Source organism: Poeciliopsis prolifica, unplaced genomic scaffold, assembly GCF_027474105.1.
Source record: "Poeciliopsis prolifica strain line A6 unplaced genomic scaffold, Auburn_PproV2 SCAFFOLD007, whole genome shotgun sequence".
Classification (NCBI taxonomy): Eukaryota; Metazoa; Chordata; class Actinopteri; order Cyprinodontiformes; family Poeciliidae; genus Poeciliopsis; species Poeciliopsis prolifica.
This window is the reverse complement of record NW_026562382.1, coordinates 6,624,611-6,686,449: the sequence shown is the minus strand read 5'-3', so window position 1 is coordinate 6,686,449 and position 61,839 is coordinate 6,624,611. Positions and strand designations below refer to the sequence as shown.

The 61,839-nt window shown below is 37.1% G+C and overlaps 2 protein-coding genes across 2 annotated transcripts; one reads left to right on the top strand and one right to left on the bottom strand.

Annotated features, from left to right (window-relative positions):
- The first annotated feature begins 6,772 nt into the window (after window positions 1-6,772).
- On the top strand, window positions 6,773-38,822 carry uxs1 (UDP-glucuronate decarboxylase 1). The gene is made up of 15 exons (XM_055032009.1): window positions 6,773-7,500; window positions 10,836-10,863; window positions 11,475-11,523; window positions 13,550-13,593; window positions 14,458-14,518; window positions 17,618-17,798; window positions 19,840-19,944; window positions 22,687-22,746; window positions 26,004-26,125; window positions 30,094-30,213; window positions 30,440-30,483; window positions 35,461-35,521; window positions 35,657-35,714; window positions 36,174-36,277; window positions 37,176-38,822. Exons 1-15 carry the CDS (start codon window positions 7,410-7,412, stop codon window positions 37,305-37,307), a joined length of 1,260 nt encoding a protein of 419 aa, XP_054887984.1. The 5' UTR covers window positions 6,773-7,409; the 3' UTR covers window positions 37,308-38,822.
- Window positions 38,823-38,901: 79 nt separating this feature from the next.
- Window positions 38,902-46,571, bottom strand: ecrg4a (ECRG4 augurin precursor a). The gene is made up of 4 exons (XM_055032011.1): window positions 46,416-46,571; window positions 40,514-40,561; window positions 40,238-40,407; window positions 38,902-39,261 (listed from the first exon to the last, which is right to left on the bottom strand). The coding sequence occupies exons 1-4, from the start codon at window positions 46,534-46,536 to the stop codon at window positions 39,118-39,120; spliced, it is 483 nt and encodes a 160-aa protein (XP_054887986.1). The 5' UTR covers window positions 46,537-46,571; the 3' UTR covers window positions 38,902-39,117.
- Between the last annotated feature and the right edge of the window lie 15,268 nt (window positions 46,572-61,839).

The window sequence follows — 61,839 nt, the reverse complement described above, 5'->3', positions numbered from 1 at the left end:
ATTCGTTAAACCAGATCAAACCTTAAAGGTTTTTCACTGATGGCCCCAGATCAGTGCAGTATCTTTTAAGGGTGGTAAAACTGAAAGAAAATAATGTTAACACGCACGTAGATCAGCCATCTTCTTCCCTTGATAAATTAAACTACTTGCTGTATTTACTCCGGTTATTTTTGTCTGAAGGTTTTCAGTGTAAAAAATGAAAGAAAAACTGTTTTTCTGATCATTATTGGCTCTCACCTTCAGTTGGAGTTTGGTTTCTCATGTCTCTCAGAATGATGTGCTATAAACGTTTGTGTCAGAATGCCATTGTCAGCTTTGTTGGGTAGATAAAGTTTATTCTTTAGAAAGTACCCGTTTATTAGCAAGCAGTGCAACTCTCATCAAAGCTGCATACTAAGTGCACAAACTCGAGCCACACAACTCTAAGACAGAGAATCCTTTGAATGCTTTGTTTTCATCTCTATGCTACTTGTTTCTCAATCACTATGTTTGTTTTATTATGGAAATGTTTTGACTTTGCATTATATCTTTACAAGAGAAGTGGCATGACCCCACTTAGCAGTAAATACTTTTTGATGCTGATACTCCTGCTTAACATTTCCAAGTGAAGATTGCTCGAGAAAATTGTAAATACTGTCAATGTAGCCACACAGCATACATTCTTATTGTAATAATATCAGGGTCATAATATCAGCGCGCAAGGCAAATCTTTATTTTGTATGTTTTTATGCTAATTCTGGTCATTAACAGCTGTCAGATGGCCCAATTCCCCTGGCAGATGGGCTGTTCAGAAAAATCATCCCTGAGGGACCTCAGTATGCAATTATATAACTACATTAAACATGTCAAAGATGATCTGGTGTAAACGGTTATGAATGTCTTTCATTTGAAATTATGTTGTCTCACTGCTTCCAACATTTAATTTTTAGTTTTGTAAAGTCCCCTCTGTTTGCTGAGGGAGTGATGTTTGATAAGGATGAACTTTCTTGTTTTCATCATCTTCCCAGAACAAGCAAACCTTTTGAAGTACAATTGCCTTTTTAATAAGAAGTTACTTTTTAAAAACAAGCATTTATATCATTTACATGCTCATTGCTGTTGCTAGTTCAAGTAAGTTAAAATATCTTTCTTCCTATAATATTTTACAGAGTTAAACCAATATTGCTTTTTATGTAGGCAGGTTTCAACAATGCCGTGTCCCTTTTCCTGCAGTTTCCCCAAAACTAAAATGAATGGACAGATACAATCTGAAAAGCCCCTCAGCAAACATGTTTCACCTTCATAAGTTTAAAATTAGTTAATGATACACAATTCTGGCGACCTTGGCACATGACATCTGTAAATTATTCAAATATTATGGTTTGATTCCCAAAAGAAGAAAGCTTCTGTCAAGAGTGTTACTCTCTTTGCCAAAGTACTCTGAATCAAAATTTGAAACATGCTTAGTGTTTTCAGTAATGTATTTAATGTGATGTATCACACTGTGAACGCTGTGATACAAAAGATGACTACCGTACTTCGGCGAAGGTTACACAAACAAGGCCAATAGGTATGCCAGAATATTGCAAATCGAAACAAACAATACACAAGAAATATGGGTAGATGCAAAATGTGTACATAATAATGTTATTTCCAGCCAACATGCAAAGGCCTCCAGGGGACTTTCCCACCTGTCCTTGGATGAGAGGTAGACATGCTGGATATGCACTGCTCTGTCAGATGGATTAGCATGAATCAGATAAATACACAGCAGCTACCAGGTTAGAAACACAGAATATCCTGGGTAAATGAGAAGCAGGAAGCAGCAGTGCACCGCTGCTTTGTCTTTACACCACAGGATGTGTTGTTTACACCTGTGTTATGGATAAGATCCATAGCAGGGTTTCTGAATCGATATGGAAGAACTTGCACTGCTAGGAGCCAAGATCAAGATGGCAAAAGCACTTTTGTGATATTTATAGTATATCCTAATGCTGTGGTGAGTATTTCAGGTAAACCCCAGAGTTGTAATTGAAGTAGGGGAGATTAAAACCACCTATCAAGTCAATGATCTCCTACCTGAAAGAAGACAATGCGTGATTGATTTGGACAAGAGAAACACAATTTTGTTTTGATGTCAAATAGAGGTAAATACTTGTAGATCGTGATTTTTAAGGAATGCTATTTAAAGCAGGGCCAATCCCTTGTATGTTTCGGAACTTTCCTTGTTTTAAGATACCTCAATTAGTTCATTGAGGCATCTTAATGAGCTAATTCATTAAGATACTAATTCTGAACTGTATGGCATGTGATGACATGCAGTGATTGAACATGAACATGAAAGGATGTGTCTGAATGCCAAGCACACACAAGAGGCAGGTTGGCAAGTAATAAAGTATTTTCTTTCACAAACTACTGGTGTCAAGAAAGGAAATCAACAACAAGCAAAATGGTGATGCATACGGAGCTTGACAAACCTGAAAATCAAACAAATTGAGGGAAAACACAATGCGGAATGACACACAGGTGTCAAACTCCAGTCCTCAAGGGCCAGTATCCTGCAGCTTTTTGATGTGCCTCTGCTGCACCACACCTGAATAGAATAATAGGTCATTAGCAAGACTCTGGAGAACTGATCTACACAAGGAGGAGGTAATTAAACCATTTCATTTCAGCGTTTTTTTGTACCTGTGGCACATTTAAAAACTGCAGAATATAGCGGCCCTTGAGGACTGGAGCGTGACACCTTTAATGTAACAATAAAAATGTCAATCTAAATAACTAAATGCAGAGCAACTGAAGGGGCTCATAAACTTATTGAGAATTACTACAAACAACAGGACAAAAAGCAGAGATATGAGACTTTATTCCTTACAATGTTGAGTTTCCATGAGTCTGTTGTTGAGAGAGCAATCTCTTCTGCCATCATTTGTTGTGGCAGCATCAGAGCCGTACACTTAAAAAGGCCCAACAACCTAATGAAGGAGGCTGATTCGGTTCTGAGAACTTCTGGGGACTAGCTGGAGATACCTGTAAAAAGAAGGATTCTTCATAAAATCAAGAAAATTCTGGATAACCCTGTGTCTTCTTCAGGAGGCTGCTATTCAAAGAGTGTCTTCAGTCAGAGACTTATTCATTACTGATATAACATAAACCACAACAGAAGCAAACAGTGAGCCTCAACAACAACTTTGAAGTTTAGTTTAGTATGAGTTACAGCAATGAAATGTTACTGAATTCAATTGAGATCAGAAAACAGTGCCCAGAAATGAGCAAAAGAACCCACTAAAAGTAAGATCCCCCGAAACCAAGTCTGAAAACCAGGAGACAAGATAACTTAACAGATCATAAGACAGGACCAGACAAATCTAGTATGCAAAATGAGCCCAAAATGGCAGACCCCTACATCAAAGTGTCAAAGAAAAACCAAAGTCTTTCTTTTCATTGCAATCTGCCCTTTAAAGGCCTCACAAGTGGAGCTTGTTAAATTAAGTGTGTGAAGCCATTTCTTATCTTTATTTTGAATCACAACAGAGTGAATTGATAAAATTCAGTGTTTATTTACATCATTGTTCCCCTAGCTTAGCATTCAAACACCACTCGGCAATTTCACACTATGCTGCAGAGCTATATAGTTGATCACCTTGGCTGGTTGTATATCAGATGTATCCCCTTCACACTTGAGATGAAAAATTGAAGAAGTTTAGTTAGATTTTTTTATGTCAAACATAAACAAGCAAAGTGATGTAACATTATGAGTAATTAAATGTTTTTCTTCTGCAAATAAAAAAAAAAAATGAGCAGGTACTTCAGCTCAAGACAACTCTTTCCCAGAAACTTCCATCACTTTCCAAGCATTTCATGATGGGCTTGGAAAGTGATGGATAAACTTTGTGTCCTGACAAGAAGGACGCCTGTGTTGAAACTAGTAATTTGAAATTAATTGAAAAACTGATAAACAAAAATTGATTTTCCTTTTTTTTTCAGTGTGCTTCTTCACAAATTAAATATAGACCAGGAGCAGTTATTTAAAAAACAAAAATCCATTAAGTAATCTTACTTAGCCATGTCTATCTTTCTCACCAAGGCATCTGCGGAAAGTATTTCCAAGGGAGTCTGATTGCATTTGTAAATTTCACACTGCGTCAATAACCCAGCCACATAAAATATTAACATTCACTTCTGCACTAATGACTTTAGCTGCTTTAATCAGTGCTTTTTAATACTCACTGTGGCAAAGACAGAAAAGCTTCTTTGAACATCAGAAACGCAAACATGAAGAACTAACATTAACAAAAGGCAATAAAGATTATCACCAGAAATATGAAGACCTCTGGTGCAAAGGCTGCACATTCACAAAGCGCTAAAAATACTTCCAGGGTGTATGTAGTATTATGTGAAACCTCACAGAGAGAGAAGTCTGATAATGTTGCTGTGAATTGTAAAAACACAAACAGACATGACATCTGAAGAGCTTTAGGCTGATGGATGAAAGACATGGAGGCATGACAGGAAGTGGAGCAGCTGCCTCGAGAAAAATTGAAGACATTCTGCCACTTCTAATTTTCCCTGTGACTGATTGCTGCACATGTACATATAAAATACATTTCTTTCACTTGTGTGAATCAGACCATTGATGGATGATGTAGTGTGCTGGTGAAGATTCAGTCATTCAGAACTTGACAATCTAAAGTACTGAAATAGAAGGGCACTGTTTCACCTCCAAACTATAAGAAAATGTGAAAAGCCTTTATAAACAATAATAGTTCAGTTGCCTTTTATTCATCACTTATGATGTTGCAGTGAACATATAGACTTTTTTTGACTTATTGTGCTTTCAGAGTCAGTGAACGTGTAGCTGATTGGGTTTATGTGATGGGTAAGTGGGTCCTTTTTGACCCAGTAAGGTCATCTTTTTGCAATATGTTTGTAATGAAAAGATTTCATCACTTCATATTCCAGCTATTCCTCAAAAAATATGTGACTGATATCATGCAATTCAAATTTTTAATTGAGCTTTTATACATTTTAAGAAATGTCATGTTTTATATTACTACCCCATTCCGTGAGAGGGTCAAAAATTAGCCACATTCATTTCCTATGAAATTTAATGGGAATCTTTGTTTCTTACTTAAAATATTTCAAACATGAAATAATTTTTGTGTGAAATAAAACACAGTAGAAAGAATTATACGAAACATTATTTTGACTGAAAATGACAAAAGTAGCATAAAAACACATTTGATTGTGACACGGGTCAAAAATGACCCACTCACGGAAGACTGTGTATTCAGTCAGTCACGCATCAGAGGGTTAAATAAGAACTGATGTGGCGTGTAAAAAGAAAAAAATAACATCAATATGATAAAAGCTTTACTGGGAATCTATTTCTGTTGAAGTGCAGTTCATGAGGAAGATCAAAGCAAGTTCAGATCACAAAGCACCATACAAAAACAGTTTGCAAGACATAATCTACCCACAAAATTATAAGTTTTGTGCTGTTTTGTAAGCTGAACTTTTCAAATTCATGCTTTGAAAGATGAACTAAACCAGACTCTGGCAAACTGCAGAAATACTTTGTGATCTAGCTGTAGGCACACACACAGGCAAGTTTTACAAACTGTGCTGACGCCAGTCTTGGCCAGGATTCTTGTAAAACAAATTCTTCATCTCAGTGGGATTTCCTGGGGAAATAAATAAAAAATGTTATGAGAAAATAATACACAAATTTATTCTGCTTTTGGTATTTTGTCTAATTCAAATTATATTTATCTATACCAAACATAGGAACCTGAGTAAATTCCAAAAGCATTTTTCTAGTCATTTGTCGAGGAAAGAAAAGTTAATCTTCCCTTTTTGTGCCATTAGTTACTTGTGATTTTTGGTACAATTACACTTGCTAAACCTGCTCCTAATCTCTAATGTAGTGCCTGCCTACAAATCAGGCTACAAATCTCAAACAGACATTTGTAACAGACAAGAAGTAAAGCCATTGGTACCAACAAGTCTGGAAAAGGTTACAAAGCTCCTTGTAAGGTTTTGAGTCTGCACAGTGAGACCCTCTATCCACAAACACAAAAGCCATGGAACAGTACGTGCCAAACTACTTCAGGAGTGATGGACTACCAACATCATTCCGAGAGTGGATTGATGACTCGTGCAGAAGGTCACAAAAAAACAAGTAGTGCTAGTACTGCAGACTTTGCTTCCTCCAGTCAAAGTTTGTGAATCAGCCACAAAAAGAGACTGAATAAAGCTGGCATCCTTTTTAGAGATACCAAGACAATCAACTGCAGAGCAAAAACAACATAAAGACTCATCTCCCTGGGCAGGTCTGTAAGAATATTATGTTGTCTGATGTGATAAAAGTGGAACTCTTTTGTAAGCTGTGGGTCCTGTCATATCTGGCATAAAACTAAATAATTTCAGAAAAAGAATCATATCAACAGTCAAACAAATTGTTCACCTACTAAATATTTTTTTTCACTACTTTGTGCTTACTTTTAAAAATGAGGGACTAATAAATCATTTAAGTATTCATTCTTAGTCTGATGTCAGTAACTTGTAGTTAAAAAGCATTGCAGCTCTGAACAGACCACACTGGCTGAAATGGGAACATCAAACTGGTATGAAAAGCATCACAAATATCGATCTGTTTCTGGAAATTTAAAACGACTGCATTAATGTTTAGGGCTGTGTAAAACTGTTAACGCTAAGCAAGGAAAGAATGTTAACGACGTGACACCGAAACAAAAGCTTTATTGTGTGAGTTGTGCAAAAGTGAAACGAACGTCATACAGGCTGGCAAATCGAGCGACGAACAATCGCTCATCAGTTATTCCTCGGCCCAGCTGAGTGGAGCAACTTCGTCATGTTTGTACGCGTCCTCCGTTTAAATGAGAGGCGGTTGTGTTTTTGCACCAAAGTCCGAATTTGAGACTAATTTCTGTGTTGTTTTCTGAAGCGAACGCAAGAAAACAGGCAGCGACTTTAAGTGGTATGCTAACCAGGCGCGGCTAATGCGAAGCTAACGGCTAACCAGTTCGTATTGACCACAGTGACGCATTTGTCCGGGATTTATGGTCATCTATAGTAACCCGCATTCCCATATGGGAATAAATGTTAACTCTGTTAAATAAGCATCTACCGAGGTATGATTGTCATCCCTCCACAGCGTGCCTGGCCACCTGACAGCTAACGGTTTGCTACCTGTATACGTTACGCTGCTAGCCACGTAAACTGCTTGGTGTTGACGTTGCAGCAGCAGAGCGAGAAAGCCTGTCCTCCCCAGGAGCTATTTACATTTTCAGTGGCACCCACCATTTATAGTAACCCAGAAATCATCAGATGAAAACAACATCAACTCAAAATGCACTAGCTGGACTTGAACGGGTGGTCAACTGGTTTCCTGGATCTGTTGCTTGGGTCGGATGATGAAGCGGGTCTTCTGGCTGCTTTCAGGCTTAAACAGAAGAATGATGAAGCTACTTTTTGCTCTCGCTTTGATCGCGTACATTGCCTGTGAGTACATTGATTTGATATTCTTGCCATTTGTCAAGCGTGATAATCTTAAAAACAAATCTCTTTCTGATTATCTTTCAACTACACATTGACTCTGCTGTGTAAACTTCCAGCAACACAACAGGCTGCCGCCACTCTGTAGTGGCCAAGCACTGTGGATGTGGATTATAAAACCTGAATTGTTCACATTTAGACAAGATAATAAGAAAAAAAATAGGTTGCAGTATGGTTTTCTGGGAACAGTTTTTACGTTTCTGGGAGTCGTAATTTATTAAATAGAAGAAAAATTCACAGTGTTGATGCTGAAATATCCGATTGTTTAACTACTGAATTAGAGCTCTAAATGAACCGGGTTGGGTTTAAATGAACCGGGTTGGGTTTTTTACTAGTACTGTATGTTAAGTATGGTTCAGAATCCACTATTTCAAAATAAAAATGGAAATTATATGAATAATTTATTATAAACAGAAAGGCAACAATTAGTTGTACTGATGCAAACATTATACAGCATATCTGTAATAGTATCTGTAATATGTATTTATTGTAATTTTAATTGATATATTAACTTAAACAAAGTTGAAGATTAAACATCTTCAAACGTTTTTAAGTGCTTATTGCATTGAATATTTGTTGCCTTTATGCTGTTTATTGACTAAAATGATTATGTTATGCTTTTAATACCTGTTTGGTCCTGGGGTACCCAGTATTTAGTCACCTCATGCCACTCATAAATTTAAAATAAAGTTACGTTAGTAAAAGATGGTGCCCCTTTAATTTTCACACAGTCACTCTTGTTTTTTGCAACCACAGACATTTGCAAACACTGTAGTAGCGTGTTAAACAGTAGTAACAGTAGCAGCCTTCGTTCAGCCAGCTGACCGGCAGTGTATTACCAGTTGTAGGTAAAGAAGCATTGCTGCGTTACTCTGCTCTAAACGACCATAGAAAATCCTGTCAAAAGCAGTGTAAAAGGAAAGCTATGATATAATATTTTTGGGGGTGATTTTTGAAACAGTATTTGTAATCTTAAATCTTCAATAATATCAGTAGCTGGCCATGCCTCCAGTGTTAGATGTCCTATAAATAGTACTGTGTAAGTGCCTAACAGTAACAGCTGTTGACATTATCTGCCCATTTAACATAGAGTTTAAAATCTCAATATCAAGAATTTATTTTAAAAATAAAGGGTTTTATTAGATCAACAACACATAAAAACAGCTTAACAAAAAAAACTTGCGGGTTTACACAAGGTACAAAGAATAATATGTCATTTATTAAGAATTTAGTTGATATTTGTAGAGCCACTTGTATGATAAAACCCATAACATTTGCATATGAAGCACATTTAAATTCTTTAAAATGATATTTAAATAAATTCCAGAAAAACATTGAAAAGTAATTGATGTTGGTCAAAACATTATTAGTTTATTGATTCATTAGTTTATTGTTGTGTGTTGCTACAGCCTTTTGTGGCTGTTATTGAGCTTCAAGGAGATACTAAATCAAGATTCTGTGGTCTGATAATGGATCAGAGGTTTAGTTGGACTGATTAAGTATTGGCAAATGGATGAGTGGTATTTCTTCGTTCACAAAACAAACCATCTTCCAATCAATTTAAGTGACTGGACAAATCAGATATGACCCACTTAACCTGTCATCGGGTCAATCATTAATCCTAGGTTTATGCTTCTATTTTTATTCTTAACAAAGCCAGGGAACAATTCCCCACATTATGCTTGTGATATTTATGTATAACATCAGCAGCTGTGTACTAACCTGTGGGAACATTCTGGAAGGCAGCGCTGTGTTGACAAACACATCAAGATAATCTCTGTGAAACCTTACTGGTTTCATAGGTGAAACCAGTAAGGTGATTGCTTGAACAAACAAAAGATAAATATGTTATCATTACTTCTTTGAAAAGAGCTTCGCTAAAACCATGCCCCCACTTATCCAGACCTGGATTTGTCTTTAACTCCTATAATTAATTTCCTAATTATGACATCTAAATTAATATTTGTGAATGATTATCTAACATAAAGATGCAGCTCAACAAATTAGAAAATCATTCCAAAGTTGATTTATTTCAATATTATTGTAATATTATATTAATTTAGCATGCAAAATGCTACGTAATTAAAGATGTTTACAAAAACAGCAACCTACTGAAATTAATTTTCAGTAGGCATAGAGGCAAATAGCCTGTGGATCTCCTTAAATTGGCTTAAAGAGGCTCTCAGCTTGTCTGAATTGTTTGGTCTGGTGTGTCTGACTCCTTTGACAACATCCCATCGATTCTCAGTGGGATTTAGGTCATGTGAGTTTGTATCCGGCTCGTTCGGATCGACATTTGTCTCTCTGAAGTGCCGGTCCGAGGATGGTTGTTTACAGTGCAGGCAATTTCCGTTAAGTTTCATATTTTCAAACTGGTACATTACATACGTCACGAGGAAACTGCAGAGACTAGTTAGAGTTCAAAAGTTAGTCAGAGACCATCCATGCTTCCAGGAAGCAATTGTTTCTCAATACCAGGCCCTTTGTCCCAAGCGAAGTGTAGAACAATGGGCTGGTTTTACCGGGCAACATGTGGATAGGCGCCAAGTTCTTCTGGAAAATGAAATTAGGATAGGTTATCAGCTGAGGGAAGTAAGACACGCTTGAAAACTTCCTTAAAGACGGCTGATAAGAATTGTAGGGGACATCAGTAATTGTCTGCGACTGTGTAGAGAACAACATGGCATTTCTTGCGTGAGTTTTTGGGTTTTTTCAGCTGCAAGTCATAATCATCAAAACTAATTCAAATCAACTCTTCAGATATTTCAATCTTATGAGGGTGACATTAATGAACTTTTAATGACATTTTAATTCATTGAGCTGCATGTCTATGTTAGAGCAGTGGCCCACTGCCCTGTATGTTTTATATGTTTCCCTGCCTCTACACACTTGACCTAAATAAATGGTGATTACCCATCCCTCGCCTCTAAAACCTGAAGGGCAGTGGGTTTTGATGACCAGGACTGAAAACTGCTTCATTGACCGATAACATACATGTTGGGGCTGGATACAAACTCCTAACTTTGTTTAGCATAAGATCAAGTTTGGGTCACAACAATGAAAAGCTATATATTAGTTGGAGCCAACCACTTGGGTGTGCATTCACTATATGTGGAATGCTGTCAGATTACATGAGAAAAAAAAAACAACTGAACCAATTTTTCTCTCTTAGCTTGCCTCCTTTCTGATGTTCTGTCTTAAATTGCTGCTACTCCTAAAATATGTATTGCGTTATCTCCATTAAGCTTTATCATGACTTATCTTTGACTTTTCTCTTTCAGCTGTTTGGGGAACATATACAAACATGAGGTAAAAATAGTTATTTTTCTATCACACTTCTACTTGATGTAAAGTATGTACATCACATGTTTCGAATCCAGTTTATCATTGTTTATTTGTTCTCAATCACATGTAATTGATGGTTTTGATGTCGACATCTAAGAAAAGCTTTTGCTTCTTCCTCTGTTCTTTGTTTTTCACTGTTAATTTAGCAAAAAATGTTCACTGATAAACTTAAAACGGCACATTTGCTTGATCGGTGCACTTTCTGGATTACACTAGCAACTAAATTCAGTCTTCCTTTGCCGTTCTGGCTCAATGTTAGATTACAATACATACTCATTTTAAAACCATACCTTTATTGGTTTTTCCCTTCAAACACACGACAGGCTTTTTGACGAGAAGTTCCTGTATTATCATTGTTGGTAATTATATGCAGAATAATAGGGAGAAATAATTTAAAGTCACTATAGATTTCCTGCCGTATTTGTTATGTAACAGCCTTTTATTTACAAGTCTCCATTGTGACAAAATGGGCTTGGGATGATTGGTATTGTTCTTATCTCATGTAGGAAAGACTTGTTCATATCTCAATATTTTCTTTCCTTATCTGTTTCCCTTATCATTTTCTTGCGGAATAGGTCGATACAAGAAAATGGAGATGTGAAGATTGAGCAGAAAATTGATGAAGTAAGTTTGGCAAAATGTTTGCTATTTGCCTTAGAAGGAAGGTAAAAAGTTGCAGTGTTACTACAACAAAATAAGTCGATAAAGCTCAGAACGTATTTGATTCGTGAGGAAAAAGTTTTTTTCTTTTTATGCTTTCTATTTTCTTTTTCAAAAAACCCAGATGAAGTACTCTACATTTTGCCTAAATTTGAAGTAGAAATCGTAAAAACCCACAGAGCGAAGCCTGTTAGTGAATATTGTGGCCGGCATCATCAAAAAGCCTTGGCTACATCTGGAGTGGAAGCAGCATCGGCTTGTTTTTATCAGCTAAATTAATGTCATCCGCTGTAGCGCTGCAGCAGTCACTTTGCTCTGAGCGAAGCCACAGGCTCACATCTGTGGCTGAAGAGCATTTTTATCCTTTCGCAGGCTGCGTCGTTGTGACCTGACACACAGCACTTAGAGGTTAAACTTTTCTTCCTGAGTCAGTCTGAATAAAACCCATTTACAACCAGTAATGTTACATACCCTTTGAAAAACAAACAAAAAAATAATTTGTGATAAATATCTACTAAAGTAAATTTGTCCTTTTTCAAGACCTACCATTTAATTTAAATTTTTAAGTTTTAAAATGAAGACAAGTGAATTGGATCTTTATTTGTAGAAAAAGACGTAGAAATCACATCAGCCTTGTTTGTATTACATGGTACAGCTAAAACCTGATGACAAAAAATTGATCTAAAAACATGTTGATTTTACTTTTAGTGTTGTTCTGTTGTGAAGTTTAATTCAATGAAAAACAAAAGAAAAACACATTTGTTATCACTTCTACTTTTAAAAACATCAGCCGGTTCTTTATTTAGCTAAAGGAGCCGCAGGATGCAAAACCCTGGAACAACTCGACACATATGTGTATAATCCAGGCTTTTTGTTCCATGCATTATTTATTAAACAAATTATTACTTACAAATTTGCAGGAACAAAATACTAACAATCTGAAGCTTTCATTAGAGTGAGCTTATATTTAAAATTTCACACAAGTTTATTGCAGGTGAACAAAAACCTGATTGTCAGTAAAATTCAGATGACTGGATGACACATATGTACTATAATTCTCAAAAAGCCAGCTGCAACTGCACAGAGGAGTTGAGAGTGACATGAAGTGATGTAATATCAGCCAGCCAGTTGTTGATAGTAATCACAGTGAACACTGACCCTCTGTGAGCCAGAATATGAATTTTCAGTTTTGGATTTTGGATGCATCCCTTGGATTGATTAGTAATTTATTAGTAAGACTTTGAAGCTTTGATTGAAACTGTTACTGAGATTCTCTGGCGGTTTTTCACACTATGGTGAGCACAGTTTTATTTCTGATCTGCTAAAACATGACTCTCACGTCATATTTAACAGAAATAATTACTTTATCATGCTGACCTTAAAACTTGAAAGAGTTAGCTTGCCTTTGAAATAATATCTCCTTTCTGCCTGTGATGTATGTAGTGCAGCTTTCGCATTATTCAGAAATACAAACACACAAACTAATGATGACTCAACACCTCTGTAATTGCAAGCAATATGTCTGCAAACAGATTTAACTACATGTTTGAGCATTTAAATTGAACACCAATGAGGTTGTCTGCTGGTTCCAGACAGCATCAATTCACAGGTTATACATTTTTTCACTTAAGTGAAATTATGGAAAAAAATAAAACACTTCAGAAACTTGATTATCTTATTTTTGTTTTAACCTATTGTGAAATAGGTTAAATAGAAATAGAAAACAGCAGATGGTAATTTTACTCTGGATGCTAAAGACACTTATGGATAACTGATGTCCTGTGTCTGATTTGAATTTTAGAAAAAAATTCTAGCCCTTTCTCTCACATTTCATCAAATATTTTGGTTATAAATTAACATAAAAATTGGGGACTCTTTCATAAACCTGCATTAGCATCTTGTTGTGGTAACTTTCACACACAATGGAATCAGTGTAACTTGTGTTATGCGCTCAGAACTGATGCATTTCTTGCTTTCCAACTATCTTTAGGCTGTGGCTCCTTTGAGAGAGAAGATTCGTGACCTGGAACAGAGGTGTGGATTATTCAAAGCTTTTCAGCAAATCCTTTTCAGTTTCATTAATAACAGACAATGTTTTTTTAACCTTGCGTGTGGCTTAGAATGACGTTATAAGGAAGTAGAGACAGAAATGATTGACTGAAACTGACTTGAATCAGAGGTCATCCTTTGCTTGTGACAGAAAGATATGTTAATTTTTGATGTCTTGAATTTGAATGATGTCTCTGCTATTAGGAATGCTGAAGCATTTCTTTACATAGTAAAGCCTTAGTCCCAGCTCTATGCAGCGCATCACAAAACGAGGTGACCCTTTGAAATAGTATGTACAATGCAAGAGGCTTGGTTTTGCAGCTGTGTGGGCACAAGCTTAGGAAAGATTGAAGGTGCTGCTTTTCTGTAGTCGTGCAGCTGCTGCTGATCAGCCCTCGGGCTTTTACAGGTTCCTAAAGCATGTTTACCACGAATGCTGATGAGATGAATATATAGATCATTGTTCTTGTTTTATAAAATTTTTATTGTTCTTCTTTGACCACCTTGTTTATTTTGTCACAATAAAGCAGACACATATTTGTGTTTCCTTAGCGTCTTGGTTTACATTCACTGCATCTTTGCGGTGAATGTAAATGAAAGACGAGAATACGGATTAAAAATAATTGCCGCTGTATTCAGGAGCTCCCTGCTGATATGTGCTTGACTCCAAAGTGCAAAAGGGAGAAGAGGGAAAAAATAACCTCTGTCTTTCTTCTCTTATCTCTTTAATCTCAAATTTTTTTCTGAACACCACTTTGAATTGAAATTATATTGTTGTCTGCTCTGTCATTCTTGTTTTGGGTTTCTTTAGATGCTGTGTAATTAAAAACCTGCTTTTTTTTCTTCTAGCTTTTCACAGAAATATCCACCGGTGAAATTTCTCTCAGAAAAAGATCGAAAAAGAATTTTGGTGAGTGAAAAAACATCAATTACAAATGTGCTATTTCACTTTCAATTCCTTTCTTTTTGCTTTATTGAGGTCACATAGATTGCTATTGGCAAACTCCCAACAAACTGTAAGCACGGTCTGACTTTTATCCTGCTCACATTTAAACTCTAAACATAAAAATTTAGGCAATTAATCTGTGCTTCCTGAGGTGCCATGCAATACGCTGATGTTTGGAAAGCTGAATGCTGCTTCTGTCTCTTGATACTTCCTTTCAAATAGAAGTTTGACTGTAGCACATACTTTATTAGCAGTAGACCTGCACAATGTTACAAAGTTTTAGTTGTTAGTACTGTTCACTCATGCTCTTTTTGCTGAAATACATTTGGTGTCAATTATTTAAGCAGCATAACAAGCTTTGAAGGTAAAGAAGTGAACAGCAGATCTGAAATTTTTCAATTAAATTTCATTGTTGAGGTGAAAATATATATATTTATATATTAATAACTATATAGAAAACCCACTATCTGGGGCCGAGTCATGGGAAGTCATACGGTTCACCAACATTATTCAAATTTAATTTGAAACATGGCGACAATGTGTTTTGTTGCAAAATAATTGCACTGTTTTTGCAAATATGTGTTTGTGTTACTTTTGGAACAAATGCAAAAGTAAAATTTCACACTTGAAAACAGTCCCAAATATTTGGGTCGCTCCCAATCTTTGAAATTACATAAATGTGAAATTCACATATTATAATGTGATTAACATGCTTTGAAGGGTTGTGGCAGAGCACTTAAATGAGTTAATCACCGCACTATAGCTGGCTCAAAGTTTAGCCCTCATCCTGATGTACATTGTGAAAAAACTTCTCACACAACTGTCCCAAACAGTCTATAAACTAATAAACAGCACTTAGTCCACTGACATGTCAGAGGAGGGCAGAAAAAAAGTGCAGACTGATCCTCTGAGCAGTCAGTCAGAGGTCTCATTAAAGTGGCGCAGCTGTGTAAGTCAGTTTGTTAATGTGGCTGCAACACTTGAGGCTCATGCCACATATAAAGTGAGATGTATGTGTTGCTTGGTCAGCCCGAATGAGATATTCGTTGCAGGATGTCACTAAAAAGCACCAGAGGGGTGATTCACACATGAAAGCAGAACATTTTGTCAGACTCACAGAACGCAGTGACTGCATGAAAAGGTCTTAAACTGATATCCACCTGAATGCAGGTTTTTCCATCAGAAGATTGTTTTGCAACAATACTCACTTTACTTGTTGGTGGTAGTAAAACTATGGCTGATCAGTTCATTAAAGAAGATCTGTTTTGCCTTCAAGCCGTTCTGAGGCAGATCTATAAAGCATCCTGTAACAGTTTTGTTGTTTTTACACCCAATTAAAGCCTCTGGGGAAGAAATTGCTGTCCATCATTTTGGTTCGAACTCAAATGTTTTTCTTACAAACTCAAAATTTCCCAAAAATATTTTTTCAGTATAATTATCACTACCATGGTGACTAAATTATAAATTTAGTGTTAATGAATAACTTTTCTTGTGAGTTTGGTAAAAAGACCCTTGATATCTACTTAACTTTATTTGTCATGAGGTTTAAAACGGTGTGACATCAGTGTTTATTTACTTTTATTATTTTAATGTCTGCTGAATTAAATATCTATTTTTTTGAGGAAGATTAAACAATAATTTAAGAGATTTTTTTTATTTATTACAAATTTCATGAGAGGAAAAAAAGCTTCTTTTTTTGGTAGAACCAACTGGCTAATTTTTATGTTTTTGGAAAATGAAGAAACAATAAAATATGAAAAATAAATTAAATTTAAGTACTTATATCCTTTCTATTAGACTTCTGGTTTACAACAAAGTAATGTTTTTGGCCTAATTTATGAAAAGCCTCACATGGCACTGATGTTGCACATTCTAGACCTTTTTACCCAGGATGAAAAACCTCTAATGACAAGTGTCATCCAGTCAACCTTTTTTTATTTTTTTGGAGAAAATAGGTTGACATTTAGGTCAAAAAGTAAAATTTTGACAAAAGTTACAACATAAACCTTCTTCAGAATAAAAAAAAACCCCAAATATTTCTCCTTAATGAAAGATATGACATTGAACTAGTAAACATCCTGCACACTTAACATAGTTTGGGGGTGTGAGACTTTAATAGCAAAGAGATATATGTTTGGAAATCAATAACATAGACAGAAACAAACAGTAAATACTGATCAGATGTAAAGCTAAAAGGTGTAAAAGTGTTGAAAGGACTCAAAATATGACCAGCTTTTATTAGCCTTCGAGATACTATCTCTGAGCTCAACCAGCTGATGCTGTGTAGAACAGGACCACCAGGTCATTTTTATATTTACTCAAAATGAAGACATAAGGAACATCAAACATCCTGTATGACCTTTTAGTAGGGAATATGAATGTTTGCAGCATGTCCTGTTTTTCTGACCCTGACAGAGGCTGCCTTTCAAAGGTTGCCTCTTTCAAGTGAATTCAGTCAGAAAGGTTTTGACTCAAAGGGAAACTGATGTTTTCTCCTGTTCACCACATGCAGTTTTAGGTTTTCTGCTAATGATCAAATAGCCTGGCTAACTGGAATATGAAAAACCAGAGGAAAATATTTCTCATGTATTACAGAAATTATTTAGAAAAAATGTCAAGTTATTCTATTTCCATGTTGTGGATACAAACATGGTAAATCATCTGTGTAGCAAACAGGTAAAAGACATGGAGCCATTCATTAAAAGCAAAACTTGCATTTTGCAAAAAAGCTTCTGAACCACCAGGTTTATATCAGTTACCATATATCAGTTATATTATTGGTGTACAGTTTCTAAAGAAAAATGTAACAAAAAACATTTCTTTGGGACTAATGAACTACTTCATTTCCATATATTCTTTTAATACAAAAAGATTGTAGCTTCCAAATTGTTGAAACTAAGATTCTGCAGCTGTTTTATTTTGTCAAAAAATTATTGATCTGAAATTTCATGTGTTTTTTTTTTTGTTGTTGTTGTTGTTGGTTAATATAGCTTCCATTTTAGTGCTTTCTAATTGAACTGGCTGATAGTAAGAGACATATCCGTATGGTTATTCCTGGTCTAGATCACAGGAGGGGCTGGGTTCGTGGGTTCCCATCTGACTGACAAACTGATGATGGATGGCCACGAGGTGACCGTGGTCGACAACTTCTTCACAGGGAGAAAACGAAACGTGGAGCACTGGATCGGTCACGAAAATTTTGAACTCATCAATCATGATGTGGTGGAGCCGCTTTACATAGAGGGTGAGAAAACTCAGGCATGTCATGATGTATTTGACTTAACGCTACCTTTTGCTCAGTACTTTCCTCTGAGTGTAGACAGTTATCGAAGCCAAATACTCAAGTTTTGCAAACTTTCTGGAGAGCGACTAAAATTGTCTGATCAGTGAAAGAGTAATTGAATCTAATGACAAGATGTACTGTTCATTGACATTTAATTACATAGTGTTGTCTGATTACTGTAGTTATGTACACGTAGTGTTTTTTTTTTCTTGATGAAAACATTTAACTTGAAACCCTCAAAACCTTGTATAATTTCTCTACTGATTTGTAGGTAATTTTCTGTTTTCTTCTGTTTTGAAAATAGTCACCATTATTATTCATCAGTGACCCTCCTTTCATAGTAAATAACTCTCTGCTTTGTCAAAATGCTCCATGGAAGCCATCTTAATGTGCAAATGGATAAAATCGTTACATTCATTTGATCTCTTATATCAATTTTTGAGCAATTTTTACCAACAGATGCATGTTCTTTTTACCTTTTCATGAAAGTATTCTGTGTTCTCTTGATCTGCAACCTCTCCTTCCATGTCTAAATAAAACTCACTTCACTGCAGAAAGTGACAGTGAGATTTCTGCAGCTTCCATTTCCTGGCAAGCTTTGAGCCTTCATAGACTCCGGGTTGTTCTTTAACATCACAAACAGATTTTCTTTCTTTTGACTGAGAAAGTTGGGCTCATATTGAAGATATTTGGACACAATTTGGTGTTTCTCCTGGAGATTTATCCAAAATATGCAGGAATAAAAGTGCCATAGAATGGATAAAGGCTCACATTAAAAGTCTCTATATCAGCCGGACCTCGACTGCACTGAAATGTATTCTCTACACTTAAAAGTTCTATATGAATTCACGGCATTTACCTAAATGATGTGAATGTTAACCGTTTCTGATCATTTTTCTGTAAAAATATACGAGAGAAAAGAGAGATGTTGCCTTTTGCAAGCACATTCTTACATTACTGCTGCAGTGTAACTTGGCCTGGCAGCAAACCACTATAGGGTAATGAAATTACATTTCAAAAGGCCACAAACTGTTCAGTAAAAGAAATAAATGTAGCATACAGATACAGCTAAATTTAGACACAAATGTTACAATTAAGTCTGTTATTTACATCACATCACAGCCCAATCGGTTCCCAATCTGGGTGAAGCAAATTTTACTTTTCAAGTCAACTCTTAAAATTGTCTGAGTTCAGAAATATCTTCCATTAAATCAGCTGTTGTTTTTGAAAACAGCTTTGTTTTTGTAGCTGCTGTGTAATCGTCAGTGTCAGTAAGAACTAAAAGGACGTACAACACAGCCAACTCTGTGAAGGTTTGCTATGATAAATAGTTGGTAGGGGTTTTTTTGGCTTAGATGGGTTGTGCACCTTGAAATGTCTCACAGAATTCACTCGTGTTTATGATGAGAAGCCCTCGGCCTACCGCTTTTTGAATAATTCAATGCATACAGTATAAATGATGCAATGTTTTTATGTGGAAACTATGAGACATGATGAATTAAATATCCCAGCTGATTTAAGTTAAATTTACTCACAGTTGAGAAAAAAAAACAAAATAACAAATAAAAAAAATATATATATTTATTAAACAAGTTTCCTGCTGCTCCTATAATAGTTCTTTTTGTGCTTTTAGTGTAAAACTTATGCAAAGACCAGCAGTGGAGAAATGATTAGGAATTATTTTAAAATGTCAAATCAGAAACTTTTATTAGAGAACAGATGAAATGTTGAGGGAGAAGAACTAAATAAAAAGGCTGTTTCATTTATTATTAAACATGCCTTTTTGTTCATAACCTTTTCTTCAGGATGATTTTTTTTCATTCTTAGCAATTGGCATCAAGCCTGTCTAAAAAAGGGATAATGCACATAGTTATCAGTAAGTATTACCTACTTACTGAAAGCACTGTTTTCCTGTTTTTATATATATTTTAAAAAAAGTTTCTTTTAGTTTAAGATTACCAACAGTTTAAGATGATTAACTGTATCTCCTGGTCTTTTGCAGTGGACCAGATCTACCACCTCGCATCTCCAGCCTCCCCTCCTAACTACATGTACAATCCCATCAAAACACTGAAGACGAACACAATTGGTACTCTGAACATGCTTGGTGAGTAATCTTGTTTGTTTGACTTCAGTTTTTAAAGCTTATCATAATTTTGGACAATTAAAGATTTCTGTCACTTTTTTGGGGGCATTTCTAAATTTGAATTTTGAAGTTAACATTTTTACAAACTTTTAAACAGGCAGTTTCTGACCTTGACCAAATCTAACTTTTCAATTACAAAAGTCATTCATGTCGGTTCCCGGAGCCCTCCTGCGAAGGCAACACTAAGCAACAGTTTTACTTGAGAAATATGCTCATCTGAGTTTTCATTGAAAAATCTTTACAAAAACTTTCATTTCCTTCAGCACTGTGCAAGGTCACAAGATGTACTCTTTAAACAGAAAGTTAAAAAGGACAGTATTGCATTTGCTGTATAAGCAGATTTTTTAACGTTATAACAAAAGACTCTTTTGAAATTGATTTGATTTAAAAAATATCAAGTTCAGAAATTTGCTTCAGATATTTCAGCAAACTTTCATGTTTGAGGAGTGAAACTAAACTGATTAAATGTTTGGGTTGGATTATTGTCATTTTGTCATATCCTGGATCCCTTATTAACTCTAGAAAATGGGATTCATCTTAATTGTTCTTTCATAAATGTAACAATAACACTTAGGGCTGTTTATTCAGAGATATATTTCCTAATAGGTTTGATAAAAATTTTTTCCTCAAGGTGAATATCGGCTTGAATCAGCCAGTAAGTCGTTGAGTTCATTTTGTTTTCTCAGCCTCTATTTTTCCCCACTACCATCATCCTCCTCTTCATCACACTTCTACTCTTACCCGTCTCTGAAAAGCACCCTTGAAACAGTTTTTTCCACATCTACATTACATTATAGAAAACTATTTTTTCAGTCATATTTAGTTTATTTAAGAGAGACAATGAGATAAATGATGACAAGTCAGATGCACATGTCCATGACTGAATGCAATGGAATAAGGATGAAGTGAATTTCTGTGGAGAGCTTTAGCCTTGGTGGACAAAAGACATATTTACACGTATTTCTACTTTACTGAATATTTTAGCATTATTTCTTAGCAGCTTCCTAGTTATTGCATTTCTAACAGTTCCAGTGGAATTGAAATGTTTCACTTGGTGATTATTCAGTTTGACCTAATGTCACCTGATGAGTTGTTCCACAGTTCAGATCAGTGAAGCAATATCCTCAACTTGGAAAGGAATCAAGGCTATTGAAGCGCAGTTTTGTTTCTAAACACTCCCAAACGCCTTCTTCATGATGCTGAAAGCCTGCGATATGTTCAAAATTTGTCCTCTAAAACCTCAAGGTTGTACAGTGAATGTGGCTTTGCTATTATATATGACACAGTCAGTCTGTATTTATTCTTTATGTTCTTTTTACCAGCTTTTTGTTTATGCTGTAGATATAGTTAATCCATCCACATGGCTGTTCAACAAATATTGAGTGAAAATTTCACTTCTAGCTGCAATGCTGAGAAGCTATACTAAAATCAATATTGCAGTGGGCATGTTTGTGTAGGAAATCAAAAAAGCTGAAGCACTTTAATCAGTAGATTTCATTTTGGAAACCTTTGCATCAAAGTATTTAGAAAAAAAGCAAATCATTGCTCAAACACAATCATTGATTGTCGAATACAACAATCTATGTTGACTGTTGTAGTAGCATCTGTTATTGTTCGAATTTAGATGATGAAAAGTGAGTCTGAGCAGCTCTGCAGATGTTTCAGATGTTTTAAGGCTGAATCATGTAGCCAGAAGTAACAAATGAGCCATTCGGACACATCCTGTGCTATTTGGCTTTTTGTCAATATGAGAGCAGAGACTTTATTCATATTTTATAAATACAGATTACTATAAGTTATACTTTTTAAGTAAAACTGCTTCTGGCTCATTCAGAAGGTTAATTCAGGCATAGAAACATTTTTTATTAAAATAAGACGGAACAGAACCTGAAAAAAATTGCTGCAATGTTTCACGAGTACTTTGGCTCTGCATTGGTCTATTTGGGAAAATGAAACCTTTACCAATCCAAAGGTCACACCAACGAAGCCTTACAAGCAACCAATGTTGATTCAGGACGAGAAACATCTCAAAGATTTTGATCTAGTAAAACCATACCCCTTCATCTGAAACCCCCTTTTTTTGGTGAACAACTAGAGAGAACAGTAGTGACAAAGTTATCAACCATTTATTGAAATCATTATTCAACAATCTCTCGTTTACCAATTACAATTACTTGTCATGCCATAAATCGCTTAATAAAATGACCAAATCTTGTTTAAACGATCAGCAGCTGTTATTCACCAACTTTTACTTTATACAAGGCATTTCATCTCCTTTTCCCTCTGGCAAAAATGGTCCCAGTGTACAATGATGTACTATTCAGGGCAATGTGGTCAACAGCTCGACCATTTACAGTGCAGTCCTAAGTAACCTCCCTGGAAAGTTGAATAAACAAATGCACCTTGCTTCATGAGACAGTGATGACTCAGTGGACGGATGGCTGGTCAAATGTTGCCAAAGGCTTTGCAGTCTATTTGAGATAAAAATACTTTATTTGAAGGATGAAATGGTTTCTGTAAAAACAACTTCCTTTAGCGCAAGACTCAGGTTTCATTGGCGTGAACGAGATAACTCAAAACATTTTGCTCTCTGAATTCTGATTTTGGAAGACATTTTCTACACTGTGTTGTTTTCTATTTAATATAGTGCAGTGTTACCTTACATCTCAAGTTGTGTTTTCTTTGTGCTGCTTTGTCTTTTAGGGTTGGCAAAGCGAGTGGGTGCAAGACTTCTGCTGGCCTCTACATCTGAAGTTTATGGAGGTACGAAAGGTCAAACTGAACCAGAGCTGGTTTTACATTTTAGAGTGGATACTGGAAGAATGTGGAGGCATGTAATTTATTCACAAAGGTTAAGGAAACAGTGAGGATATTTGAGTAAATTAGCATTTTGACAGACATAGAAGCTGCAATATAAATGCGCTTGAATTATCTTACTGTTTTTTTCCACTTCTGAATTGAGTTGGAATCATACATCAGTAGCTTTTCTGTCATTCTCTTATATTTAATTTGTTTGATTTGGGTATGTTTGAGTTTGATTTTGCTTAATACGCATAAACAGTAAAAGGGTAATTAATTTTGTTGAAGTGAAACCTCATACTGAGACAAAATATATTTTACAGTCTGCAGTAGTAAGCTTGTTGAACTCCTAATTTAGCAAAACGACTACTGGTGAAACTATCACTTTAGATTCAGCTATCTTTGCAGATCTCCAGCAGCAACGAGAGTTGTAGGAACAATTAATCAACTGAGATGGAAGTCAGTGGAAGAGATATTTAGTTGTCTCTCAAACTTCGAGGGAATAAAAAAAGAAAGTCTTAAATTTACTGAAACCTGCAAGAACCCTGGTTGCACAAAACTACTTAATGGTACTGAACCAGTTATTTCTAAAATAAACTAATACAATTTATTGAAGTCAGTCTTAAATTGATACAGAATTCCTTAACAAAATCCTTCTGCTTATATTGCACAATACTCATACAGTAGATTTAGAAAATATATTTTTTTTTTTGTATCAGGCTAGTAGTCAAGGCTGGTTCTTCTGAGAACAAGGCTGAATACAGACCAGGAAAAAAACAGCTCAAGGCTGGTCTCAAACCTCCCAATCTTGCTGGTTAGGATGCGGTTTTCTAAAGGATTCATCAATAATTAATTTTTTATTAGCTTTAAATTAGATTTGTCGTGGATTTGGTACATCACGTATCAAACGCTCTGAATGCACAAATCTGAATATGAGGTTACAGAAAGTCAGACAGTGAGACTGTAATGTGTTTTCAGACGGATCTATGCTACTATGTGCTTCATCTCTTATGTCTGTGCGCTGTCAGTCTTCTTCTGTTTCACCAAGACATCAGCCAGTTTGGCTTATTTAAAGAACGAATGTTGTGACAGCAGGTGAAAAAGCTAAACGGTGTCCTGTGTCAATCATGTGCAAGTTAGCAACTCTGTCAGCAGCCATTGTGCACCTAAGAGGGTTATTTTTGAGTTGTCAACATCCAATTTTAACAGACGTGAAGTCAGGGTTTGTTAAAAAATCTGACATACCTGCAACATTAGCCGTATTTTAGGCCATAGTAATTTATTTTAATTAAAGCAAAGGCTTTAACATTTTCCTTGAAAGACAATTTACCTGAAAGAAGGGCTTGTTTCTGATCATTATTCCATTTAGTTTGGACCATCTTTTGTGACTCTTTTTGCTTTTAACTGCAGTTTCCAGGGGCCATCTATGTGCTTGATGTTTGCCTACCTAGAGGTTGTAAAAAGATGCTTGTGTGTTCTATTAATTGGTTTGCTAAAAAGTCTACACACCTTGTAAAACTTGCACAAAAATGAGTCTGTGAAAAATTGTTTCAAAGGTGTTCCATCCTTAACCTTTCTTATCCAATTCAACTGCAGAGGGGTTTCAATACAAGAAGGCTGAGCGTCTGAAATAAAAAAAAACCCCCAAGCCTGGCTAGAATCCTCTAAAACCTTTGCACAGGGCCGTTGTGACAAGGCGAGGCTGCTTAGAGCAGGGACAGTGTGAAGAGGTTGTTCTGTGTGGATGTTTTTGTCGTTAGCTTTTCAGAGATGGAGATCTCTTGCAGCGTTCTGCTCCTATCGTAGTGGTTCTTAATTATTTTCTGTCATGATTGTTATCAAAGCTGATTAATAAAATGAGCCGCAATAGCTTAAATGTTAAGTTTTTGCACTGAGATGTGCATTTTCACCCTAAACGTGGTGAAACGTGTGCGCTGGGCAAGGGGAGAGGCTTTTATACTCGATCCTTACATTATTGGTGCAGTATTCTCCAAAAATTATCACACACAGAGGTATCATAAAAATGTCAATACAGATAGCCCATCTAAAATCATAAACACCTAAACATTGGGCCACAACTCAAAAACTAATCAACACTAAACATTACCAAAATAACATAATACCCGCAGTGAACTGTAACTTTTGAAGGATTGATAAATTTAATTAAAAAACATTTTTCAGACGACTGGGGGTTATGAACAGGTCAAAATACCAGTGGTTTTTGTCCTAAGCCGTTTAGGAGTCTGCTAAAAGAAAAACAGAAGGGATTCTATTTTTCTGCATCACAGTGAGTCCAGTTAAAACATCCAAGCCAACAAAAGAATGACTTAACGAGGAGAAAATGTTCGAATGGCCTAGACAGTCATTTTCCAAATCCATCAGAAAATCTGTGCGATTACCTGAAACTGCTCTGGACAAGAGATTCATACATTTTTATGAAGCAAAGTGGGAAAATATCTCCAGGTCAAGAAGGGGAATCCTAATAAATTCTGAACAAAGAGGTTTGAATGCAGAAATCATAATAAAATCATGCCTTTTTTGTCTTTCATTTGAATTTTTGTCCATATATGGTATAATTATGAAACACAAAATTAAGCCATAAATGTATTGTAAGGGCTAAAGGCCAACGATATGCTATAATGCCTGCCTTAAAGCATTGGCAGCCACTGTGGTGATAAGTGTTGTTCTCCTTTAATTAAGCCATTTTTTGCAGTACAACCATGATTAAATTGAACTATAATTTCAGTGAGTTGGAAGGGGATTAGCAGTTCAGAAAAAAAAAAGTGGGAACCTCTGAGGTAAGGGAGTTACTTGCACAACAACACAAGGTTCAACACACTAATCTAACAACCTTGTATTAAATTTTTCCTGTGTGTCTGCTGCGTTCGCATAAATGGATATCTTCAGACTGATGACGGGATCAGTTTGAGTATCTTGATGCTGGATTACAGCAAGTTCTTCTAAGAAGCGTCTTGTTTGTGACGGATAACGCAATTGGCATTCAGACGAAAAATTCATTTTAACCGCTTATATCAGTATTGCAGGCTACATACAAAGTTTAATTCCTCCAAGGTTCTTTTAGTTGATTTTTAAATACTTTCAATTTTCAGTAAATGTTAAGTAAACATGTTTTTCTGTAGAAATCAAGAATTTAACGAGCATAATTTTGTCTAAATTAAAATAATCTAAAAACTTGTCTTAATTTTTTTTTCCCCCCCAAGATCCAGAGGTGCATCCCCAAAATGAGGACTACTGGGGTCATGTGAACCCAATCGGTCCTCGAGCTTGCTACGACGAGGGGAAACGTGTAGCAGAGACGATGTGCTACGCCTACATGAAGCAGGTAACGCAACTCATGTCGGCTCCTTTTTTTTTTTTTTTTTTTTAAGTGAGGCAATATTTGCGGACAGAAACCGTCAGCTCTTGACACTGGAGGATAAAGTGTCATCTCTGGATATGGTTGAAATTGCCTTTATTTTTTGTTGACTTATGGAGTACGATTGAAAATTAAACAGTCTGGAAAGTTGTCAATAAATTAATTGTAAATAGTAACAGTAGTGTTACTTTCACAAGCTCATGAGCGATGGCATTAATTGTTTTGAGATTGAATCAGTTATGAACTCATGGAAAATTATGATGCACAACCTTCAATGAGGCTTGTAATCATTTGAGTTACGTAGAACCTTTTTGATAATGACCTGAGTGACAGCAGCCTTTCATGATCAGATATGACTGACTCCTTTTGCCTTTCCTTCAGGCAGGTGGTATTTATTTATCTATTCCCGTCTCCTGCTCCTCCTCAGCTGCTCATTATTTTTTTTCACACCTGCTAGAAAAATTGTCGGAAACAGCTGCCCTAAAAAAATCCCAGCTGACAGTCGGGCTGTGAGGATGGACAAGAATATCACACGTCACATCTACCATCTTGTCATATAATCAAAAGTCATTAACATGTAAAACAGGAAGATGGAGCGAAGGCGGAAAAAGCACGACTTACACGGCTGATTTAATTGTATTATTATTAGAAATGATAATACATATTCATTTTTTTTAATGATTGCAATTTATTGTGCCTGTTAAAGATTGTGATTGTTGATGGTTTTGCTGAAAGGTACTGACGTTACTATTTGTTGTGCATCTCTGCGAATAATCTTCCATCACAAAGTTATGAATAAATCTGATATTTTCTTTGCATTTTGGATCATGATGACGGGTGAGGTGGCCTAAACTGCCTGACTGAATGTCGCTGGGTCAGAAATCTCCAACTTGCAACAGTTCAGTTACATGTGGCTCTTTAGACCCTCTATTCAGGCTCTCAATAACTTTGGGAAAAATATACCACCAAAAGATTTGCAAGATTTTAACATATAAACATAATTTCGCAAATTTGTTTCCTGAACAAAGACAATTGTTTTTTGTTTAGCTTTTTTTGTATTTTTTTTTAATATAAATTGAATGTCTTAATGAAAACATAAGAGAAAGTGTTCATAAATTAGATTTCTTAACAAAATAAGATCCCTGTAGTATTTTTTTTCAATGAACATAACATCTTACTTTTGTGGATCAAAACAAATGTTTGGTTTGACTGCAGTGGAAAATTGCCCTAAGGTTTGAATAGGTTTCTTAGATACTGTTGTTTTATTATATTGTCTGAAAAAAATGTTGCTTCTCTATTACAAATGTCATTTTTTTTCCCTAAACGTTTTGCTGCCGCATAAAACCATGGTAATATTAGGATTGGAATATCTTAACTCCTTAAAATAATTTGATTGAGCAAGCTATTTTTACATTAAATATAAAGAAGAGGTGGACGCGACCATGATTGTCATGCTTTTTTATGGACTGTAAACATTTTCTTCTTTAGCGTTTTCTCCAACAGAGAAACTGCAGCTGCTGGTTGCTTGAGCCACGCCTCGGCTAAAGTTGGCTTTAATGTCAAAGATCATCATTTACGCTCAATGTGTTCGCACAAAAAGTTGTCAGGACATTATTCTATTTACCGTGCCCTTGATCTTTCAACATATTGAATTTGTTTACAAGTCAGGTCTTATGAATTTTATGATCTACATTTCAAGAGAACGATCTACATAATTTTCATGTTTTTATTCATGCATTATTCCCAAATAGGGCTCCACTTAGCATTCAAAGTGTTTTTCTTGATGCATGAGGCTGAATTTAAGAAGGCCACAGATTATAAAAGCAGAGTTTTTATAATCCTTGTCCATCACAAAGGCGTTCACATTAATTTACTGTTTGTAGTAGGTAAGGTTTTAGATATTCAAAACATAAATTGGGAAATTAGATTTCTCCTACATGTCTAAAGCATTCAATTTATGTGATATACATTATGCGCTTCTATTTTTATGAATGGGATTGTTCTCATAATTGTGTCTTTAATGAAAGGCAGCTATTTGTAGCTTGTGGGCATAAAACTGGGAGAAAAGCGAATTCAGGTTCAGAGCCTTGTCTTTTTATCAGTATGTAAACATGATTTCTCATCTTCTCTTTCAGATGAAATATTTAGGTTGTTCTGTTTTTAGTTATTTTTTAAATGGCTAAGCAAACAGAATTTGTGTGCAAAGTTTTGTTCCTGTCAACACAATCAGAAAATATGTTACCTGAAGATGATATTACCATACTATAGTCAGTCTTTTTTTTTTTTTTTTTTTTCAAGAAAGGTTAAATGCGTCCAGGTGTTCTCCAAATCTGATGACAGGATTAGTCACGGTCTGTTGTGTTTCTGCAAAACAAAACAAATAAGCATAATACACGACTTTGCTTGTTTTATTTATTTAATTTTTTTTTTGTATAGAAATAGTTTGTTATGCTAATGTAGAGTTTGCATAATTGCTCAGCCTTCACCCGGTGCTTCTTCCTGCAAATTATTCCCTCAATATTAAAAAATTGCATACTAGAATATTGTAAACTGTTCTTCCAGAAATTGTTTGTGTAACGTTGGGTGATGATGTTATTTAATTTTGGGTGATGACGAGGTGATTTTAATTAAAGCAACCTGAATTTGTTACAATATTCCATAAACCCATTCCACAACATTGACAAAGAAAAACATTGACAATAATGACGCTAAATATAAAAAAATCATTCTGAACTTGTCAGGTAGAATTTCTTTTCACAATCTATTTCCTCAAAACTGATTAATCTTTACAGTATGTGCCTAACATTTAACATTTACGATGAGTAGAAAGTTATGCAGCCATAGGAGTCAGATTTAGGCTGACATTGCGGTTTGTATGTACCATAAAAACATAACACACTAAACAACAAAAAACATTAAACTGGTTTAAAGTTGTAAAAATGTCAATGTACCAGTTATTGTTAATCAAAGGCAACTTTGATGGTTGTTTGGCCTTATTTAAAGAAACTCAGAGTTTCAGCTGTTTTGATTAGTGGAGCATAAAAACTGAATATTGCTTCTCCAGGTTGGGTTCTGGTTCTGAGGATGCAGAATAAGCTAGAACCAGAAGACTTGAGCAATCTGAATGTCTGATACAACGACAACATGGCTTTTATTGAGGAATTTTTATGCCATAATCCAAGAGCACACATGTTCAATATCAAAGTAGGATTTCATGTCTTTTGTTCTCAAAACTTTTAATACTTTTGCTTACATTTTTATTTTGAAAGCAGGACACCATGTCTGTCTTCTCAAAACTTGAATTGCTTGCACCCAAAACTTCTCCTCGCACTCACAGTTGGTCTCTGCTTGGACTCTGCTAGCTTTTGGAAATACCTTTTGGCACAGTCACCTGGCAACCTCTCAGCCAATAGAATTAAAGTATTGTACAGGGAGTGTTTGTTTTCTTCTAGCGGGTGTACCTGTGTGTCTGCTGTCTATTGTAGCAACCTGCGCCACCCACTGGATGTAGGGAGAAGTAACAATGCCAGGTTCTGCTCTGTAGTATAAACATCTGCCAGTAGTGATTTTGATTTTGGACTGGATTTTGTTCACCCAGCCAAAGACAACAGTCACAACATAATATGAATCGATTTCTTTATCAATATTCATCTCCATCTCTATATATATATTTGCACCTGTGAAGACTACTGTTTCTTAGAGATCACTTCTTTGTAATAGGCTGCATAAATCTCGACAAGTTAATGCACTAAGTATGTTTTTGGGTTTTTTTCCGCTGGAATGAAAGAATAAAGTTAACCCTATTTTAGTCAGTACTTATTGATGCATTACAATATTTTCTCTAAACGTCTTGGTTCCTGCAGATAAGATGAATAAGGCTGAGGGAAATGTAAAAGCTTGTGCACCATAACTCCCCTTCCTCTGTGTTTTTGCAGGAAGGTGTAGAGGTGAGAGTGGCAAGAATCTTCAACACGTTTGGCTCCCGGATGCACATGAATGACGGACGGGTCGTCAGTAATTTCATCCTTCAGGCGCTTCAAGGAGAACCTCTCACTGTATGTGTTTTTGAGCTTTTTACTTCATCGCCTTTCAATTCTTTCCTGTGATAAATGAATTTTTCACAGACAGGATTTCTGTTTTTTCACTTGGTGATTGATATCACCAAGCTTGCAGCCTCCTAAACATAAACGTCTATAACTTAGCAAATGCAGATGGGTTTTCAGAGGAGATGTATTTTTTATTGACAAATAATAATAATACTAGTAATTTTTGTTCTTTTAGGTGTACGGTACTGGATCCCAAACTAGAGCCTTCCAATATGTAAGGTAGGAAATTAAGCATTTATTTTCCATTTTAATCCCAAATACTGAACCATTTAATATTGTAGTTTAAAGATTATCATCCATTGTTAGTGTTTTTTTTTTTTTTTTCTAAAATTTTATTTGGTAGTTTTGTTCCCTAAAGATTCACTAAAGTAAAACAGTTTTTTCCCCCTTTGATGTATAGATTAAAGAGAACATGCCAGTAAGTTGTTCTGTGAATACCTTGAAGAAATTTAGAATCGGTGTGAGTCAGACTGAAACAGCTTCAGGTCTGAGTCAGAAATATCAATATATTCCAGGTTCAAACAGTAGTTACCGGTTTGTTTGTGGAGGATAAGGAGATTAATTTCAACAATTTGACAGCGAGAGATCAGAGATGCAGAGCATTTGAAGTCTTCCTATCTCATCAAACCATGTACCTGCTGCCCTGTGTGACGTTTGCGTCAACAGTGTTTGGTGAACTTTTATATTAATGCATTTTATGAAAAAAGAAAAGAAAAAGCTTGAAGCCTTTTGGTAAACCAACATCATGTTCCCCTGACCTCACATTAAAAAAAATAAATTAACGTCCAGTTAAACTTGTCAAGAGTGAAATGGTGAAATTTCTGGAATTTTATTTTATTTGTTCAATATAAAAAGATTTCTAAATTATAAAACTGTAATTACACTTTGGACATCTGTAGCGTTCAATCAGAATGGCTTACAAAAAGCATTCATGTGATAAGTTTGCTACATAGAGCAAAAAGATCATCTGCTCTCAGTTGTTGTGCGCTAGCTCAATTTGTATTAAATATTTTCATGTTTATTTTTTCTCTGTTGGCTCGGAAAAAAAACAGCCATTTCATTTATACCTCAAGGGAAAGTATCCTGCTTATGAAAAAGGTCATTTTGAAAGGCCCAATTTCTTTGTGTGTGTTTTTGTTTGGATTCCAGCCTTTAGTTTGCCAGTTCTCACGCCATTTCCAAAACAGAGTTGGGGTCTTGAGTGTTTGAATTGGTCTCTAACTAAAACTGCAAAAACAAATACTTAAGACTTACTTCGCCGAGTGCTCTAAAAACGTGAGAGTTGACTTTGACCTGAAGTATTTAACAAGATAGGAGTAGCTGAACCAATCTACCTTTTACTGTCAGTATCCCAACAGAAATGTGCAAAGTTTTGTGTTTATTGGTGTGTTTGACTCAATAACAGGTCCTAGTCATAAATCATTGATAAAAAGTTTGTGACTGGCTGTAGCTTTATAATAAGAACCACACATAACTCTACTAGAATCTATTTCCTGATTCATGGACTGGCCTTATTGTTGCAAATTGTGCAGGTCTTCAAAATAAAACCACTGTTGGTTCAGAAAATTGATAACTTGTGTCAGTCCATTTAAAGTTTTACAAGTTTTATCTCATTGTGAGAACACTTGTACATCTTAATGGGCTAAATATTGTATCTTATTTGATTTCCACAACTGGCTCAAATGTTCTGTAGGGCTGCATTCTGTGTCAAATGGAAGTCTTCATTACAATATCAATGTGTCCAAGATTATAATAATACAACTGCTTCAACACAGCACTTGGTAGATTATTATTCTTTGCATACCATAAATGCATGCTCTGTACATTGCATAATTGGGCTGTTTGAATGGACTCAAGCTGCAGCTGTGATGTTAAACAAAAGATCCCAACATGTTTAATCAATAATTTCCCAGCTAATGATTTTTGCCCCAGTAATCATGTTCTGTCAAGGACAAACATTTCTTTTCAGTAAAGTAATGGCTGAAGCACCTCAAAAGATAATTGTTGTAAATAAATTTGCAACAAGTTATTGTTGTAAATTACAGCTTTTCTTTGGACAGCAAGCAATTATGCTGAGAAATGCCACAAACCAACTTTAGCTGCTTTTCTATAGGGGGATTCTGCGTTTAAGTTCCTAAAACTGTTTTGATTTACAAAGTCAGTCATAACCATCTTATTAGATTAAGGAACAAAGCCGTTTTCCTGGAACAGTACAAAATGAAATGTCCACAATCGATTCAGTCTGTTAATAACCAGGAGCCTCTGAATCACTGCAGGCACAATGTGCTTCTTGTTACATCCATCTACGCATTTATTTGAGATATAATTACCAAGACTGACAGCATCGCATTAGGTAACTTAATATTTAGCATCAGTTCAGTGACAAAGAGCTCCTAAAGGTTTTGGGACCGAGCGTGTTGCATAAGGCCATCTGCTTAGAGCTTGAGCATCATCTCAGATTTCGTTCATTAAATTCAATGTGTAGCTTGGCAGTCAAGACAGTGATGTTATCTTCCTCTGGTATTCCAAGTGAACGATCATAAACAGACTGTTCTTTCACTCATCCATCACATCTGTGTAAATTTACCACTCTGCTCCCGTTTAGGCCTTTTCAGAAGCAGTTTATAGCAAAAATATATTTACTTTTGAAGCAGTGAAAATACCAGTGAATAGAATTTCAAGAGCTTTAGAGAGATCTGTTTGAATACGTGGCTCAGAGATCAAAACGTTTCAACATTTTAGGGACAAAATAACATCAGATCTCAGTAGGAAAAACTGCTTAAATGTTGCAACAGAATAAGACTGTGCGACAGGCAAGAACTGGTCCTTAGTCCAATGTTTTATGTTATTTATAGCTTCATTTGTTGACACCTGCTACTTTTAGGACTTTTGTTTTCTTCATTTTTATTTCTTATTTTTTTAATGTTACGAGGCACTTCACTACACCCCCTGGAAACGTAAATAGTATTATGGAAGTGTAACTTTTCAAGTTATCTCTTATTTTACTTACTATTAAGAAAATTTGAGAATTATTCCAAATAGCTATTGTTACTATTAATAGCTTTTATATTCAGATAATCGTCATCTTTGCCAAATCACAATCAGATTCTTTTACACCTATTTACATAATCATTTTGACTTTTATGTTGCTGACAGAAGAATTTGCACGATTCTTTTCAACTCTTTCTATCCCTTCACTTCTGGGTTTTAAGTTGCTAAACTGGGTTTAATTGAAATTAAAAATAAAAACAAAGGCGTTGACACTCCTACGTTCTGGTAATTTGTGACATTAGGGTAGAGTAATTTGTAAAACTGATGTTTCTCCAGATGGTTTGGATTTTAGCTGGTCCAATTTTGTCAGGATGCCAGACGAACGGTGAAAATATTTCTTTTGCTTCAAAAACATTTCAATGTTGTCGTAAATTCTAGAGGGAAAACATCTAATAGTTCATGATCTCTCTAATACACGTCTATGGTTCTTCTATTCAGGTTTGTTGTTTATGAAATCTGTTTGATTGTTTATGATTTAGTTTCTTTGAGTCAGTTTTCCTGTCATTTGTGAAAGTAGTCTTCAGAAATCAATTATCATTTTAAAAAAACAACTCAGTTCATATCTTTAAAAGCTGCAATAGTTTTGTTTATTGTTGGTAGCATTGTACAATTTGCAATTATAAGTTCTTCTTATAATTTCTTTTAGTCCTCGATGTATTGATGGAAATTTATTGATCTTTCAAACTCAAATGTCTACAGAGGACCGTCACAATAATGACTTTGCCGACAAGTCAATTTTTAGCCAACAACGATATTGTCGGACATTTCTTTAGCCTTTCAACATACGCAGAAATATTTGCAGTACAAAGATAAAATACTTTTTCTTGGTAAGGTAAAGCAATTTTATTTATATAGCACATTTTCAGCAACGAGGCAATAAAAAGTGCTTTACAAGAATTAAAAGGAAATACAAACAACAGTGTTAAATAGTGTCACAACATTCAATTGCTGAAACTCAATGTTTCTGTCCTTCTGTCTACTCAATTTATTTCCATCTAAACTTTAGAGTATAAATTGGAAAAAGATCAGCTTTTAAATCAGATGGTTAGATCTGCAATCTGGTGACCATGCAACGCTGGTGGTAACACTCACAGTATTTCCTTATTGAAGTGGAATGAATTCCTCAGATTATTATGTGTGCACGATAAGTCTCTGAGCTTTGGACCTGAGCCAAAGCTCAGAGACATGATTCTTTGCCATAATCATGTCTAAGAAAATCAGTTTTACCACAGCAACTATAAAGATATGCTGCAGCAACGACCTGGTGGACGTGTTCACACCCAGTGGTTTTGTTGAAGCACCTTATGATTCAACTCCAGAATTCAGGAGTCTGATAATATTTTGCATTTAAAATTGACATTATTTTTTCTGCTTTGCAAAAGTTTTTCCAAGCTGGTCAGGCTTCGAGGAAATCTCTCTGGTTCAAAAAATATATATATCCACAGAGTTTCTGTCAAAGTCAGTTCTGCAGTCAGATTTTTTTTTACAGATGAAGGCATTCCCTCCAAGTTTTTTGTTGAAACTTGGATTCTGTGTCAGGCTGTAAAATAAAATGCCTCATCTTCGGCTTTCTTCCAGACATCTAAAGATTTGAGGAAACACGTGTTCATAATTTCATCCAGGATGAGGGTGGAGGTGTTGGGTGATGAGCTGTTGTCCTGGTTGAACCTCACCATTTGGAAATGTTTCAAATGTTTAGGTCCAATAAATCGGGACACTTTCTAGAGATGACAGACTTCACTGTCCCGTGCTTTATTATGGCGTCATTCTGTATGAAGGAATGGGTCAAAACACCAACAATCAACTGTGAGGAAACCCAAAGCAGCTGACCCAAATTATACATGTTAAAATGCAATTCAACCGTATTCTAACCGTATGTCAATCTATCATGGCATTTATAAAGATGAAAATGTCATAATCACCACCTCTATCTGATTAACTGTCAGAGTGAGGGAAAATTGTTTTGTGTCTTTTTATACAGTGAAGTAAACATAATGGATTAAAATGAATTTTGGAAGCACATTGAAAATGGATTTAATGATTAAATAATAGCATTTTTATTATATATCTATTAAATTGTGTAACTTTGATGATGACGAAACTGTCTTTTTTTTTTTCTTTCTTTCTTTCTTTGTTTTTATGCAGCGACCTGGTCAACGGCCTCGTGTTGCTGATGAACAGCAACATCAGCAGCCCAGTCAACTTGGTGAGCAACATTCTTAAAAACGTTGCTCAAATTTTGATGCACAAAATTTACTCTTCATAGGAATGGAAGCGTTTGTCATGCATCTTCACGTGTACGACAAGAATGATTTAATGAACATACATGTTGTAATTTCAGGGAAACCCAGAAGAACACACCATATTGGAGTTTGCCCAACTCATCAAAAGTCTTGTTGGTAAGACGGTAATCCCTCTCGCTGTCAGTGCAGGCTTGTGACCCCTGTAATCCCTCATTCACGTTTATCTCTTGTCCAATTTTCAGACCAACACAGAATAAATTATGTAGGAAATATGCATGCAAAAGCTATCACGATTCATATCGTGTTGAGTGAAAACCTTCAAAATCTTCCTGCCACTGCATGTGGCACATAGATAAGTTCATCTGCAGGGAAAGGAAGATGGGGAATGTTTTACTAGGTAATAATGTGAAAATCTGAGATCAGATTGTTTTCTGCTATTTTATTTCTCCAGTTAATATTTAGATTTGTAAAACTGTTGTAAATAACACCCACACTCTCCAAAACCTGGAATCTCATAAAAGTTCAGTTATTACAGTTTTTTCGCCCCTGTGAACATGTTTTTCTCTGTCCCTAAACCCATCCGAATGAATCTAAATGCGTATGGCGGACACGCAGTGAGCCGAAGTCAGATCCAGTTTCTGTCGGAGGCCCAGGACGATCCCCAGAGGAGGCGACCCGACATCCGAAAAGCCAAGATGATGCTCGGCTGGGAACCCGTGGTATGTGTGCTGCACGACATTAGCTGTTCCCATCCACACATGTAGCCTTTGGTTGTTGACATAAAAGTTGCTTTAAAGATCAAATGCTAAATCCTTGGAGGCTTTAAGCTGTGGAACAGAAACAGACATGAAACATGACTGTAGAGGGGAAACCTCTACAGTCATGGAGAACTATATATAGTGTTGGAAAGTTCATATATTTACAAACTTTATATTGTGTATAGTCCGTACACAATAGTAATAAGTTAACGAAGCTATATGAAAAAATCAGGGTGCATTCACACCTACCCTGTTTAGTCCACTTTAACCCAACTCTGGTTTACTTCCCCAGAAAGTCAGGTTCATTTCAACCAAAACCTAAAAACCTAGTTCTTAGCTCAGTTGAAGGGAACTCTGATGTGGTTTAAATGTGCATGTGAATACCAAGCAGACCAGAGACCGCTCCAAAAGCAGGAAGTGGACTATGATGTACAGTATTTTGGGTCAATGCAATCAAAACAAATGTCTAGTCTAGCGCTAGCGGCAGAAAGGGTTTGTCATTTTTAACTGGTTAAGTTTAAAATCCTCTAACTTCAGTCATAAGTTTATCTGTACATCTCCATTCATCAACATTCAAAGACAAACGTAATGGCGGCGTGAAGGCGTTCTACAAGCACAATGACTTTTTAAGATTGGAGTTTTAAGGAAGCAGAAAGGTTTTTTTTTTTCTGTTAGCCACACACTCACTGGGTACTAGCTTGAAAGCTAACATGTCTTTCATCAAAAAATGAAGTTATTAATTTACTCAAAGCCCCACTTCAAAAACCCGCAACTATCTGTGTAACTAAACGTGTCTGTAGCGTGTGACGTTCACGTCAGTTATTTATACTAACAGAGTAATACTGTTTTGTGTGAACAGGTGCCGCTGGAGGAAGGGTTGAACAAAACCATTCAATATTTCAGCAGAGAACTAGAACACCAGGCCAACAACCAGTACATCCCCAAACCTAAAGCAGCCCGCATGAAGAAAGGAAGGCCCAGACATAATTGAGCAGCAGCCGACTGCTCTGCCGAACACTCCTCCACCATCAGAGAGGAGCTTCTCTCTGATGTATCCTGCTGAGTAGAGCACTTTTTGGAACAGTGTCCCGTTTTGGGTCACGGAGGCGGCTTTCTGTCTGAGCTCTCTTTAAAAGCGGATGTTGCCTTGTGTCAGAGCGGCAGCTGTGACTTGGTGAGGTCTCCCTCCCTGAAGCTTTCAAAACTGATGGACAAGCCTGAATCAAAGAGGCTACCTGCTGTGGCGGAGGATTGGAAATCCAGCCTATGTTTTGGGAGTTTGTTTTTTTTGTGGATTTTGTGATGTTCTTGCTATTATTTAATACACCGCCATGAGAAACCCGGCGAGCAGCTCAGACCTGGCGGAAACGAATGGCGCTCATCAGTTTCCTGGTGTTTCGTGTCTGGAGAGGAGCCGTCCGAGTTTGTTTTCCCACCGGACGCCTCGTTGCGTCAGTCTGCCAAACCTGCACCGCACGGCAGGTTGTGGACAAATTCTCCAGGGCGACAGTTTACGGCGCCATAATTGTTTATAAAGATATCGTGTTTGTGAAATGTTCATGTCGCAGTGTGCAGTATCATATTGATGTGAAGATGCTATTTTAATAAAATATTTCCAATAATTTGCATGTGATGTTGCCACTTTAGTTCAGGAACTTCTGCTAAAAGCTTCAAAAGATTTCTAATTAAGACAAAACGAACAGAATATGTAGCGGTAAGAAAACCTCAGTCAAAAGAAATGTTTTATGTCTAAAGTTGTTTGGGATTCAAAGCTGTTGTATATTATCACACTGAGTGTACAAGCACTAAGAAATTTGATCTTCTTACTTATTTATCTCAACAAATGAAGTGCCTTTGTTTGGATACGAGAATGAACTGCAGTAATTAAACAGAATTTGAAGAGCAGCAAAACATCTGAGGTAAAAAAAAAATTAAAATAAACCGAGGAAGGGTTAGAAAACTTAAGATTGGAGTTTAAAACTGTCTTCCATTGATAATCTGATACACTTATGATTTTGTTTTAATTTATTTTTATTCTTTAGAATCTGCTGTTTTTTTAAATAATAAAAAAACAACCTAGAACTATCGAATCGAAATGTGTCAGTCTTAAAACTTTGCTGATCTAATGTGTTTAATATGAAGAGGAAACTTTTATTTTTACCGAATTAAAGCCTCGATCTTGTTTTTATTTAGAAAAATGAAACACTATTTTTTATTTATTTAATACAAAAGCATCATGGGTGGATTATAATCTACCAGTCATGGAAGAGATGACTCTCTTTACAGTGACCAAATATACTAAAGAAATTGTTGCGTGGAAGAAAAAAAAAATCCACTTCTGAAGTTGCTCCATCTGGTGGTGATTGGAGAAATCAGGTCTGGATTTGGCCACATCCAAAGTCATTTTAGAGCACTTCATTTTTTACTCTTAATCTCTATGGAGGCTCCAATAGGACTTGAAACCTTCTCACTCAGACAAAAGTGCCAATGTCTGCTTTTATCATCTCTCCCTTTTGAATTTGATTACAATTAATTAACTTCAAATGAAGGTGACGCGAGTAAAATAATAAAATCAGGAGACAAAAGACAGTACAAACCTTGTCTTTATTTCTATTAAAAGTTGTGCTTGAAGCCAAACTTTCATTTATTGTAGGACTACAGAAACACTTGCAGAGCTTTACTGACGGATGCAATCAAAATAAGTTGGCAGGACTGCTGTGAAAATGTTGGCAGGCATTAAAGCCATCATTTTGCTTTAGCTTCTATCACAGCTGGGAAGATCGGCGCGTGTGTGGGCGGTGTTAATAGTAGTCGTAGTTGACATTTGCCCCATGCCTGTAAGAAGACCTTGGCCCAATGGGGGCGTTTTCATCGTAGTGATGCTGCCGACCCTGGTCGTGGGAGCGGGCGTGGTCCATCCAGTACTGCAGGTCGGCCTCCAGCCTCTGGCGAGAAAGAGACGCCGCAGACGCATCAGGCTCGGTGAACTCAACAACAGACAAACCAGCAACTGATAAGACGTCCGCTGAGACTGGCAGGAGGCAGCACCGTGATGAACAAAAATAAATAAATAAACCCTTATGAAAGACAAACTTTGAAAAGGCCAATCGTTTGACAGCTTTGGCCTTTTAAGGAAGCAACAACCGATGGCATATGCAGGAGGTGTAATGTTCAGTGAGTGTTGGTGAAACGCTGCTGTGGCTGCCTGTAACGTGCTGTCGGCTGTTGGAAACGGTCGCAGCAGGGGGGTTATTCTGAGTGGTCTGCCTCTCTCGCTCCCTGCTCTTATCTCTGCTCTCTGTTCCTCACCGTCTCTGGTGAAATCATGGTGGTCAGTGACCTGAAAGACGGCCGAGTCTGGATCAGTGAGTAGCTTTAAACTTCTGTGTGAGAAACATGTTTTCCTACGGTCAGCTTTTCATCTGTATTTATTATTTATTCCAGTATATGTGTAGGTAGAGGTGCTTTCTGCAGAGGATCATTTAGAAGAGGCCGATGTTTACTCTGTGTTTTATTTACTACGTGCTTTAAGTTTCAGTTTCTCTAATTCGAGCTTTTTTAAATTCTTTAACGTCTTAAATGCCATTAAGGTAAAAAACAGAAAAGTTTCAAAGAAAAACAATGTCTCACTTGAAGCCTATTTGATAAAGCACAAGTCACATTGGTAAAAGCTAAATCAACCATAATTTCATCCGAAGGGACTGAATCTTCTTGACCTCGCTGTGAACTCTTGATTGTACAGTCAGTCTGGGAGTCGTATCAACTTTAAACCGTAGAGGTGAGAACAGTTTTCCATCTCTGCTCATTAAGGACACTTTATTTTCTGTATTCTTGAGGAAAGTGCTCATGTCTGGTAGCTACACCAAGAACTCATCAATTTTTCAACAACAACAACAAAAAAGTAAATGATAGAAAACTTACTTGTTCATCAAATCCCATTTGCATAAACTGCATGATCCACTGCTGGACGTCTGGCCTGCTGCGATCCCAGACGTTCCTCTTTGTTCTGCTCAGCTTGGCCAGGAACTCTTGGGCCTTAGACGAAGGGATGGCAACCGAAGACTTGGATGGAGCATGTTCAGCGTCTGCCGCTACATAAATTAGTGAAAGAGGGAACACATTAACAGGATTTTTTTTTCTAATGTGGGTCAGTTTAATAAATGATAAATAAGAAAATCGGTGGCGTCCGAGTGTTACCATTTCTTTTCACTAAGATCTTCTGCAGGCGGTTCTCGCTGGACACGTCTGAAAAGGAGAGCCAATAGAAACGTAAGAGGCTTTTGTTCAAAGCCATTCTGATCTGAAGTCAAGACAACCTTCACATCCAGGAAAGTGCTTTGCTGAAGTGTTGAGAAGCCTTGAATCTTTCTATTCGGCCCGTTCTTTGCCTGTCATGTCTCCACAACGCGTCCCTCTGAACAACACAACGCCTTAACAAAAGAGGAGGAAGAACCTTGGGAAGCACTTACAGTATATTCAGAACGTTATTTATTTTGAAACCCCCTATTTGTCTCTCAGAACATAATTCCTGTTTCATATAAACAGGTGAGCAGACTTTTGTTTTTGATACATTAACAACTGGGAACATTGTTATTCATTATGTTAAATCACAGTGACAGAGAGATTTTGGTTATGTCTTGTTTTGAGTATGTAATAAAAGTATCCCGTTGTACCAGGGATGTCAAACTCGTTTTCATTTTAGGCCACGTCAACATTACGAATGTACTCAAAAAGCTTGTTGCGGCAGAACACGAGGATGATTGGCAGCGTTAAGTCCCTGATTCTGGATCTGATCGGTCGTTTCTGACAGAGCTGTGCATTTCTACACATTGCAGATGAAGCACCGAACAGAAGCAGAAGAGCTTGATTTTTTTCCACATGTTTTTTTGTCTCATACTCTCAGGACATAGGGGCAATTTTAACAAGTATATAGACAACATATTTTATAAAATTAGAGCTTTAATTGACTGTTAAATATCTTATTCCAAATTCAAGGAGAACTCAAACTTGGACTCATGATATACAGTTAGGGCCAGAAATATTTGGACAGTAACACAATATTTGTGAGTTGGGCTCTGCATGCCACCGCATTGGATTTGAAATGAAACCGCTACAACAGAATTCAAGTGCAGATTGTAACGTTAATTTAAAGGGTTGAACAAAAATATCTGATAGAAAATGTAGGAATTGTACACATTTGTTTACAAATCCACATTTTAGGAGCTCAAAAGTAATTGGACATATAAACATAACCCAAACAAAAAAGTTTTTTCTCAATATTTTGTTGTGAATCCTTTGGAGGCAATCACTGCCTTAAGTTTGGAACCCATGGACATCACCAACGCTGGGTTTCCTCCTTCTTAATGCTTTGCCAGGCCTTTACAGCCGCAGCCTTCAGGTCTTGCTTGTTAGTGGGTCTTTCCGTCTGAAGTCTGGATTTGAGCAAGTGAAATGCATGCTCAATTGGGTTAAGATCTGGTGATTGACTTGGCCATTGCAGAATATTCCACCTTTTTGCTCTCATGAACTCCTGGGTAGCTTTGGCTGTATGCTTGGGGTCATTATCCATCTGTACTGTGAAGCGCCGTCCGATCAACTTTGCAGCATTTGGCTGAATCTGGGCTGACAGTATATCCCGGTACACTTCAGAATTCATCCGGCTACTCTTGTCTGCTGTTATGTCATCAATAAACACAAGTGACCCAGTGCCATTGAAAGCCATGCATGCCCATGCCATCACGTTGCCTCCACCATGTTTTACAGAGGATGTGGTGTGCCTTGGATCATGTGCCGTTCCCTTTCTTCTCCAAACTTTTTTCTTCTCATTCTGGTACAGGTTGACCTTTGTCTCATCTGCCCATAGAATACTTTTCCAGAACTGGGCTGGCTTCTTGAGGTGTTTTTGGACAAATTTAACTCTGGCCTGTCTATTTTTGGAATTGATGAATGGTTTGCATCTACATGTGAACCCTTTGTATTGCTTTCATGGAGTCTTCTCTTTACTGTTGACTTAGAGACAGATACACCTACTTCTCTGAGAGTGTTCTGGACCTCAGTTGATGTTGTGAACGGGTTCTTCTTCACCAAAGAAAGTATGCGGCGATCATCCACCACTGTTGTCCGTGGACGCCCAGGCCTTTTTGAGTTCCCAAGCTCACCAGTCAATTCCTTTTTCCTCAGAATGTACCCGACTGTTGATTTTGCTACTCCAAGCATGTCTGCTATCTCTCTGATGGATTTTTTCCTTTTTTTCAGCCTCAGGATGTTCTGCTTCACCTCAATTGAGAGCTCCTTTGACCGCATGTTGTCTGGTCACAGCAACAGCTTCCAAATGCAAAACCACACACCTGGAAACAACCCCAGACCTTTTAACTACTTACTTGATTACAGGTTAACGAGGGAAAGGCCTTTTGAGTTACTTGCAGCCTTTAGAGTCCATTGTCCCAATTACTTTTGGTCCCTTGAAAAAGAGGAGGCTCTGCATTACAGAGCTATGATTCCTAAACCCTTTCTCCGATTTGGATGTGGAAACTCTCATATTGCAGCTGGGAGTGTGCACTTTCAGCCCATACTATATATAAATTGTATTTCTGAACATATTTTTGTCAACAGCTAAAATAACAAAACTTGTGTCACTGTCCAAATATTTCTGGCCCTAACTGTATGTCAGGTTATGCAGGCATTATGAGGATAAATGGATAAGGAGGGGGAATTTAAAAGGTTTACACTTCCACCCACTTCTTGAATATGTTAAAAACGACTTGACATTATGCTTCAAAGCTGCTAGTACTCAGAAAGAGAAAAAAGAAAGGAAGACTGAATCTGAATGAAGGTTGCAATAAAGGGAAGCCCATGCGGCAGATTTTAAAATATCTTTTAAAGTGAACTATTCGCTCAGATCCCATTTTCCTTCTTTAGCAGAGTCAATTAAGCCTCATTTAACACCCACTCAAGGTGGAAGGGGGTGGAAATCACACCTTCGGATGAGCGTAGTGAAGACAAATTAGACTTTGGACGGACGAACGCGACGTGCTCCAGAAGTACCTGGTGCTAGAAAGTGACACTGATGAAGATTGGAGAACAAATTTGCATGAGGATGAGGGCAGAGAGGATGAAGGTAGAGAGAGACCGTCTGGTGCAATGTGAGATGCGGTTGCCTACAGAATATAACGATCAGCATCTTTTTTACATTTCTCCAACATCAGGTTTATCTTTATAAAACTGTAAGGATAAATGTGATCATGATGAGCGACTCTTTGTCCCACAGTGACAGGCTACAGCCTGCAGCAACATTTAGACTCCGTTTAAAAGAGGTAACTTTAAAACATGCGTTGTAAGCTGTTCTTGCATTGAATATTTTGTATGAAGCCAAATTTTTTTTACATTATTTTATTCATAACAAAAATCTGTTTACTTAACTATAAAAGCATAAAGAAAGTAGCTGACATCACATTTAGTGCTTTGAAAGATGCTAAAACAGAAGCGAAAGCCCATAAAATAACTCGCCAAGTCCAGGGGAACAAGTTTTCAGCTTGTTTACTTATGAATATTATTGCTGCATCTGTTTCCTGTGGCTATTTGAGCGCCCGGAGGAAAAAGTCTGCTCTGTATTCAAAATACTCTGGGACCAAAGGCAACCAACAACAAATCTTCCACTTCACCAACTTGGATGATCTTTTCTTTGTGCATTTGCTCTTGCAAACGGCTCAGCTACGCTCTCTGAGAGTTTATACATGGGTTTTATCTTCTGGGTTTTAAAACTCGAGGCAGACTGAAGAAAATCTATCGCAGAGTAAACTGAACAGCTTAGACGTCAGCTCTAAATCTCAGCCCGTCTGCCAGCGAGCAGAACATGTTCACCATGTGGTCGGGGTTACAGATGGAGGAGATTAATTATAACCAGGTTTCTGTGCAGATGAATTAAACAATAAAGGAGCAACTTATTTCTTCAAAAGTCACTCACACAAAGGCAATTAGCTGAAATTTAAAAAAAAAAGGTGTGAATAAATTTATCCCCAACTGTCGAAAAGGAAATTAATACCGGTATGTTTTCTTAAAGTATTCAGTGAAAATAATACTTTAAAGACACATTGATGCCAGAGTTACTAAAAAAAGAATTTAAAAAAAAAAAGAAAGAAAGAGCTGTGTTAAGCTGAAGATAGATTTTTTTAAACACTGCTTTTGGAGCAGCATTTATCTTTGAAAAGCAAAAACTATTTTTGGTTCAGACTGAGATTCTGCAGTAACAGATGGATTTATTGACTTGGCATTTCGCTTTCCAGGGTTTATTGATTTACTTTAAGAAGTGAAGTAGCACAGAAAAGTATTGCAAATGTAAGAACAGAATCAGATATATTGGCCAAGGTTGTGTGCAGAAATAACTAATTCGATTTAGGTCTCAAACACTCAAAGTGCACAAACATTCGGCTCTAATTTCTCACTTATTTATTCTCACTTTATAAATCTTGTTCGATTAAGATTTATTGTATTATTCAAACATGTTTTTGCAACGTTACAGCAGTAATTTCTGTACGTTTCCTGTAACTTCCTTTCACACCTTTCAGGAACTAGACTGAGCCGGGTTATCAATCAGGGAAAATACCGAATGAGTTTCAAGAAGGAACTTGGTTGGTTTATAGGTGAATAATTAGAACAAATGTTCCACAGAAATATCTGCTAAGTAGGAGTAAGTTGTCTTGAGGTCTATTTATTATTATTAATATATTTAAGTTCTACTGAAGTGGTCTGATGAACCAACACTTTGTGCCTTTATCTATGTAATATCATCATGGTGGAAACTTTCTTTTATCGTCAATCCTTCTGGGTTGAATGCCTCCATGTTATTCTGGAGAACCTTGCTGTTTTATAAATATGCAATAAAGACAGTGATCATAATTAAGGCTTTAGACGTCTTTATTCATGTCAAGGAATCCAGAGAATCTCTTCATCAGGATTCAGTTTTTCTACCATTTGCCTTTACCACAGTATAAATTGTACAAAGCACTTTGAATATTTTATGACTACATCCTGGTGCTTCTCATATTGGACAAATCATTTGTTTGCTCGGCATATTCAAGCTTCCTGTTCCAAGAATGTAGCTTTTACAAGCCATAGATCACAAAAATGCTGAAAAATGTCTGCTGCTGATTTCATGTAAGTTTTTCATGCCTTCAACTACTCTGACAGTAATATTTTCATATTTAGCATTGAATGGAGTTTTTCTTCTTGTAACTGGCCTGCCTCTGTATATATTAGCTCCAAGGACTCCAGAGTTGTTGACAGTGTGACGACTTGATTACGAATTAGTTATTTGTTTTTAATGTATTTATTTTGCATTTCAGTGTCTTCTTTTTTTTTGTTTCACTTTCAATGCAACATTTGTTAGTACATTTATCTCAAAAACACTGTTAATATTTTCAACTGCAATGTTTATCGATGCTAAAATTTCCTTGAGAAACATTGCAGAAGGAAACGTCAGAAATCCAAACTTTGCCATTAAAATTTAGTAATCAAAAGGAAAAAAGGAAGATATTCTAAAGGGACATGTTTGATTTCTGAACTGTTTCCCTTCTCCATGTCAGACTGGACTGACTCTGACGCAGCCCGGGCCCAGATGGTCTCGGTTATGTGTGAAGTATTCTCTGTCTTCTTTTTAATCTTTTCTAAGAATTTCCTTCTGACTTTGACTGGTTTGAACACAGCGCATGAGTTCCTGGAAATGCAGTCCAGGCTTATAATTAAAGGTAAACTGTGTCGTGACTCATGCAATAAAATAATATTGATTGGGATGGATTTTTTTCTCTCGTCAAATATCAAAGCATCTGGGTTTTAAATGTTCCTCTGCTTTAAACTGCATTGATAAAATGCACATTTTGAGGCAGATGCATGAATTAAGACTCACTCAATGTGAAATAAAATTGTTGCACTATTTGAAATTCATCCATTTTCTTCTCCAAGAGCAAACATGTGTCCAACCACACAACGAAGAAAAGGGAAACGGAAAAAAAGAGAGTGTGCTAATGTGCAGAAAAGACACAAAACAAGTGAAGCCTCACTGAAGCAGAAGAAAAGCCAAAGAAATATTGTAGAATATGCTTACCTCCTAGAGTTGTAAGTGTCAGCAATGCAGCCAACCCAATAACCCTCAAACAGAGCTTCTGGGAAGCCATCTTGTACACGCTGAGTCTTTCGAGGACTCCTTGCAGGCAACAACTGTTCATAAACTGCTGGACGACTGGAGGGAGGAGATGGAGGGAGGGAGGCTGCACAAACTTTCCAAATGGAAACTGGCCCGTGGCAGTGGAATGTCTTTTACCTCCCTGCCTACGCAAATAACACTACATCTGAGCTTTTCTTTTCTTAAAGGAATTTTGCATCCAAAGTACTTTTCCATGAATACTCATGCAACAAAAGGAGCAGGAAATGAAGGAGAAAGTGGGATAAATGCTTTTTAAAATGCTGTGATCTGCGAGTTCTGAACAGTTCAGTGCTACTTTTCTTTTCCCTCAGGAAACTTTTTTACATCTTTTGATGCAGGAGACTTTTTTTGAATTACTCCTTTTGAATGAGACTCTGGATTGTGTGAGGTTGTGTAAGGGAAGTAAGTACCTTGAGAAAATCTAGGTGACTCTTTTTAGAGAATGAAAAGGAGATGCAGAAACCTCCCACCAGGATCCACTTCAGTTACCAGATGACTTCAGCGAGACTTTGGTAAATGCACAAGAATGGCGTTCTTTACAAATCTAACCAACCATTAGATCAGAGAGCTTTGAAGAAGATGGATGGGGTCAGCGGTATCTGAATCTTCCAGGGATTCAGATGCCTGGCCACCTGCATCCAATCCTGCAGTCCTGGGGGAGAATTCAGAAAGTTTCTCAGGTAATCCATTTGACTTGTACGCTGTGGCAGCACCTTTATGGCAAGAATATATTGATGAGAGCAATGATGAATAGCCACATCCAGATTGGGCAAACCTGCAGGAGTAGGCTGAGTGCGGGTCAAACAGGACACTTCTGCAGTGTTTGCAGGTGACGGTCTTTCAAAGACTACTGCGTCACACAATCAGGAAGTAAGTTAATAAGTGAGGAAACACCAATCAGACTGCAGCATATGTTTAGATGATTCTATAGCCTCTTGTAAAACTCTGAAGTAAAATGTTATAGATGCATAAAGCATCCCTTAATTAGATGATTGTTGCATCACCAGGCCTCTGCAGATATGCTGAGGAGGTAATTCAGTCATTTAAAATGTCTGTGGTAGAGCGGGGACTTTGACTGTCATTTTCATACCCGTAGCTTTAAAGAACTGCCAAAATGTGATTCTTTTCAAATCATTCACTGTGCCACCCGCTCTATAAATTGTTTTATTTCACGTTTGCAACAAAAGAGATTCTGACTGTTTTCACACCTGATGGTCCGGTGGGTTCGGTTGGGGATCAAATTTGCAACATTTGTTCCATTTTCACCTGGTGCAGTTTGCTTTCACGCCACATTACTTTAATTACCGCTGCTGGTTTTACCTGAAGCTCATAATGTGGGCTTTTTCACAGCCTCTCTTACATGCGTGCATGTTTTGAATGAATCTCCCAAGGCAACCGTTCAGGGTACCTAGTCTCTTGCCCGTGCTACTGATCTACTCAAAGCTCCTCTCGGATCTGGAGTTTCCAAGACTAGTGGCAGCAGCAATTAGCCAATCAGCAATCACCTGGTGGAAATGCATGTCTGCTGAGCTCATCATACGGACTACGACACTCTGTAAACTGCATCATGGAGAAGCATTGCTGTCACGAAGTGCTGAAGGCAGAGTGGCAGAGGTTCTTGAAGGTTCGTTAAGGCATCACCTATGGCTATTATGTGAAATCAATTTTGTTTTTAGTCTTATTTGATACACACACCAGTTTTGCAACAACCGAAAGTAACATAGTTACTTGATTGTGATTTGTATTTTCCCCCACTTTTATGGTGTGCCACAGGGCTCAGTCATTAGATTTCTACTATCCATTCAGACTTATTTGTTTTTACATCAAGCTAAACAGTTATGGTTGCATACTTCTGCAGAACATGTTCAACTGTAAAAGCTGGCAGAATTTACAAACTTGAACTTCTGTCATATCTTCTAATTGCAAATGGTCTATTTTTTTGTAATTCAGTAATAAGCGAGGGCATTTTAATTTATGGAACCCGCCTGGCTAACAGTTGTACACATGGTGAAGAAGGGAGATTTAGTCTTTTCCCTAAGAGCCTCCACTTTAATAAACTCTCTCTGCACACTGAACTTCTGACATTAAAACTGTGCTTTTGAAACCAATTTTGAACTTTTTCTCTTTCTTTATTGAGACCCTTAGTATAATCAGATACCATTTCATCACAGATCGCCCAGAGAAATTCAACTACTCTTTTTTCCTATTTTTAATTAAGAAAACAGTGCTGTCACTTTTAGAAATGGCAATATATTGTCTCACTGACATGAAACTTTTCTTTTGTATTTAAAAAGTTATGCACATTGTCTCCGAGACTGCTGATAGTGTGTTTGTTGATTAGGCAGAACAGTAAAAGTAAAACCTATTTAGAAATGTTTTGTTTCACTTGTGAAATAGAGAATGTGTCTGTCAGGCAGCGGAGATGTTTGGTTTGGAACTACAAGCAGAGCCTGTGTGTCTCGGGGGTCGAACTGGAATGCAGGAAACCAGCAGCTGGCAGACGGTTCTGCTGCTTTCAGGGAGCGCTGCAGAATGAATAGCAGATGGAGGAGAGTCGGGATGCAAGTGAATTAAATATTTAAAACGACGGAAAAAACAAAACGCTTAAATGAATATGCAAACAAAAGCCTCTTAATTCAGTGTTGCTGGAAGTGACCTTGTCATCTTTATGAATAAAAATAATTTTGAAGCCTTTGCTCTTTTGCACGGCGCTCATCTCTGAGCAAACGGGTCGTTAAAGAAATGGGCTGAACTGATCTGCTTCACACTAGGCGCTCGGTGAAAGCAGCAAGCCTCCGCTGTCGGTCAATAGATGTCATTCCTCATAGTTTTAGAAAGCCCATTTCTAATTCCTGTCTTTTGAGAAGTTCATTGTTCTTGGATTCATATTTCTAATGACAAGGATCAAAGACAAAAGCCTGAACACAGACCAGATGCCTGAATTCCTGAAACCCACCTAGTGAGTATCTGAGAAGGTGGTTTAACAACATTTTACTTGAAGCGTAAAGCCACATTGTGGATTCGGGCGCAGTAATCACTCCTGTTCCACTCAGTTACCGCTTGTAATTCTCTGACAGGAAAAGGACTCGAGCGAGAAATGGGACTGACAGAGGGACTAAAAATCATGAAGGCCAGAGAGAGAAGTCGATCCTGGTGGGGTAAATATTTTCAAAGCCAGCGCCTACACCTTCATTTGATAATTGTTTTGAACCTACCCGTCTACTTGCACTTCAGCGCAGGCTGAAAGATCTTTTGGATGTATATGTGTGTGAGTAAAGGCTCTGAAGTATGGAGGTCTTTCAGAATTTGCTCACAAACCCATGAAATGAGGATTTCTGTGTGAGCGACTTCCTGTTCAAAGAGAAAGCAGAAATGTAACCCTCACATGTACATCTGAATTTGTTTCCTCGGAAATTAGGAATCCGAACATGAAAGGATCAGATAAAAACACTTTGCACTTTGGCCTCTAAATGCAATTTCCTTCTGTTGCTCCTTCACTCTCTTTGTCATTGTTTGCGCGCCCATCGTCCCTCTCTCTCCTGTCACCCTTGATTTGCCTGGATTGTGTGTTGTGACCCGAGGCAGCCGCCTCAGCACTGAGACGTCCCAGGAGCCTCTCAGACCTCCAACGCAGGATGAATGCAAAAGGACAAAATGCTGTACGATAAGGACGCATTTTCCTAAAAGATGGAGAGATTGTAACTGAACTTCAGGTCTTCCAAATCACTTCAAGGTGAGGTTCAGAAGCCACCAGACTTTCTGGTTTTGACTCTCACAAATCATCTGAATAAACACTTCTTTAAGGGAAGGAAGAATTACAACAATGTAGCAGGAAAATGTAGAGGAAAAAGTAAGAAAAATCCCAAAAGTGATACTTCTGACAATGTTTTGTTTGAATGCTTTATTGTTGTCTATCAGCAGAAATTGTATAAATTGTAGTACAAGAACTATCAGGAATAGTTCTTGTACTTGTGAGGAATGACAACCATATATATGTATCAACATACTTTTCCCAGGAAAAACTCACTTTAGGATGTTGGAAATGCTTTGAACCACTGACCGCGTCTTTCACCTCAGAGTTGTCATCAGAGTTTGCTTCACCAGGGTTTATTCTTGTCCCCAACGTTTTCGTGGAACAGATCTCAAGGCTTAGTTGCGGAGAGTAGCTTGTCTAGTGTTGGCTCCCCTCTTTTCTTTTTGTGTTTCATGTGGTCTTTTCTCATCAACACCTTCAGGCTGCACAGAGCAGTTTGCAGCATACTGAGAAACAATAAGGCCTCCAGTCCAGCACCAAGTAGAAAATGGCGGCTTGCAGTTTGCAGATCAAAACATACATATTGTGTACCTTTGGAGGACCCACCCATAGTTCACTATGGATTTTAAATCCCCTTTTTCCTGAGAACAAATGGGAACCTCCAGATTAAACTGGAGAATGTTGCTATGGAGAAGGATTTCCAGGTTTCCCTCATGAACAATGACCGAGTCACTGATAAGAAGAACTCAAAGGATAAATGTAGATAATGATGTAATTATCTACACAATTATTTAAAAAATAATGTGTCCATTTATTTTAAACTGGCACAGATATAAACTCAGTTTCTAACTGAGAAAAAGAGTTTAGATAATTTTCCTCCTCCAAGGTATTGAGATTTGAAGAAACCAAATAAAACCAGCTCCTGGATTTCTTTTACATTCACAGCTCAAGTTCTGGGTTGTTGCTCAGAACTATGAAAACCCGACCTGCTGCTAAGGGGAGCGGAGTCTCAGCAGGTGGAGGCCAGACTCTGGCTTCCTTCTTCAGCTGCAGTCAGTGCATCCAGCCACTGAAAATGTTCAAGGAGCACGTGATCAAAATCACACTGAGATTCACTTGTCTGCCTCGCTTTTCCAGCAAAAAAGAGACGTGCGGACGTGTTTCACACCTCCAAAGTGATTTTGAAATTCCACAGATGCGTTATATAAGTGGCATGATGCCAGTAGGATGCAGGCAGAGCAGAGATTATGAATACAGATAGGATCTGTGTAGGATGTAACTCTGGAGGTTTGACCCCAAAAAATACAAGTATTTAGTCATGCAAAACATGTAAAACAAAAACATTGTTTGCAAGACGGTGTGTCGTTTAAGTATCCACAGAAAAGAAAGAAAGCTGGATATTGTTTTTTTCCAGCTTTAATAAATGAATTTATTCTTTTATACTTGCTTTTTATTCATCTACTTTATTGTGATTGTTGCATAGAAGTATTTATGTATGAGAACTAACGAAAGAAATCTTGTTTTTGTCTACACGAAACGATGCTTTTGTTGCCTACATCATGTCAAAACGTGATGAACATGAAGCCAAAATTGGAAGCTGCACTGTCATTCGTTTTGTCTCCCTAATATAGGACCCACATAATGTTTCATGAACTGTCAAATCCAAAGAGGCCTGAGAAAATGTGGGTGAACACAGATAAAAAGAGTCCACCCCCAGACAGGTTTCACACATGCTATCCAGACATGGCATCCTGCAATTCAATCATGAGCTACAATTTTAGTTCAAAGCTTTACTTCATTTATTTTTGCCATCTGCTGAGCTTCTATGTTGGGATTGTTGGGTTTTTTTTAGGACTCTGGCAGAGAGGAAGATTTACAAAACACACAAAGCTGTGAGCCGCAGCTGCCGAACAGAAGAAAAACCGAATTCTGCATAAACATAAGGCTCATGAAAGTGCATGAAGTATTTACAAAACCAGCAGGTTTGACTGACTGTGTCACAGTTTGTAAATCCAGCAAGCATACTAAAATCTCCCGAACATTTCCGTGTGACGCTGACCAACATTGTGCTAACTCAGATACACAAGACAAGACACGGCACATTCAAAGGGAGTCATTTAATCGGGTTTGGTTTGGAGCTCAATTAGAGTGAGGTGCGCAAATCACAAAACCTCCAGCAATGTCCAAAACCAAAGAGGAGGACAAAGTGGGGAAGAGAAGATCTGCTCTGCTTGTCACAGCGAATGAAGACAAAGTAGTGTTGGAGAAACGACAAAGAACACAGAATATACGGACAGAGCAGAAGGAGATAATTAGACACAAGTGTGACTGATTGGAATAATATAAAGGAAGGACGGGAAAAAAAGAGGAGGGAATGTGCCTGAATACCAACACTCGCCCACCTCACACTGCCTAGGGAGCCCCGTTCCAAGGTCCAGTGTGTTCAGGCTGGAGGGAAACGTCTCTGAAAGCACGTCACACACGATGCAACATGTGCAAGATATAGTATGCTGAAATTACTGTAATCTAAAGGTGAAGGCAGCAGGGTGAAATATTTTTATACCTTCTACTTTGGAAAGAATGTGAAGCATAAAAGTTGCCAGAAGCAAATTTTTTTCAGAAGCAAATTGATCTGAAATTGTTCGCGAGCAAATAGTTTAATATTTGGTGAAGAGTGTTGCAAGGCAAAATGTTAAAATCTTGCTGGTGGCTAAAGTAGCTCATTTCTATAAAGTTTAATATTCACAAACTGATCTCATAACATCTCTGAACCAATCCAGGATATAAAAAAAAAAAAAACAAAAACCCTGTAATACTGAACTGTTACCAGCGTGTCAATAATGCAACATGTCTACAACTAAACCCAGTTCACTATGCAGATCATTTATTCAACACTAAATGACTGCTAAAAGCCATCTTATTTCACTTTACACAAATATCTGCTGGAAATCTGCAGCAGTTCTGCTTGGTTGGTGAATAAATTATGAATGCTGCAGCATCTTCTGCTTGGTAAAGTGACGCAAGAGCTTTATTCCCCTAAAAGAAAACCACCTGGGCTGACTCACAAAATTCAGATTTATGAAAACATCGCTGTATGTCTTTTCTTACTTCCAAAATAGTTTCTGTGTCATAAAAAAACAACTCGAGTTTTTATTTTAGTTTTTGTGTTTCTGCATCAGAAGCTGCTTTATCTCCTGTGAGCACATTTGTGCCGTTTGATTCCTCTAAGGGAATCGTGCCGTTGTCTGTTGTACTCGGTTTTCAGAATGTTTATTTCGTCACATACATAATTTTACAAAACAAACAGCATTCGCATCTCGTTTACAGAATTAATTTAAAGGTAAATGCATTTGAAGCAATCCCACTTGAATCAAGTCCCACTCCAGAAACATAACATTTCTGTGTTCTAGCTGCATTAATTAACTCGGTATACAGGAAAAATACATTTTAATTTACTTTAGATAATGATCAGATGTTGGTGTGATTAAAAACTCTTATATTACACGTTCCAATGCCTCATATAATTACAGCATAAGGCATTACTTATCTTTAAAAAGCAAAGCCACCTGGATTTGAGTGCAAAAAGTGCAAAATCATAAGAAAGGACATAAGTTGAGACCATTTCCATCAGTGGATGCAGCCAGGAGACGAGTTCTTGGAAGGGAAGAACTTTTCACTTTGCAAAAAGAGATGTCTCAAAGAGGAATAAAACCTAAAGAGAAAAAAACAGAGCCACCATTATGCTGTCAGTGCTTAGCAGCTGTAAATATTGAGGACCTGTTCCCTCTGTTATAACTCTTGGTCCATAAATAACGTAATCTGTCAGTCATTTTGGTTCTGAGGTGGCTGTGTTAGCGTGGAATGACATTATTTAATCAAGCTCTGCTGCAACAGGTACTTTCAAAGCTGCTTCTGAGCCTCATCAGTTCACACAGAGGAACCGGCAAGAAAAAAAAAGGAGGCAGGTTGTGTTTGTAATAAAGGAAAAAAAGAAAAATCTGTCAATGTGATTTTTGCTGCACTCTTAAATGGCACAGACAGAACAGAAAAGTTTTTTTATTTTTATTTTTCTGAGTGTTACTCGGCGATGTCAGTGTATATTGTCCTTTGGATGGTTTTTCAACAATCCTCATAGTGAAGCTGTCACTAAAGTGCAAATTACTGCCACTTTGGCTCTGCGCTTCTTTTTATGGGCTTCTTGCCTCTACTTGATGCATCCTTTGCTGTGAAGTATAAACAAGTCTTGGCTTTCCAGCCACAGTGGCTCCTTCTGAAAAAGCCAGATCAATAAAAACATGAAAGTTTCACCCTTTCCTCGAGCTGCTTGTCTGGTATAGTTCCCGCTCTCCTGAACATATGTTTGCAAGACGGCACAAACACAGCCTTTGTCAAGCACTCTTTAATAGCCTGGCCTCCGAAGGAGTGCTGCAGGTGTGATATTTACTCTGAGTGTGCTGGAAAGGACTACAAAGGTGATTTTGGTGTCTTCTAAGAGGCAATATGGTAAAAAACAAGCAAATCAAGGCAGGCAGAGAAGCGAATGAGAGTGGCACTAGAAACGTATAAGGGCAGGTAGATTGAGGCGGTGTGCAAAAGGTGTGACAAATATATTCATCTGTAGAGAGAATTAGACTCTTAAAGTCTGCAGTGTTGATGAAATCAGGTGTATCTGTTTAGCTGTTTTTGCTTCAGGAGGATCCTGGAGTGGATGGAGACCTCCTCTGAGGATGAGGCAGAAGATGAGGAAGTCACAGATAAAGCACTTTGCAAAAGTATCTAATGCTGCCACTAAAACCACAAACTTTAATGTGTTTTATTTATATTTTATATGGAAAATAAAGAAGAAATAAAGTGAAGTGGAAGGAAACTTAGACATAGCACAACTCCTTCCAAATGATTTTCATTCATGCTCTAGCTATTGGCATATTTGCCAATTTTGTACTTGTCTTATTAGTTTTAATATACTTAATTTTATCTCTTTTTTTTTTTCATTTATCTACCTGCACTGTTATTTGTTGTGAATCACTTTGGTCAGCTGAGGCTGTTGTAAATGTGCCACGTAAATAAACTTTGACATGACTTGATCATTTTTCATGTTTTTTGTTCTTGTAGTTGCTTTAAATCAAATCGAGTTTATTTGTGGATCACATTCGAAGTGCTTTACTTCGTGACAGAGTCGACGTAGAACCACCTTTAAACTAGAGGCTGAAAGTTTTGACCTGTTATCTTTGAAAAAAAACTCAGAAATTCAGTTAGAGTTTTTATGTCTTAACTCAGTTTATAATGCGTCTTGATCTTGGCCTGTTCATTTGTTTTTCAGGCTGTAATTTTAGGTTGGACCTGCTGGAATCTCCTCCTCACTGTTTTTTGTTTTTTTCCCACAGCATGATGGTCTCACCACCGTGAGCATGGCGTGTTTGGACGCAGAGGGACAGAGTCTGTGTCTTATATTTAGGCTAAAAAGTTTGATTTTAGTCACATCTGAGCAAATTATTTTCTTCCAAAAGTTTGCTGTGTCCCCAGCATGATTTGCAGAAGCTGCAATCATGACAATTTTTTTTTTTATTCTAGAAATGCTTTCAAGTTTCCACTCTCCCAGAAAAGGCCAGGATTTGCAAAGTACAATACTAATATTTGTTCTGTTGAAAAAACACAATGTGGTAGCACTTTATTTGACGGGTTGTGAATAAGACTGTCATGACACCATCATAAAGATGATTTACCGCCTGACATGAACATGAGCAAGTCTTCATGAATATTTATGACTGTTGTCATGAAGTGTCATTCGGTAAATCATGACACTTTTAATACAAAGTTGACATTCAAAATGTCTTTGTTATGACAACTTGACATTGACCAAGAAACCATGATCTTACATATATTTGTTATAAAAGTATCACTGATTAAACTTTATGTAGCTTTATGTTATTAAAACTTAAGTTCGATCAGTAATACTTTTATAACAAATTTATGTCAGATAATAATTTCTTGGTTTTCTTGATTTCTTTTATTTTCTTTATTTCCGTTTCACACATTCCTTTTGCAAAGCTCTGTAAGAATGAGGAACAACTGTTCAAAATATGAAGCTTATGTACTGTTTAAACATACAGAAAATAATATTTATGACTGGCATTGGAAGATAAGAATACAGGAAACAGGGAAGAAGTTCAAGCAAAGAGTTAGTAAAAAATAAGAGCAAAAAAAAGAAGATTAATCCAGAGAGATAAAGTAAAATAAAGTAGTAAAAACAGTAGAGAAAATCTCTCTATCTTATGTTTCTAAAATGGAGAATCAAGGTCATATGAAGAAAAACAATGAAGAGAAAGTTTATTCTCAACTTTTAAACTTTATTTCTGAAATCAAACATCTATTTCCATACATTTTATCCTGCAATCAAATTAAAATCGGATCTTGGACACATAAATTCAGGACCTGAGGTGTCAACAAAGAGATGCTGGCAGCAGATACTTTCAGCACAGCATTCTGCATGTAAGCGTGGTTTTCACCTGAGCTGCAGATACTTAATCAGAGTGTGATATGGCAAGATTGAGAGCAAGATAAATGCCTTGGGCCATTTGTCATGTCTCTTCCAAGCAGTTACTGCAGTGTGTTAGGGTGCAGTGTCCTGACAGAGGAGGTCACTGCAATCAAGAGGCGATTACAGGATGGCACCAGTCTTAATCTCTTGAGCAGCTCTTGGGTGACATCATGCAGCAGTGTGCCTGTTAGTCAAAGGCCTGAAAAGACCAGTTAGTTTGTTGCACAGCATAAACTGGAAAGGCAGTGCTGGGTATTTACTGACAGAAGGGCAGGAGTGACCCATCTGCAGCTCTTTCTGCACAGCAGTTTCAGCACAACGAGGGAAACCTCACAACACCCACATTCTAAACATTTATCAGATCGCACTGATTGGAGGATTTGCTTCCAGATAACAAAGTTTCTGAAGAATCGGTTTTACAACGAGGACCTGAATTTTGAGCGGTCAGGTCTGTTTACCCTCATCATGACTGCTCTGTTGCTGCTGCACCTTTCTGCTCAGAGGTGTGTGAGTCGTTTGTGAAAGGTTGAGATGCAACTGAACATGAAAATAAATAATTCAGAAAACACAAAAGAGACACAATCAAATCTGTCAGACCACTGACCACCCCGTGATAATAACTCAGAAACAGTCCAAACAGTTTGGAGGTATTATTTTCTTTCCTTCCTATGGAAAGTTTCTCTTTAAGTCATAGGTTTGTGGTGCGTTTCTATCCTAAAGCAAAAGATTCATGAAACTTCAGGTATTTCGCAATGAGATATTAAGACACATGGAAAAACTTTACAAAAACCTTATATAATATCATAAAGTACGATGGCCACAGTAAGAAAGTTATGCCGCATGAATTGATCAGTACATTATTGCAGGGTAACACAAAAAAAAAAATAAATAAACAGCATGCTCCCTATTGGGCTCCGTACCATTAAATAAGAAACCCAATTACAATCACCCCTTAAATTGTAAAAGTCTGAGAAACACTTGAGCCTGTGGGGCAGCTTCAACTTTCATCAGGACAATGACCCTAAACTTAAAGCCAAAGCAACAGTGGCGCATCTGGAGTTTACTCGCCCAATCACAGTCCAAACCTAAACCTAACTAAAATTTGACATTAACAAACACTTTCTGTCCAATCCGACCAAGCTTGAAGTGTTTTCCAAAAGAAGAGGAAGCAAAGAAATCCTGCAATAGTCGCATGAAGCTGGTGAAGACAAATAACTTGAAAATCATCCGACAAAGTATCAAGTCTATCGCTGGTCCATCAAGCTGCTGCTTTTGCCTTCATTCATAGGTTTTTATGTAAACTAGAGACAAATCATCCCGCTTTTTCTCAGTCAGTTAATTTTTTTTTCTCTCCAACAGACAATTTTCTGCACAGCTACACAAAAGTATCACACTGGTCAAACCACAATTTACATAGAAAGAATAGCATCCCCCTTTCTTTTCAAAATGCCAGGAGCAGAAGGAATAAATTACTTTTTATTTGTTGTTTCTACCTCTAGATCTTCAAAACAAAATGTCACTGAGATTCAAAGCTAAACTTGCGCTGAAAGTGGCTGATGGTTTCCTTGACTGTAAAGGAAAATTAAAAATGGAACAAAAGCCCAGCAATAACCAACTATTATTGCCACGCTTCAAAAGCCCAATTCTCTCTGACAGGCATCATCTTGTGCAACTTTTTATTAAACTTAACTCCTGGCAGCTGCCAGTGTTGTGTCGATTGTTTTCATTCTTCTGGTAAGCTCCTTTCCGAAAGTACATGAAAGCTGCTTTCCCAGCTGCTGTCCGGCAGTGGCCTCCAGCCCTCCTTCTCTTGTTCACAGCTACATTCAGCGCATCAGACTGTGTCTCATACAAGTTTAAACATCATCTACCTACCAACCTGTCACGTTGGAGCCGCGCTGGAGCCAGGTGAGGTGGAGGGGAGGGGTTGATGGATGGTGCTGTGACTGAAATCGAACATTTTTCCCGCCTCATATAGGTTCAAGTCAGGACTCTGGCAAAGCCACACCTAAATGTCATTACAATATCCAATCAAAAGAAAAATGTTGGTCAAATTAAAAGGCAAGTTTAAACTTAAATCTGCCAGATAATAATGTTGGATTGAACTGCTTGAGAAACTAGACCGATGGCTTTACACTGAAAAGACGTAACATTTCACCAAGTATTCCTGGTTCAGTTTCTGAAGCAAATAATTTTGCAGCCTTGAAATTAGATAACGCAAACAAAGTTAACTTTTCAGCAAGATATAAGCGTTTTGTAAAGTCAACAATTCATCAAGAAGTACTAGTTTCAGAGACATTTATGACATAATCTTCCAGTGGAACTAATATTTTTTTAATCATTATTAAGGAATTACATGTTTAAAACAAGCTGCCATATCTGGCTGAAAAGTTATTTCTGGGTTAGTTTTGTTTCAATTCAAATGTACAAAGATATCTGAACTAAAAACTAGACAAAAAAATACTTGGTAAGATTTTGTGTTTGCAGTGTATTAACCTGACTGAACATTGAGTGTGGGAGTAAAAACCAATTACGAATATGTATTTCAAGTCATCAATTTTTCATCTGTTGATTACAAGCCCACCCTGTAAATGTGGCGGCAGCTTGAAATAATCTTTTGAAAATGTTAGTCTTTGGTGCAGCTCCTCAGCAGTGGTTCAGTTCAAGTCAGGTCAGTTTTTGTTGATACCTCAGAGAGAAATTGTTGTGCAGCGGACATCATAAATACAAAACGAAAAACAGAGAGCAAGTCTACAAAAGACATCACATTCACTCTGTTATCTGGGCCATTCCTTTGAAAATCGATAAACACTTCATAAACAATGCCACAATGGCTCCTGGGAGTTTTAAACCAGCTGTACTTACTGCTGCGGCAGTAAGCTGTATAGCAGTGCTAGTTATGGGTTTTGATTACTGAAATTACAGGATGTTTATTGACTGAGCTTTTAATATTACTATGATGATGATTATTATTATTATTGTAGAAGAGGAAATGCTGCATATAAGGACCGTTAGAAGATAACTGCGATCCAGTGACGTCATATATTTAGTTTTCTCCTCTTTTAATAAGCTATCACTTATTAATAATCGCAAAAACCACAACCTGAAACCACACTGTCGCAACAGACTGAATGTTCTGCTCTTTGTGTGGGAAATATTTGAGAGTCTGCGCGTAGCTTGCGCTGGTACGGAGAGCGAGAAGCGCGAGGTTTTGAGTTGTATTTTAACGGGGTTTTCCCTTTGAAATGACGTCATCTCCATGTCCAAGCTTGACTGAGTTAACGGGATTATTCTACGGATATGCACGACACGTAAAAGAATAGCCTTTTTAGCCTCCAGCGTTGTACGCATGCGCGAGATTTCCTTACGTAAACAACAACACGCAGGGGGGTCTGTATTAGAAAATAGGATTATGATGAAGTCAGGGCCGCACAGGCCATGAACCTCACCGCTCCGACGGCTCTAATTTGGGACCACAGAATATCCACAGTGAATATTTACTATATATTTTTATATCAAAGCCCTTTGAGAAGCATGTTTTAACTTTGCCCTGCTTTTTCTTTTTTCTTTTTTGGCAAACCCAGTTCAGATCTCAGCTCATGTGTTTCTGTGGAAGTTTGTTTTTGTTTTTTACTCAAGTTTTACTATTAAAGCTGATTTCAAAATGTTTACTCTGCTAATAATTTAGACTTTTTTTTCTCTCATCCACAAAGGTTTTATTTTACTATTATTTTTAGAAACCATCAAGAAATGAGCTCTGAATACAATAAGCTGAAAACGATACAAACAAACAATTCAACATAGGTAATTTAATTTATTTACGAGTTTCTCCCCCCGCCCCCTATTAAATCTGAATAGTTGGAAAGTGAAGGTCAATACTGCCCCCATGTGGAGAATGACAACTAATGCAACACATTATTCAAAGACCTGAATGATTTTGGCATAATTTAATCATAATCAGTTCTTTACTGTCTATAATCAGACTAGCATTACTGGAACACCTCATGCCAAACGGGTGGACAATAGTGGAAAACATGTGTCATGTTATATTAAGGTACTGAGTGTGTGAAGCCGATCGCAAAAATATGAAACGTCAATACGAAGCTTTCCTTTCCTTCACCAGCAGCTCTCTGGTTCCACCTCAGCACCAGATAAGAACCTGCCTGACAAGAATCATCCGTCTTCAGAGACGGGCAACAACTCAGATCGGAGCACTCTATAAGAAAACTAGAGGAAATGCTCTTTCAGTGTTCACACCAAAACATAAAAGAACACAGCTTTATCTTTCGAGCAATATAACGCATAAAGTGCAGTGTGGTAATGCTTAGACAGCATGACGCTTCTCTTTCTACGCTTCATTTTATGTCAGGCGATAACTCGAAAGCCGATAATAGCCATAAGCACGGCGTGTTTTCAAAGTCAGTCAGAATCAACTTTGTTCACCAAGATTGCTCCTCATAAAGACATTTAAAATATATTTTTAAAAGGACAAAGAAAATTGCACATAACAGCTAAAAGTAGAAGGTGAACTTACTGTGATATTCTCTGTGGATCTTTAAGCATTTGTCAATGTAAAGTTGCTGCAACAAGCCTTTGATAGGTTTTCTGTCATAGCTTATTTTGTTGGCAGAAACACATTTATTTATACATTTTTTTCCCCCCTTAAACCGCAAAACTCAAGGAAATGTTTTGTAATTTTTTGATTCATAAATGATAAAGAAAAATAAAACAAATGGTAATCTCAGAAGAGAATAAACTTCTCACTCTTTCAAACAAGTACAGTAGCTAAAATAAATGCTGCAAAACATTTTGTGTATGCTTAAATGTATGGACAAATATCACATGTATCTATATATATTTTTCAAAATTGATTTGCACCAAATAAAACATAAGTAGCATGTCAGACTTCAAATGATGAGTTTAATCCAGCTGTGAAACCCAAGTGCCTTATGACACAATAGAACCTTTAAGGAAGCTAAATTAAGATGTTCTTTGGTACCAAAGAAGGATTGTGGATCATCAATAACCAGAGG

What these genes read in the sequence shown, in the direction of transcription:
- uxs1 (XM_055032009.1), top strand. Translation starts at nt 7,410, where the DNA reads ATGATGAAGCGGGTCTTCTGGCTGCTTTCAGGCTTAAACAGAAGAATG. An exon ending in GGAACATATACAAACATGAG is followed by an intron (nt 10,864 to 11,474) that starts GTAAAAATAGTT and finishes CTTGCGGAATAG; the next exon opens with GTCGATACAAGAAAATGGAG. An exon ending in GGAGCCGCTTTACATAGAGG is followed by an intron (nt 17,799 to 19,839) that starts GTGAGAAAACTC and finishes GGTCTTTTGCAG; the next exon opens with TGGACCAGATCTACCACCTC.
- ecrg4a (XM_055032011.1), bottom strand. Translation starts at nt 46,536, where the DNA reads ATGAACAGTTGTTGCCTGCAAGGAGTCCTCGAAAGACTCAGCGTGTAC. An exon ending in GATCTTAGTGAAAAGAAATG is followed by an intron (nt 40,408 to 40,513) that starts GTAACACTCGGA and finishes TAATTTATGTAG; the next exon opens with CGGCAGACGCTGAACATGCT. An exon ending in AAATGGGATTTGATGAACAA is followed by an intron (nt 39,262 to 40,237) that starts GTAAGTTTTCTA and finishes CTTTCTCGCCAG; the next exon opens with AGGCTGGAGGCCGACCTGCA.